The sequence below is a fragment of the Phyllostomus hastatus genome, unplaced genomic scaffold, assembly GCF_019186645.2.
Source record: "Phyllostomus hastatus isolate PE091 unplaced genomic scaffold, TTU_PhHast_1.1 phas_scaffold_21, whole genome shotgun sequence".
NCBI classification, from domain to species: domain Eukaryota; kingdom Metazoa; phylum Chordata; class Mammalia; order Chiroptera; family Phyllostomidae; genus Phyllostomus; species Phyllostomus hastatus.
Window position 1 is genome coordinate 35,686,211 of NW_025334017.1, and position 72,089 is coordinate 35,758,299.

The 72,089-nt window shown below is 41.8% G+C and overlaps 1 protein-coding gene across 1 annotated transcript; it reads left to right on the forward strand.

Annotated features, from left to right (window-relative positions):
* Positions 1-4,576: 4,576 nt before the first annotated feature.
* COLEC10 (collectin subfamily member 10) lies at positions 4,577-44,724 on the forward strand. The gene is made up of 6 exons (XM_045860734.1): positions 4,577-4,858; positions 27,416-27,487; positions 28,803-28,874; positions 36,960-37,013; positions 38,422-38,517; positions 40,331-44,724. Exons 1-6 carry the CDS (start codon positions 4,711-4,713, stop codon positions 40,720-40,722), a joined length of 834 nt encoding a protein of 277 aa, XP_045716690.1. The 5' UTR covers positions 4,577-4,710; the 3' UTR covers positions 40,723-44,724.
* Positions 44,725-72,089: the final 27,365 nt, after the last annotated feature.

The following is a 72,089-nucleotide window of genomic DNA, read 5'->3' on the forward strand; positions in this document are numbered from 1 at the left end:
CTATGCTTTAAAGAGCTGACTTGTGGTTCTCAATCACTTCATTTTCTAGGTAACTTTTAAATCTCGACAGAAATCTTTCTGGCGGGCATTCAATGTTTTTCACACACTGAAAAGAATGTATTTTGCATAATTTGACAACTTCCTTTTGTTTATTCTATCACCTGTCCTATTTTAAAATGTGTGTTCTTTATTTGTTCTACCCATATTTATTGGAATATCAAGGAACCTCTACAACATTTTTAAATAACAGCAGCAGGCTCACAATTTTTATCCATACTTACACCCCTCCCATGAGTCACAGAGAGGGTTCTATTAATATGTTCTTCACCTTATATTTCTTTTCTTCATCAACATATTTCTTAAAAAACTAGTCTAGTTTCCATTGTCTCACCTGCCATGCCACTCAATTTTAACTGCACCCTTGTTTGAACACTTAAGAAGAAATATAGCACATCTCTATGAGTACTGATTATAAGTAGGTAAGAGAAACTTGGATCAATACAAGTGTGTTATTATTAATTTTTTTAACGTATTATGACTGTTCAATACTGACTTTCCCCATGGACATGGGACTCTTTGTCATTCCTTTCCTCTTAACCTTTATGCAATCTCTCCCCTGAACCGTCTCATTCTTAAGGTTCTCTTTAAAAGTGATTGACTCCTAAATCCCATAACTTGTTCTTCACCTTCATCTGACACTTCCGTGGATTAACTGGCACCCATTATACATTTAAACTTTGTTGTCCTTTTGTTAGCAGTGCAAAGTTGGTGTGTCCGATGCTTTCAAAAAGCCAAAACTCAACAGAGTCTGGAGGAAGCGTAGGTTTGGTCATTGAGAAGGCACCCACTTAGAAGATGGGAAACCAAATCCTCAAATCCATCTTACTGAAGGACGAGTTCGGGCTTCTTTTATGTCAATGGAAGGGGAAATGGGAGGGGCAAGAGGTGACTGACCACTGCAGACCTCTGGACACCAGCAGAGCTCCTAGGAAGATTGTGCTGGTTGTTGTGAGTCCTGTCTCGAGGTTCCTGCAAATCTTTGATAAACAATAGATACTTCCCTTATCTCTTCAAGCTGCAAGCAGACTCCTGTAATGATTAGCATGTCTATGTGCAAGACTAAGCAGAAATATTAGCCCGAAGGCCATGGGAATGGAGCAAGCTGGAAAAAGATGGAGTCAGAGAGATGAGAGATGGAGCATCTCACTGTTACACTTTGGCTTCCAAAGCCTTTGGCTTCCTTCCTCTCTGATTTACTTGCTAGCTCATCCTTCACCTTTGGGCTCCTGCATATATACACTCTGTCAACATGGATAGTCTTGAACTTCTTTACTCACTCAACATTCTACTTGTACCTATAATCTCCATTCCCATGGCTTTCAAATTGAAATCTCAGCTTGTAGATTCTCCCCTAGAATCAAGCCTTGCGTTCCAATCTGCCTGACTATAATCTGCATCCTGTTATTTCCCTGACTCTTAAATTTACCCAGCCTCATTATTTCCCCCTCAACACTAATCTTTTCTTGAACCAGAGTTTCTTATTTAGCAATGATATATTTTTAGTCATCTAGATTGAAGCTGAAAAGTGATTTCTAAAATCACATTCTTCTGTAAATCTTAGCTCATAGTAGAGCAGTTTTCTGTGGTCTATGAAAGTTCTCATCTTTGAATATCTACCTATTTATAAACTCATCAGTGTGGAAGAAAGGGAGCCAAAGTTTCTAAGCCAGATGAGAAAAAACATCGACCCTGGAGACCGTGGTCTCCATGATAAAGGAGAGCACAATACAACCACAATATTTGAGTTATTTTTAAAAGTTTTTTTTGTCTGTTGCTCTCAACATTCAGTGAGTTACCAAACAGTATACATTTGTCTTCTGCAGGGCTCCAAAAGAGTGGGCACAGAGACTGACCTCTAAAGATGTTCATCACAGTTTTATTCATATTAGTAGTCTTAGAAATCTTAAATTTCCAACAGTAGAGCATTGTTTGATGAAGTAATGTTTTACATATAAAATGTGGGATGAATAATCTATAGCAATTTAAATTTTGGTGTAATGGTCTATTCATTAATTTAGAAAACTATTTATATCCATTTTTGAGGTTTTTTAAAAAGAGGTTTCAAAAAACAGTAATAGGATAGCCCAAAGAAAAATACTAAAGGTGATTATTTGCTTCAAACTGTTACCAGTGGATTTCTGTGTAAAAACGTAATTGATATCTTTTCATCATGTGCCAAGGAATGCTTTAAAAAATAAATGACAGAAGTGACAGAGATTTAGAATAGTCTAAACAACTGAAAGGACACCTATTTCCAAAGAATCGTAGAATTCCAAAAGCCCATTAAATACCAAGTCCTAATTCACTGTATCTACCTTGTGGCAATTGAAGTGGAGGGATTTGCTCTAGACCGTATACCTGGTTGTGACAGATGGGGGATCTGAAGCCTCGAACACCATTCCACTAACTCTCACCATTTCCCTAGCACTGTTCACATGACAAATGCATCTACTCGGGGTGGTTTCAGCATATGGGAAAATGAATGCATCCTCAAAACTTGAGCATATTGACCTTTATGAGAACCAAATAACATTTTAAAGCAGGAATTTTTTTAAATAATCTGTACTCAGATTTCTTTTTGTCCCTTTTTCAGTGTGTAACTATGCCAAGATTCTACAGAGAAGCAGAACTAACAGAAAAAATCTATATCCTTATCTATATATATGTATTTACCTCTGTCCCTATATACCTGTAACCATATATCTACCTAGAGAGAGAAAGATCTGTTAGAAGGACTTGGCTCACATGACAACAGAGGCTGGGACGTCCCCTGTGAAGCCCCAGGATCTGCAAACTGGAGCGCAGGAGAGCGCATGGCACACTTGCAGTGTGAGCTCAAAGGCCTGAAATAAAGCGAGGCAGTAGCGTGAGTCCCAGTCCAAGTTCAAAAGCCCCTAAACCGGGGCAGATGATGCTGGAAGCTCCGTTTCAGGGACCTGAGAAGACCGAAGTCCCAGCTCCAAAGTCAGGCAGAGAGCAAATTTTTCCTCCTCCTGCCCCTTTGTTCTACTCAGGACTTCAAAAGATGGAAGGAGGCCCACCCGCACTGGGGGCGGGGCGGGGCCAACGTGCTTCACTCCATCCTCCGCTTCAAAAGCCAATCGCACCTGGAAACACCTTCACAGACATGCTCAGAAATAACATTTAGCCAAATACCTGGCAGCTTGTGATTCAGTCAGGTTGACATAAAATTAGCCATGACAATGGCCTTCAGTCAATCATATAACTTTTGTGAGCCTTGGGTACTTTGTCTGAAAACTGGGGGGATGGCTGTCTATTTCACAGGGCTAGCACCTTCAGAAGAAGCAAGGCCCTGCCAACACCTTGACCTCAGACTTCTAGTCTCCAGGCTGTGAGATGCTAAGTTGTTGTTGTTTAAGCCACTCAGTGTGTGGTCTTTTGTTAAAGAAGCCCTAGGAAACAAATACACCTTTGTTTCTTAGATGGAGCATTATGTCCCTTAGGGATAATTCTTTACTAGGCCTTAACATGACCTGTAAGGACCTACACTTTGGAAAGTAGGTCCAAAACCCCTCTGGCCCAACTCCTTGTTAGTGTGCCTCTTTAAGAATTGAGAAGATAAGGTATCTCCCTGCTATATGTTATTCTGGTTCTAGTTTTTCAGTATCTTACTATGCTTCAGCTATTTATATAGGTCATGGGTTGATGGAATAGATAAGGATGTGGATGGATGGATGGATGGATGGATGGAGAGAGAAAAATCTCTACTTCTATCATATCTATATATCCTATATCTGTAGCTGTCTTATCTATATCTACCATGCTTTTTAATAAACATAATACCACAAGCTTTTCCCCCCATTTTACCAAAAACTTGCTAAAAACATTATTTCAATAAATGGTCACATCATACTCTCTTATGTTTGTATTTACTAAGATTTTCCAGTCATCACTATACTTTTAGGCAATCAACGCTCCTTCCTCTTTTTGTCACATCTTTTCAGATAAGGCTTTTTCCACAATTCAGGATATTTTTTTTAAGGTAGTGTACAGAAGGGCAATTACTAGGCCAAAGGCTATAAACATTTTTAATGTTCTCGACGTTCTTGCCAAATTGCCTTGCAGTAAAACTGGTATCCTTTCCTTTGGGGTTAAATCCCAAGAAAATTATATGGAGCAAGAGAAGGAAATAAGGTCATGGAGAGCAATGGGAGTTTGGTTTTCTACCACTGCAAACAAGTAATGAATATTTCCTTATGAAAAACTCAAATCCATGCATGCTTCTCATACAACATGGAGGCAATTCAAGCAATCGCTGGCTTCATCTTTCTGGAAGCCCAGCACTGAAATGCAGAGCATTAAATTGTCAGTCCACTTACTGCCCAGAAGGCATCTCTGTTGTCTCTGTTGGCTGGAATGTTTCCCCTGACCTGCTCACTTGATCGTTAAGTTCAGAGATAATTTTCAATAAACTGTTGTCACTTGAAAATAAACAGTCTGGACAATGTATGGTCTGCTTGGAATACTGGGAAGATAAACACGCTGGGATGCATCTTCTCGTCTTTGTAGGTCTTTTCAGAATGCGTGCTCCAGAATCTTGACTTTCTTCCCCAGAGTGGAAAGTTTGATTTCAAGGACAGCTGTTTGCTTGGTACTTCTGGGCGACCCTTTTCCTGAAGGACCACAGCGATGGGTGGCTTCGGAGTCTCGCTTCAAAGACACGAGCTCGTCCTCCTGGTGCTGTTCCTTCTGCAGATTCAGAGTCTGGGTCTGGACACGGAGAGTCATGCTCCCTCTGAAGTCTGTGCCACACACACAATTTCTCCAGGACCCAAAGGTGAGGCAAGGAAAGTACAGCTGTCGTCTCTCGTCAGTAAGCTCTCTCCTGTCCTCTCTCAGCCCCTTGCTGGCTCTCAGTGACTTTCTCTGCTCCCCTCCAGAGTTCCTCCCACTTTGCTTCTGTTTTGGAAAATCAATGGCCTGTGACTTATTTCTACATCTCCCTTGATGTGAACTAAGGGAATTTTAGGAAGGGGTGTGATGGAACGGATCGAGGGCGTGGGGGAAATCTTCTCTTCCAGGCTGCTCTAGAGAAAGACGCACAAATAAAACATTAGTCTTCAGGAATCCTTTCCTTTCAGGGGTGTCCAACCCACTGCCCGTGAGCCCCATGCAGCCCAGGATGGCTATGAATGCAACTCAACACAGCATCGCAAATTTACTCAAAACATGACGAGATTTTCTTGTTGTTGTTTTCATTGGTGTTTGTATATTTCGTGGGCCACCCAAGACAACTCTTCTTCCTCCTGTGTGGCCCAGAGATACCGAAAGGTTGGACACCCCTGCAAGTTTGAAGCATCTTGGGCTGTTTTCATCCCATCTCCTTCCCCATACCGATTCTGCTAAAGCTACTAGACAAAACTCGGTTAAGTAAACCTCAAACCTGCAGATATCACACACGGATGGGCTGCTGGGTTCCAATGCAGAGGAAAAAAGTTTTGTCAAGGACTGGAAGTAGTATACAGATGCACATTTCTTTATTTGAAAGGGCAGTCTGTGTGCCAAGTGCCTTTAGCTGAAGGCTAATAGAACACTGCAAAAATTTTTCAAGTGGAGCCAAGGTCTAAATGTGCTTCAAGCAACTGGCTGATAAAAAATGCTGCTGTTTTCCTGGTTTCAGCTCTGACCCCTTTGTTCTGAAAGCGGTCACTGCAGTCCAAAGCGGTGCTCCCTCATTAGTAATTCATGCTATGTCTCTCCGGGCTATGGGGTGGAAGAATTACAGCTGCTTAAAATTTTAAGTAGAAAAGGGGTCTTTCAAAAAAGAAACAACCTAGAAATATATCACCTTATGCTTGTCAGTTATTTAAATGTTTATTGCTTAACGTGCATTTTTCTTAATCAGTGAATTAATTTCCTCATAAGATTGCAATTCAAGTTTTAACCTTTGATACCACAAAATAAATGCAGGCGGAACCACGAGACCTTGGGGCTTCCTAATAATTTCTTGGGTGAATAAATGAATAATGTGAGGGCAAATGTTTAGAAAAGAAAGTTTTCATGAGAAATAAAGTGTTTACTTAAAACCATTACTAGACTTTCCATAGAGTATAGGAAGCTTTGTATTATTTCTAGGTTATTACGGAGAATGCTGGAAGTTAAAATTTTCCCTGTTCTCACAAATAGGAGAGTCCATTTGAAAATAGCACTGTTAAACAATTTTTCTTGCAAAGAAACTGTAATTTTCAAACTGGAAGAATAATGGAAAACATGTTGTTAAAATAATGTCCAAAATGTAATGTTCAACAATTCTAATTCATTGCAGTCCAGTGAACACATCTCAAATGCCTCCTAAACACCAAGCGGTGCTGTAGGCACAAGATATGCATTGAATAATATACAGGGTCCAGCAGAAGTAAGGCCTGCTTGAGTGTGGTTGCTAGGGTAATAATATGGGTGTGGTGATTTATAGTTTTAATTTGAACATTTCACCTACAATGTCATATGGTATGCCTGAGTGTGATATTGTTATGTTACAGAATGACATGCTTATGATTTTATAATGAAAGACTTTTTTAATAAAAAAAGGTGGTGTTATTTGTGCCAGACCCTGTATATAAGTGGTGTGAGCAATGGAGAGAAAAATGATTTAGGGAGGAAAACAGAGGACATTTGATATGCATTAGATGCCAGGAGGGTGTCCACTATGAGTCTTCCTGGTCTCATTTCTCTGCTTAACAGAAAACTCTTCCTTTCCTGTTGGAAACCCTATTAAGACCCCAAACAATGGAAACCTCTAACTCTCTTCCTGAGCCTGTGTAGACATCACGAGATGCTTACAAGCCAGAAAGGTGAGAGAGTGAAGGAGTGCTCCTGGGGAAGAAAGGCTGGGGAGTTCTCAGGAACCCAGGTTCCGGAGCTAAGTCTGTTATGAATCTACTCTGATTACTTCTTCTTCCCCCAGAGCCTGGGGACGTGGCATGCAGCGGATTCTAAGTTCCTTTCTCATTAAAGAGATGTCATGGTTCTGGAATGTACTGACTACCTGCTAACGCTCCAGCAGCATGTGAGATGGGAAAGGCTTCCAGCTAAGGAAGATTCTGTCCTAGAATTTCTGTCCACACTTCCAGCTGGGGATTCGATGGCAAACTCCTTGGGTGCGGGGGGCCCAGTTGGCTCCTCCTTTTTCTCTTTACAAATTGCCCGGGGTGCAACACGAGCACATCACCGTTGCCCTGCCTCTGCCCCAGGCACTGTGCTAAAAGTGTGTATAATGAAAAACAAGGTACTGTGTGTCTTCTCTCAAGATATAACCTACCATCGACCCTCCCTAATTTCTTCATTAGCATGGTGATAGCCCCTGGACAAGGCAGATTTGTTTATTTAGCTTTACAAAATGAGCAAAACAAAAAGACAAAGCCTGATGGCCAAGGGAACATTTTTAAAAGCTGTTGCTTTTGTTCAATATTTTTTCCCCTAAGATCATGCTGGTCTATACTTTTCTCCATGGCTGATTCTTACAATATGGTATTTACTAGCGCTGTGCTCAGAAACGTCCAGATACTCTGAGAAATAGACAACACAAGGAGTTTCCCTTAGATTCACCTTGGAGGCTGGGAACTAAATAAATTATTTAGAGTTGCAGGTGCAAAACCAGTTATGCTAAGCCATCATATAATAGGTTTCCTCATGCACGGACACCATATTTCACTGCATTATTCTCAAGCATGACTTAGTAGAAAGGTATTAGATTCAATCTGTTTGATCTTCAGAATGCTATTACATCTATTTATGCCTCAGTGGTTTTGGATTTTTTTTTGGTAAAATGGGACTCAATCACAGACCTGTTTTGAAAATAATGTACGGTAATCAGTATAAATTTTAGGCTGTGTAGACATCACAATAGATACTTAAATTCTATTTATCTTTCTTTCCTCTCCCTATCTAGGCCTGTCTGTTGGGTAAAAAATTCAACAATAAGCATTATTCCAGTTGTCAAAACTTCTTCAGATAAAGCTACCTTTATTTTTTTCTTTCTTTGCCTTAAATTTATGATTTTATTCTGCTTAGTAGGAAAACACTTTTCTCCCCTACCTTTAAGAAATTGTCTTTAAACAATTTATGTGAAATTCTGACCTCTAGTGGTTTTACTTAAAAACAACAATAACAAGAAATTTTAATAAGATGTGTTTAAAAAGAATGTTAAAACCAGTAAGAAGCATTGAGGCGATGCTTAATAATTTCTAATGACCTTTGAAATACACTATCTTGTATAGTTTTCATGACTGCCCTATCTATTAGAAATACTTTAAACTTAAAGATAAGGAAACAGCATTAATGAGGCCATGTGGAGTGCCCAAGGTCTTTAAGTAGATACAGCACAGTCAGGCAACTTGAACTTTACCCCTAGCCTTCTGGCTCTGGGTCCAGTGTCATTCCATGACATCCACTGGTTTCTATGAGAACCAAGTTTTGAAACACTGCCCATTGACCCTTTTTTTTTAATAACAAATGGATAAGGCAGCACCTAAGAACATGGAGTTCATGTAACCCTCCAGCCCAACATTGTACTAGGTACTCAAACATGCTAAAAGTGATGACGTGCCTCCTCTGATAATTATCTCTGCAATTATATTAGTTTATTTGCAAATTCATGATATTTTACCCTCTTACTTATTTTGGCTTCTGCCAGCTTCTTCCTTGAGGAGCTCCTTCTTTCAATGACATTTGTGTGTCCTTTGCAATCCATCTTGCTTCTCCTTACTTCTTCCAGGTCATTTCAAACCTCTCTCCCACTTGCATTTCTCTGTCAGCATTCTTCCTTTGTCTCTCATTTCTGACCCAGGAACTTTGCCCTTGACATTCCCTCTGTCTGGCCTAATCTTACCACAGGTCTTCCAAAGGATAAATCATCTTCATTCATTCAGGTTTTAGCTGGAATGCCATTTGCACGGTGCGGCCCTGCTTGACCACCCCTTCCCTCTCTGTCATAGTTCCCAAGGCTGTTTAGTATTTTCAGGGACTTACTACTCAATGAAAATCCCTTGTGTATTTATACACTTATCGTCACTCTTAGAATGTAAGCTTCTGGAATGTAGGAACCCTGACCATCTTGCTGAGTGTGTTTTCCTACTGCTTAGAAGAGTTGCTGACACATAGCAGGTACTCGATAAATATTTTTGGTCAAATGAGTGAACCCCAATTATCAAAGATCCCCCAATATTTTAGCTCGTGGCTCTGACCTATTCATTCGGTTCCTTGAACATGCTTTCCATGTACGTCGTGCACTTTCAAAGAAAGGACTGCTCCTTTTATGCAAATGCTTCCCAGAGGAGGATGGATCCTGGGCGTGCACTGCCATGGTGCCACTTCTCCAGTGGTCAAAGAGCTTCCCCACTAGCAGCCACCACTTTTCTGCAAGTACAAGAGTTCCAGGCTTCCCTGATGTCCCTGTCCCAGCCTAGCCCAACCACTGACTGGACACCGCCCCACTCAGCAAGGCAGGCTTTCCATTCATGGCCTCTGAGACCACTGCAGCTCCTTTACATCACCGTCGTGGCTCCTGCACACATGCAGCCTGTAACGAACTCACGGGGCTGGGAGAGTCTCTCCTCCCTCAGCAGGACTCTGCTGAGAGCCACAGCCTCAGCCACAGCCACAGCCACAGCCACAGCAGTGGGGCAGTCATGCCAACACACTGGACAGTTGCCATTAGCCTTTGCACTGTGTGGGTGCTTTACAGCCATTTTTAAATCTAACTACCTCATTAGACTCAGAAATAAAAACGTTATAATAATCATTTAACAGATGAAGAAACTGAGGTTCAGAGCTATTAAGTCACTAGTGTAAAGCCACGCAGTTAGAAGGTGGCAGGTTGGAACTCCATCTTGTTTTACAATAGTTGGGCTCCATGCCCCAGTCAGCCGGCTAAACCCTCAGATCAGCCAGGGCGGGCTCTAGGCAGGGTTGGCAGTCCCACAGTATTTTACGGGTTTGCTTAATGTTCTTACTGGTCTCTGTGGAGCTCATGCATAGGTAGACCAGGTGACACATGTGAGTGCCAGACTACAGGGGGTGCACATGGCTTTGCCATGAAGGAAGCCTTACAGGACTCCCTTCTGTCTTCTGAAACAATTTCTCAGCAAACCTCTTAGCCTCCAGAAAATGAACTTCTATCTGACTATGTAGCATTTTACTGTTCACGGCTCCAGATCCCAGGAACAGACATGATTTGAGTTGTTCCCTGGAGTCTTCTCAGCCTCCAAACAGACAGATGGCCACATCGGCCCAGAAGTGTCCGGATCACCTTCACACTCACATTGGGAGTCTCACTACCTGTAAATTAACACTCAGAAATAATTTGGCCTCACCCCAATTGTTTTTACATTTGGGAAAACTAAAGTCCAGAAAGGTAAAATAACGTGTTCCATCTGTATCACACAGCCGCTGACTGGAGGCAGGGCTGTCACGAGAGCTCACGTCCCGGATTCCCCAGCCGATCACGGTTCCCTTCCGCCATGTCATATCACTGTCCTCCTGTTCCATCATTCTCACTAAGTGTAAGATGACCGTCCCTCAGTCTTATGAATTAGCATTCAACAAGAAGTTCTGCGAGGTCAATGTATAAACATACTACAGAATCGCTTTAACTCGGTCACCCTGATATAAATTAAGCGGCTAATTTCTTTTTGGTGCCTTTAGCAGAGAGGTTAATCAAGTAGGTGTTTTCTCAAAACCCTTATGTTAATCATAGTAATCAACGGGATTCTTTCATTATGAGTTTTAATATGTATTTTGTGCATAAGGACAGACCAACATTTTAAGGGGCTTGCCTTATTTTAACTTTACATTTCAACGTGTGGGTGTCCTGAACCTTTTTTTGTGTGTGTGTGTCTCTCCTTTTCCCTTTGGATCAATGCCAAAAACCATTCTGAGGTTTTGTCAGAAGGGGGAGAGCAAGGCTCCGGCCGATCCCACTGTGGGCAAAGATGCGTCAGGAGGTGCTGGATGGTGATGACTAGAAAAAAAAACAGTTGATTTCATTTAGAAATGCCATTTCTCTCTGCAACTCTCTTGCATAACAATCTGGCTGTATATCAGTCACTACTAGGGACGGTACGAATAGGTAGGTGCATGCCCTAAAGATCACGGGTTTTGGAGACAAAGTGCATGGTTTTGAATTGGAGCTCTGCCACTTTCTCCCTGAGTGATCTTAAGCCTTAATGTCCTCATTTATTAAATGATGACAATGATGCTGCTCATCTCAAATGCTTATTTTGAAAATTAAAACACATTTACCATGTAGATCAGCCAGCATTGTTTTTTTTCATTAGCTTCCATTGCTATTACTGGTCACCATGAGCTTCCTCCATCCCCATCTCCCTAAAGAAAGGCTCATGGGCTGTAAAGATGGCTCCGCAAATAGAAGTCTACCAGGGAGCTGTTCCTTGCTGCCATTTTCTGACTATGTTCAGTCCCGCTGCAAAGTCAACTTTTATTCATCGAAAGCTCACGGACTGAGAGCACCCATCCTTTCCACCAATGCCGCCTTCTTTTTGTAGTTCTACTTCTGAGCCTGGTGTTCCTCATCGGTAAAATGGGAATAACGACCTTATCAATATCCCTAGGAATGTAATCAGATTAAGTGAGGTAAGACACATAAAACCAAGCCTCAGTTTTCTCATCAGTAACTTGAGATGATAATACAGTGTGACAACTTCCTAGGGTCAGGGTGAGGAATGAAGGAGTTAAGCCACTTAAAGCACCAAACACTGTCCCTAACACATTGTCAAGAACTCTGTCAATGTTAGCAAACCACCCATGAGCAAAACCCAAGGGAGAGTGAGAATATTTTTTCCTGGTTTTTTTTTGTTGTTGTTGTTATTTCGTTTTCTTCTTTTAAGGAATATTTCCCTTTAGCTACTGTCCGTGCCCCAGGCAGACAGTTCTGTCATCCTTGGGTCATTGGGTCAATATGTGTAGATGCCTCTCACTCTTCTGCTTTGTGTTTATGAAATTCTTCTTCTGGAAACTTCCTCAGTTCTGTTAGAAATGATTTTGTTTGGCCTCCCTTCATCTTTTCCAGATATTCCAACCCATAACCAGTCCGTCTGTTTTTTTACACCACATATTTGATTTGCAATACCCTATAATTTTACAAAATTCTTTAAATTGTGTTTTATGGCTTTCTTGGCTTTTTTATAAAAGAGCTGTAAATACATGCAGTAAAAATCACACTCAGAGACTCAAGTGAAGTAGCATCTAAATAATGTCATTGTTTTTGAATTATTTATCATGATCATTCTTGATTTGAAAACTCTGAAAGCATCATTTCATGTCCCTTGTGGCCACTTGACAATACTTTTTTCTGTTAAATAAATTATACAAATATGCATCTTTAGAATTTACAAAGGGTTTATCCATTATTTTGCTTTAGCTCCACTGACATACTATAGGAATTATTGTCCCTATTTAAAGAGAAAGAAACTACAACGTGTCACTCTTGCATGCGATCTGACTGCACAGCTACAAGCAAGCATTCTGAGGATATATCCTCTTCCATTTCCACCTCCCTAACCATGGAGGAATAACCCCACTCCAACTTGGCCAAAGAGATGAGCTAAGACACTGTCTCAGGCAAAATCAGCCGTGTCTTTAATAAGACAGGCTAGACATACTGATAAAACCCAATTCCTCGAAGTGGTGACTCTTACTGCTTTTTCCTGCGCTTGAAGAACTTCTGAATTTTGAGGGTCATCTATTTGACCTCACCCAGGGAGGAGTGTATGTGCAAGGCTCTATTAATAATACTGGGTGCAGTCAGAAATAGTTTGCATGGCATTGTTTTGCCTGGCCTGAGATGACAAATATCCAGAAAAAAATTGACATTCATAGACAGAAGTTGGCAAAGAGGTCCCCTTTCTCTCACCAGACCACATGCTGAGGGACCAAATGACAGGCTAACCAAAAGGACGAGGCCCGTAGGTGTCCAACTTTTGTTGGGAAATGCTGTGTGGTAGCAAGTGTGACAATATGCTCCAGACCAAAACGAAAGCCCCCAAAGAGGCTGAGAGACTTCGATATACCTTAGAGGAAGGTCTTTGGAATGGATGATATCAAAACAGTTTATCAGTGCCACCGAGCAGTTGAAGGGCAAGGCTGGACTGTGCCACCAAGGATCATGGGGCAAAGCTCATGCTGGACCACAGACACAGGCCGGATGCACTGGAAGAAAGCTCACACAGAGTGTTTGAAGGTGAGGGATATGACCTGCTGTCCTAGATCAGAGCACACCTAAGGCGATGTGTTATTTTTCACATCACCAGTAAAATGGGCTCAACATTTTGGTTAACTTTATATATGTACATAATTTTTTCATGATCAGGAAAGCCATGTTGTTATTCTAATGTGGCCCAACCATGTGCAACTTCCTCTTGCTTCCTCTTTCTGATTCCATAATATTTTAAGTCTGAACAGATGAATATATGCAAAACAAAAATTCCCAGCGTTCGCTGCTGCCAAGGTATTCCTGTTCCTGTCTATAAGGCTTTTTTTAAAGATTTTATTTATTTATTTTTAGAGGGGGAAGGGAGGGAGAAAGAGAGAGAGAGAAACATCAATGTGCGGTTGCTGGGGGTCATGGCCTGCAACCCAGGCATGTACCCTGACTGGGAATCGAACCTGCAACACTTTGGTTTGCAGCCCGCGCTCAATCCACTGAGCTACACCAGCCAGGTATAAGGCTTTACTAGTGGGAACTGTATCTCCCCCAAATGCCTCATATCACTGCCTATTCTCCTGTAGCTCTTCCTGCCTTACTTTTTGGAATCAGAAATATGGGTGTGGTGGGAGGTTAGGACTCAGTGTTCTACAATGTCGAAAACCATCATTAATGCAACAAAGTTATTGACTCAATCATCTGGTCATTGTAGACTGAATCTTAAAGCTGAGATTTAAGTCCAATCGGAATCCAATGGAAGAGGAACTGTTACCTTACCTCCTTTTAAGTAAATATAATTGATTTTTTAATAAGAAGGTAGAGCACAGAATTAGATACCCTATTCTAGCTCCAGTGGCTTCGATGTAAATAGAAACTCAGTACATTTTGTTAACCCAGTTGTCATTGTACCTTGGGTTTTCTTTTCTTATTTTTCTTCTTCATCTTCTTCTTCTTCTTTGTTTCCTCCTCCTCCTTGTTCTTCTTCTTCCTCCCCTTCCCCTTCCCCGTCTAATTCTCTGTCTTCTTCTTCTTTCCAGTTTTCACACTATTTTGTAGAAGTTGTAAGAAGTTGTAGAAGTTGTAAGATTGTATCATATCTGACCAACCAAATGACAGTTTAAACCAAAGAAGCCAAAGAAAGTGTTTGAGTAGAAGAATGAAATAATTAAATTGGTTTTCTGGCAGACAATCTCTTGGCAGAGTTGAGGATGGACTAAAGGATGCGAGAAGCTCCTGGTAGGACATGAATTAAAAACAGGAGATGAGTGAGGGCTGTTAAGATAGGGAGAAGGGGGAGGATATTAGAAGGACATTTCAGAAGCAAGACTGGCAGGTTATAATGAGTTCTAAATCTTGTATGAGCTGCCCACCGATGGTCAGATGGAACAGTCCATAGACAGATGGAAAGAGGTACCATAAATATTTCTTAGGCATTTCTTCTCTACAAAAGCTAATCACACAACCTCTAGTCTTGACCCGTAGTTTTTCTACTTTGTGACAGTCATCAATCAGGACACTTCTATTCCCACTGAGTTTTGGGATTTCCATGAATTGGGATATTAGCATACATAATAGCATAGTTATCACTTATATTTAATAACAATACTCTGCTTTTTTAAAGAATGGTTTTTGCCCCACTTTGGACTAAAAAAATTTTAGACAAAATATTGTATGTCACATGTTTAGGATGTTGTAAACGTTTCAATGCCAGAAGCACAAATCTCTGGAAGCAAAAATAGGCATCAGCCAGAAGTTGCAGATCCACACAGCCAGGGTATGGGCTGGAGGAGGGATGGCTTCCCATTGGCTGCTGCTTTTTAACCCTTTAATTTTCAGTGGCTAGAAATTTTAAGTAGCCTATTGGATGGCTCTGTCATAATGGAATATTTCTTGAGTGTGCGCTGCGTGCCAGGCACCGTTCAACCCTCCGTCTGCATGATCACACTCGCTCCTCTCACCAGCACCCTAGGAGAGATATTTCACTGTTCTGAACCCCCAATGAAGAACCTGAGGCCGAAAGAATTTGAATAGGTTACTCAAGTCTCGCAGCTGATGAGTGATGGAGCCAGGTGTTGAGCTCAGCGCTGCAGCCCCAGATCCCATGCTCCCAACCACTGCATCGTATTGCAGAAGCACGCCACTTAGTCTCGGATGGATGGATTTTTCCTTGCACTTGCTTCTACTGACTTGGCTGTGAATGCATCTTAATAATGAATGATATGTAAAGGCAGAAGAAAATCTGCCCAACAGAACTTAGTGTTGTATTTTTCATTAAGTACAATGTTAGTTTTCTGTGTGTTTTTTTCCTCTCTTCCCTGTTACACAGACACACAGTGACTGCAAAAGACTTGCAGGCCCGAAGTAGTAATTCTTTTTAAACCAAATACGCCTGAAAACAAAGAGTGGTTGCTTTGTAATTTAAGTAGGAAAGACCATAGGATTCTTGAAATCTGTAGTTTTTTGCTTTTTTATTTTTTGCTAGGTTGTACAGGGACAAGTTGAAGGGCAAATGAAGCTCATGGGCCCCTAGAATTGAACAGACACAGATATCGCTCTTATCATTATTGTCGGTGATATTACTGTTAGAAACATTAATCACAATGTGTCTCCTAACAGATTGTATTTTCTTGCATTTGTTTAGCACATTAATATTGAAAAAGCATTTTCATTTTATTTCCTTCATATGTTATCTTGTCATCTGAGGAGACGTATGTAAAAGCTGAGTCTTTTCAGCCCCACATCCACCGATATTTCCAAAGGTTCACCTTGTAGATGCCAACAAAACACGTGGCAATGTCCCTCTTGTAACACTCGAGACTTTGCCAAGGTCTCATTGGGTGCTTTCTTCCTGTAAACTTTTAGGTTTAGATCATGTCTTATGGGATACAGCGCTATATTCCTAGCACCCAACCAGGACTTGGTAGCTAATAAAACTCAATAAATATTTGTTCAAGGAATGAATGAGTGAGCAAACAGTGAGGTTTTGAACAGCTCTTGAGAATAATGTGCAGAATATCTGCCCTTACCACAAAGAACTTAGACTCTAACTAGTTGGCATTCATACAAAAAAAATTACGTAACGATGCATTTTTAAATAATGCTTTAGAGCAGTAACAAGGACCCATCTGGTGACTTGCCGAGAAAATAATTCCGTCAATGAATTCAGAGAATTTAGAATTTAATTTCAGACAAGACTCGTGGGTAGTATTTATAAGGGGAAAGAAATCCTCAGCTCGCTTACATAATTTCTGTAAGGGCAGGAGTATTTCATGCTTGTTATAACATAACATTTATGACTATGTACACATCATACACAAAGCCAAAGCTAAGGATCTCTCTTTTCACTAGACACCCTTCCTTTTCCGGACACACGTCTTCCATGTGACCATCACTAATAGCCTGTTATTAACGTTTGTTTCCATATTCATTCTGCTTATTTATTCTTTGTCCTAAATGGGATCAGATGCATGTCATTTTGCAAGAGATGTTCTTTTACATCGTGTAACACGGAGCTCCCGCTTCACCCAAAGCTTTTTTCCTCTGACTCACTCATTAACTGTGGTGCTGCATAATATTCCCCCTTGTATTTTCATCAGCCCCATGATGACCAACTTTAAGGTTGTTTATGGTTTTTGGTTTTTGCCCCTACAAACAAATATTCTCATACATACACTTGCTCTTGCAATTACTCCCATAAAATAGGTTCCCTAAAGTAAAATAGTGTGTGGATTTTCACTTTAATCATTACTGACAGATTATTTTCCAGGAATATCATGCCATTTACTTTGCTAAAAACAATTGTAATGGGGTGCTGAGCTAGGGAGCCCCCCAAATCCCAAAGCCCCACAGCTATGGCTTGGCTTGGGAGATGAGGGAGTGAGCAGGGCCATTGAGAGCTATTTGCATATCTGAAGAACTTGGCCAGTGTTTTATTAATATTAAAAGCTGTGCCTGCTGGGAGCCAGGGAGGTGGGCATGATTCTAACCCATGATACAATGTAGCCAGAGGGGCTTCCTGCGCCTGCACCTGGGTCAAGCTTGCTTGGACTAACAGTAGCAGCCGAGAGAGGCAGAAGAAACCAGACTACTGGCAGGTGGAACCCCATGTGGAAGGAGTCAGAAATGGGGTTACAGAGGAAGGTCCACGGGATTTAAACCCAGGTACAGCAGCCATGCTGGGGCTTAACCATGCAGTTTGGGGGTGGAGAGAATGTCTGTCTTGACCACACAGCTTAGAAAGAAGCAGAAAAGCGGGATGCAGCAGCTGTGCGGGGTTCTTGGCCATGCGGCTGGGAAGGAGAAGCCTCTTGACCACGTACAGCTGTGTGGGGTCTGGGCCATGCGGTTTGAAAGAATGCAGAAGGATTCCCCCGCCCACCGTGAGGATGCGGTTTTGGATTAAGAACAGGAGCCTAGCCCAGCTACGGACTTCTATTTTCTTTTCCTGAGATATGGTACCCCGGACCGGCCTGGTTTGGCAAGGGGAGGCAGGAGTGTGTGTGTGTGTTTTAAAGGGACTTTGGGATTTAACAGTGACATTTCACCATTATTCTGAACCTGTATAACTTTTGAATAAATAATTCCTTTCCCTCTCACTGAACTCTGGCATTGAGAGCCACGGTTCTTACCAGTGGCCGGCAAAAAGAGCCGTAGAGTAATAGACCCACAGGGGGTTTCTGTCACACAACGACCAAGTGCTTTCTGTATATACGGCATATTTAGATACAATTAGTCTGTTAAAACCATTACTAAATCTGAGGGCAAACTACATCAGACCTGACACATGTACATACTTTTCTGGCTAATAATGAGTCTGAGCATTTTCACCTCTCATTGTTTATGTTTATATTGCATCTGTGTTTCCATTTATTGTCTTTCTGCAAAGTAACTTACAAAAACTCTTCTCACATTAAGAATATTGCTCATTTTCATGTCTTAGTGTTTGATTTTTTCTTTGTCTATCATATATTTGTCTATAAACTCTATACAGGGTGGGACAAAAGTAGGTTTACAGTTAATCTCATGGAAAAGAATATAAGAATTAATACATAAAAGTATAAGAATAAACTCTGTGTTTCACGTACTCACAACTGTCAACCTACCTTTGCCTGTATGCTTATGTGGCATCTTTCATCACGTAAAAAACTTCAGCTCTCATGTGGTCATGTGTGTCTGTCTTTTCTTTTGTGACTTCTGGGTTGTTTCCTCTGAGGAGATACATTTTTTCAGTGGAGGCACAAATTGAAAGGCTTTTTAATGAACACTGAATAAACACATTGGGTAAGAATAGAAGGTTATGTGGGTCGCTGTCAGAAAATAATGCCGGACAATCCCACGGAGGGTCTAAATGCTAGACTAATTAGTTTGGACTTGGCCTGTAGACACAGAGGGACTGCTGAAACGTTTTTGAAAATGGGGAGTTTTATAATGAAAATGTGATTTTATAAAGCTTTGTTTGCAAGATGGTTTGGAGAAGCGAAATGCGGATCCAAGGAAGCCAATATTTCAGCAACTATTTGTTGAACGGACACTATTCCAGGCACTTGGAGTCCCCAGTGGATGAAACGCCACTGAGACCCTTGAGGGATCACCTGCACGAAACAGAGGTGCAGGTATGGAGACGGTAAAAGGTAAAATAAAGGCGGCAGGGACAGGAGGAAAAAGGAAAGGTGGACAGGAGGAAGAAAGGAGAATCCAGAGCGGAGCGAGGAAGGAGGAAGAGTCACAGGCGATTTGGGAACCGAGCCGGAGAGACGGGCGAGCACGGCCGTCGGTTCGGCAGACAGGAGCGCATCAGAAGAGGAAGCCAAACGTCCGGGGCGGAGGGAGCAGCGGAGAGAGGCTCGGGTGTTTGCCTGCGCTGTCATACTGGATGCTACGCCATCAGCGCAGACACCCTCGCAGACTCAAGTCAATTCATTAATCGGCCCGTTATTGAGAATGACATTTCAATCAATTGCTAATTGATGTGACTGTTGTCATTAAGCTCCCATTTCTCCACCTTGCCTTTAAGGACGTTTGTTATTCCTTTCACTTGGAAACCCTTTACTGAGAAAGCGCCTACTGCATCTCAGAGCCCACGCCGCTTGCGGGGCACACAGAAAAGACCATGTGTCACCCCCGATCTGTCCCGTCATCCATGGCACCACGTGGGGGACCCTGTGAAGTGTGAGGGGAGTTCCCTTCGGAGGACAAGATTAGTCCGGACTCTTGAAGAGCGAGATGGGGGCGGGAATGTCGGTGCTGAGAAGATTCTTGGGGAGAGGAGCGACTCAGGGGTTGAACCGAGAGGGGGCATGGAAGTTAACAGAAGATGAAAAAGCCACGGGGACTTTTATTGATGACAGTGTTTTAGTACCAGCCTGCCCAGATGGAATGACAAATTGGTATTTGAGCTTATTTTCCTCTTCACTTACCTTAAGATACAAGTTTACTCTCATTGAGCTCAGTACCAGAGACCCCATTTCCTTCTTCCTGAGAAAGAACTGGGGAGAGTTTCAGGTGTGGGCGGGTAGAATGAAGTGTTTCCTTCTTTATGCTCCTGTAATAGCTTTGCTTCCAGCATTTGCCACGATAATCATAGGCTCACATGCATATCCTCTCGTGAGATGTTCATCTCCTGGTAGCAGGGCCCTTACACTCCTGCTCAGTGTCTAGTAGTTAGTTATACTAGTAAGGAAACTTGCATTTGCAAGTGAAAGAAAGAAAACACTACCCAAACCTAAACTGGTTATCAAACAAACAAACAAACCAAGGAGAGGAGGGGAATAATAGACTCACGTAATCGGGAGGGATTCGAGCTGAGCTCTGTGGAGGTTCCAGTGATGTGCTGAGGATGCAGTCTTCACAGTTTGGTTCTGCTTTTCCCCATAAAGTCTTCACGTTAACAAAGGTTCACCCTTCGTCATGATTCTGATATTTCATTAACAGTCTGTCCTTTCTGCCACCCATGCAGAGAGAGCAAGTCTCCATTTTTACAAGTTCTTACTACTTGAGTTATGGAGGAGGCTTACCTACAAATTGAGACTCATTGGCTCTTATTGACGCTTATTGAACCGATTACTGTGCCTGAGGTTTCAAAGGACATTGAACATAAGCAAGTATGGTTTCCTGTGGAAAATTGTGGTGCTGGTACCAGAAGCACAGGTAGAGGATAGCAGATAGGCACAAGCAGTAGGTGCCCACTGTACACTCAGAATTTAGTGGGTCAGTGAGGGAATACTCCCCTATGAACTTCACCATCCCTATTGCTTCATTGCCAGGTAACTCCATGAGAAAAGTATAACTATCTCCGTTTCCCAGGATAGGAAACAGAAGCACAGAGGGAAGTTATTTAGTATACAATAAAAGAGCTGGTACTATAAATTAGTCTGCTAGGACTGTCACAACAAAGTACTACAAACTGGGTGGCTGAAACAACAAAGATTTTTTGTCTGACAGTTCTGGAGTCTGGAAGTCCAAGGTCAAGGAGTTGGCAGATTTGGTCTCTCTTAGCTAAGACCTCTCTCTTGGCTTGCAGATACTTGCCTTCCCACTGTGTCCCCACGTGGCCTTTTCAGGGGTTTGGCACTCGTCTCTCGTGTCTCTTTGTGCACCCAGGTCTGCTCTTCTCATAGGGACACCAGGCAGATTGCATTAGGACAGCCCCAACAGCCACAGTTTAACCCGGTCATTCTGAAGTTCTGGGGGTTAGGGCTTTGATGTATGGATCTGGAGAGAGGGGACAACTCAGCCCATAACAGATTATACAACTGTTCTGTCCGTTGCACCAAGCTTCTGGAGGGAGTGTGAATGAGTGTCCTGTCTCTCACTCAAGGTGAGTAGGCCTGGGGTTCTGAAGGCTGAGACCCTTGGCAAATCGTACCCTGATTAAGAGCTGCTATCTTCTGCATAAGCTTATTCCTGCGTAAGCCTTTCTCCTTAAAGGCATGCAGTGCCCTGTAGACTAAGATGAACATATGTGTGTTTGTAACCATATCCCTACTGCAGGAATGGAATAAACAACATTCAGAATAAATAATACTTTGTGAATGTGTAAATACTTTTCCTGTTCATGAGAAGCATTTTGTTTATTGTTCTTAAACTAGTTTGGCCAAGGCCTCGATCTCCCTTGTCCACAGAGACGCTGCCTCAGGACCATGAAGAAGACACAAAATCATTCTCCGTTTAGATCTATGCTTGCTTGCTTTTCATTCTTTCACTGAAAGAACTATGAAGAAAACTGCCCCCCCCCCGTTCTTAAATGAGGAAAGAGGACCGTGATGAGGTGTCCCCATGGGTGTGTAATCTATCTACAGTGTACACCCACCGCTACCTCTGGCGGCCAGTGACCCACGCTCACAGAGGCCTGGTTCTACATGGCAGAGCACCTTCTCCTGTCGGCTGCCATTGACCAAGTGGTCAGTGCCTGTTCTCAGTCTAGAGCCCTTTAGACGGCGAAGAACCCCACCTTCAGGCAGTGGGCGGGAGCAGTGAGGTAGCACTCGCCTTTACTTGGCAATGTGTTTGACAGTAAATAAAGGAAGCGAGAGACCTCTGTATTGATGTCTTGTACTACCTGCAATTTTCATCACAAAGCTATTAAAATAAAATCAAAGTGTCATGGGCCTTAGCATAAGGAAGCAACTCTCAGTTTGGGGGATTTCAGAATAGGTAAATAGTCTGCTTATTCCTAGTTACAGATAAAACAGAGACTTAAGAGGTTAAATGTCACACCTAAGTTAGAAAGCAATATAATTAGGACTTGAGTTCAGGCTATTAAGAGTGGAGTCCAAGGTCTTTATCAATGTATCATCCCAGATTACCAGCAACTACTCTCTCCTGTGAGTAACCAATGGAAATTTGTCTTCTTCCAACAACTCTGGTCTTGGCAGATTCTTGATGCATTCGTAATCTTTTCAGAAGAGAAAATGGGATTGTTTGTCATTATTTGTTTTCAGAGAACCTAGGTTTACTCCTCTGAATGTCTGCTTCTCTTTCTCAGTGCTCAGCTCTTTTTATTAGATACATAGCACAGCAGTAGGGACCCAAGATGAAACAGTTCACAGAACTCCGAGAAGGTGCCTGTAGCAAACCCTGTAATCCATTAAAAAGTAAGATTGATAAAACGATCTTATGTTTACATTGGAGAATGTTCCTACCCTTTAGAAACTGAAATATTTAAGGAAGGTTTGTCATGGTGTCTGTAATCTACTGTTTAAAAAAATCTGTAGAAATAAATCTATGAAGCAAGGACAACAGGTTAATTGTTAAATCTTAGTGATGCATGTATACTTATCTCTATGTATTGTTAATTATGTAAAATGTTTACAGTATTATAGTAAATATTAAAAACACAAAGTCAAGTGAAAAAGGTAAGCAATGAATATAGGATAAAGAATGAGGTACTGAATACAAGAGAAGTTTTAAAAAAGATGTCATTTCTGGTGATATAATGATGATCCTATTAAAACAAGAACAGATGAGATTACCCAGTGCCAGGCACTGTGCTGAACACTCATCGTCTCTTTAGTCCGTACCAACCCTATGAAGTAGAATGATTGTCTGCATTTCGTGAGTAAACAGAGACTCAGAGGAATGAAATCACTTGCTCCAGAGCTGTCTTCACCAATTCCACTTCTTCTGCCATAGGGAGGGCTGTGAGACAGTGACCAAACTGAAAGACCCCAGGATGGATGGGGAGGCAGGGGAGGGCACAGCGGGACGGATAAACTTGATGAATGGAGAGAAGGCAATAATAGTAGGTTCCAGGGAGGCCCGAATATTCCAGGGAAATGAGGAGGTTGTGACTGGGGCAGGGAAAGGACTGGGAGGTGGCCCGCTTTAAGACTGTACTATTGCGTCTGGTGTACGTGCAAGGTGAGAGGAGTAACTGATGACTATTGAAATTTCCAACAATGAGGATACAATTGGTGTGTATGGATAAGGATGTAGGTAGGGATGGGAAAGATATATTTTAAGCAGGAGTCTGGCCTCATTAACAAAGGACACCATACTACCTGACTCACTCAATTCTAAGGCTGATTAGAAGAATGATCGCTAACAACTTCCTTCAGTCCATAAGATTATTCTGACAGTGGGAACAGAACAGCCTCCGGTGCATTTCCTTTAGCATTTCCAAAACCAATCCACTAATTTTTAATAATTACTGTCTCTGAGCAAGGGTGCTGACCTCGGTTCACCTATTAGAGTTCAAACTAGAATTTAGTGTTAAGACTTTGTGCTTGTTGAAGGGAAAAAATATTCTGACCTAGAAAAATTGGTCAACTGTGTTCTCTGCTGGAATTCTGCTGGAGAGATTATCACAGCAGGCTGGTGGCCCGAAGGGGCTGGAACCAACCATTGCCGGACAGTTGAAATTAGTTCATTTTAGCTGATCGATTTTTATTTCATTTTCAAATGTAAGTAGCTATTTTTAAAAGAAGAAAAGGAAGTTGAAATTGTTCTACTAATCCAATGAAATATTGCCAAGAGGATAAAAGCAGAGAACTGTGAACCATGTGGGGGATCTTTTCCAAAGCTTGCTTTTATACCTCTCTTCTGTTCTCATTAAAGCAAGTCCCAAAGATCAAATGAACTGGGGACCCAAGCAGAAGGCAAGGGCACACGTTGTTTGCTTCATCTCTGCCAGCAATCCACTCACCACCAGGCTGGGATGCAGGCACACAGGTCAGAAGAATGATAATCCTACTTTTACCTCCCAGGTCTCCATCAGGAGCCACCAGGGAGCAGCAGACGTCCAGGTCACTCCTCTGATGGCCTCCAGTTACAGATGTGCTTGGAAATGAAAGGGAAAGCTCATAAGAAGGGGGAGAAGGATCGGACATAATAATGGCACCTATAATTCACATCCATGTGGCTTTCAGATTCACAGAATGCTTCACATACATGCCCACCTTTGATCTTGCCTTTTGCTGGGCAGCTTTGGTCCATTGTACAGAACAGCAATCCCAAAGCCAGCAATATTTAGACAGGAATTTATTCCCAATCATAGAGCTTGTTCAGAACGTGAGCTTTGATAACAGATGCCCCAGTTTGAATCCTGGCCTTGTTACTTACGAGCTATGCACCCCTGGGAAATGCTTCACAAACTCTCTCTGGCCCCATTTTCTCATCTGTAAAATGGAGCTAAGAACAGTATCCATTGCAGAGGTTGTTGTTAGGATGCGTGTCAACGACCGAGAACCCTCTGGCATACTGTATACAATAAATGCCATCATGATATTTAGAAAGCACTTTATGGCTCACAAAACACATTCAGTTCAACCATACTTATTTGGCACCAGAGCCAAACACTGTGCTCCATTCTGGGGATGACAGAGTAAATCACTCACAACCCCAGCCGTCACGCAGGGTACAAGGGTAGCACAGGTACATGGACACCCTCAGCATATAGTCCATGTCCATGGGTCATCTTGTTTCTTTTTTTTAAGAGAGAGAGAGAGAAACATCAATGCCCCATCAAACTGGGGCATCTGTTATCAAAGCTCACGGCTGGGGGCCATGGCCTGCAACCCAGCATGTGCCTTGACTGGGAATTGAACCTGCGATACTTTGGTTCGCAGCCCGTGCTCAATCCACTGAGCTACGCCAGCCAGGGCTCTATGCTTGTTTCTTAAGTAGACCCTTCCCCTTCTTTCCTCCCTTATCGCCCTTCCCCCTCCCCTCTGGTCCCCCATCAGTCTGTTCTCTGTTTCCATGCCTCTGTATCTAGGAAGGAAGGAAAAGACAGGGAGAATTTAGCCTGGCCTGTGAGTGTTGGAAGAGGCTTCCAAAGGCCCATACTATTCTGACTTTACTTTTACTAAAACTCTCTGGGGAAAAAAGGTATTATTTTTGTCCAGTCTCCAGTGAGTGAAACAAGCCTCAAAGAAGGTCAAGGATTTCCCAAGTTCCTTCGGCTGCTGAGTGGTAAAGCCAGGTCTGAATTATACTGAACTACCTCAAGGGTATATTCTCTGTGAATTAAGTCGTTGAAATAATAGCTGTTGTTTTCCACCCCCACTATCTCTCTTATTTAAAAGGAAACTATCATTCTTTCTGCACCTCCCCTTTTCTCTCTGAACAATTTCACATAGTGCCGAGTTCTCTAAAATCCATAATCTAAGAATCGTGGAAGCTTAGACTTGTCGGGGCTGGGGGGGTGGCAACCATTTACTTGGAGAGATCTGGAGGGGCAGAGACATACATGTGGTTGAATCTTAGTTCTACCACTCAAGTTCTGTGCCAGTAGGCAAGTGACTTAACCTCATTCTCCGTTTTTCCATTCATAAAATGGAGCAATCATGATTTTCACCTCCTCAAATTGCTGTGATGGTTACATTAGCACAGTGCATGGCACACATAATACTTGCTCAATAAACTTGTACTATTAACTTTGGAGAAATGCCACTTAGTGCACCCACTTCACCCCTCTGTTCTGATCACACGAGTCACCTGTGCATTGTATTCTGAAAACCTGCCCTATATCTTGAAAGCCTATCCCAGTGGATTCTAGAGCATCCTGTGAGAAATGTTCCAATGCCTGACCAATCTCACTATCTGGAAATCCCACTTTCCCATACTTTGCTTATGCTTTCATTTATATCATTAACATTCTGTTCTCAGGAAGAAAAAAAAACTGAGGAAGGTTTGGTCATACTTATTCTGCATAAATAAATGGACATCTCAACTTTCTTTCAAAGTGTCTAATCCCTGAATTCGACTTTTGTCTTTAGAAATCCTCCATTCACTCCCTTCCATGGGTGATGGACAGGACTGACTCCTCGTGTCCTGAGACTGGTGTGGTGATAATGCAGGCAGCTGCTCCTGATACGGTGTGCGCTGTGCTCATTATTTTCAAAGCACATCCACGTGCTTACCTTGTTGATCCTAAAACAACTGAGCGAGGGTAAGGATGAGGAAACTTAAGTAAAAAGGAGGGAATAAAAATAGTCACCATGGCTAAGCACTGAGCAGGTCCCAGGTCTTTTGTGTGTATTATTTTACTTAAACTTTTTGAGAGCCCTTTCTAATAGGTGTTGGCAGTTCATGAAACCCGGAAAGGGAAGTCAGGTAGTCAGCCTTCTCCACATAGGAAACAGTAAAGCAGAATCTCAGGTCCAGGTCTGTGTTATCTCCAAAGCTAGTAAGTTCAATCACGAACTTATCAAGATCGTGACCCACGTGACCACCATGACCTTAAAATCCAGAACTCCTGACTCACTGTCCAGGGCACTTTCAGTGAACCACTCAATCAGTCGTTCCCGACTGGGTGAGATGCAGGAGCCGGACCCACCGGTGTCTGACTTGGGCTGCCGCTGCTCACGCAGACTCCCGTGCGTCTGCCCCCTTCCCAGCCGGCCTTCGGTTCGCGGCTTCCCAGTGTGTGCCTATAAGTTTGGGGTTTCCAGGCATTCCGTCAGAGAGTAATAAATGTACCTGCCCATGTTTCTATAATTTAAGATGACGTCATTTATATTATTTTATATATAATATATTATTTTGTTAAATAATATACTAAGATAATATATACTGTTCTATTACATATTAATAAAGCAATAGCATATAAAATTTACATGTTAGTAATTAATGTATTAATTAATATATTGATCATTAATTTAATTAATTTGTGATTAAATCATTGTGTAATAATTTTTATATATCGATGGAGCAATGATAATTTATATGGTTTATATATTAATCTTTATATTATATGTTACATGTGTTATATAGGACAAAACATACATAATATATAAATACATGTATAACATATACATGCATGCCTTTATATATAAGACATACCTCTATATAGTACACATATTTAACAATTAAACATGTAAATGCTTCCAGTGTTTGCCAGATTCTTCAGCAAGAACCGAGGTTCATCAGTTCGAACCAACTCATCCGAGGTTTACCAGCAGTATATTTCTTTACAGGTAGAGTTGGACGTGGGGAAAAGTGAAAAGAAAAAGGCACTGGGAGTGTCTTCTCTTCCCCTGGATGTCCAGTCCAGGTGGAGATATATATGTTATATATACTACACATTTTACATATAATATATATGAGACTCACATGGAGGCGGTAGGCAAGCTCTGAGCTGTGAGGTGGATTCCAACCACACGCCCCCTATCGTGGAAAGTATGTGCTTCTGTTACTACTTGAGGGGCTTCACTCATTCATTTTCCATTTCACAAGGAGATGATGGCGAAAAAGGAGATCCGGGAGAGGAGGGGAAGCTCGGAAAAGTGGGACGCATGGGGCCAAAAGGTACGTAACATGGTATGAACTTGACACTGTAATGTTACAGTCGCTCTTCTCTTTCTCCTGGACTTGCCCTAGGAGTAACAACCTCTGCTCCAAAGATGCACGACGTGCATTGCAGATACCATTTCTCTCGCCATCAGAGAGTTCTTATGAGACCGCCTGTCAACAAGACGCAGGCACATTCTCAAATGTCACCCTTAAAATTGCCTGGACTGGGGCACTCTGGGAGCTCCAGGGAGTAGAAGTCTCTGAGAATATCTATGAAACTACTGATTTTGTGAACACAGCTGTATTCGTAGCTGTGTCTTCCCTTGGAAGCCGCTGCTCAGCGACTCTTTTTGGCTGGCTTAGAGCTTCAGGGGGAAAATTGGAAGGAGCAGAAAGTTGTTTGGCCCTTCCATTTGCTGACCTTTCTCCAGCATCTGGCAGGGTGCGGAAGGAGTAGGAGCAAAGAAGAGAAAATAACAGCACAAAGGTCATTAGAGAAATGTTTTTACTCATAAGACCGAAAGCTTCTGGATTGAGACGTGCAAGCATGTGTCTTCTGAGCACTAGGGGGATTCCCCGCCAGCTGCTGCAAAGTGCTGGCTCTAGACCACTGACTGCAAAATCTTTATCATTTAAAGAAAGGAAAACACAGGCCTCTGAGACCTCATTTTGAGAAATTCTAATTTAAAATCTGTTTTATGCTATGAATAGGTATCCTATTCTATAAATCTGAAACTCAATTGAAATATTTTGATCACAAAAATATAGCTTTATAATTGGCAAATGTTGTTTAGACTATCATAGAAAAAAATACTAACAATTCTGGAAGAACTTAGTGATTCCTGTCTTCTTTTTTTCGACAAAAACTCAGTGGGACAATCTTCGATGTTCCTTTGGTGACTAGGTTTTGCTATTGTACATTCCCTCCCCCTTTTCACAGCAGCTGAGAGAGTCAAATCTGGTTGTAAAACACAGGAGAAACAGTGAAGCTGAAATGGATCTAGCAAGGCACAGAATGAGAATAAAACGCAAGAATTATTTCACTCAGCCCCTTATCTGACCTTTAGATGAAACCTCCCCTGCTGTAGTTCTTTTAGAAATATCACATTGATAAGCATTTTAATATCATCAAGTTCAGGATTGCCCTAACTATCCACAGTTAATTTTAATACATACATTCTAACGCTATTAAAATAGATAATATGGCACAGGATATATATAAATATGCCAGATAGAGAATATACGATTTTGCTCTTTCCTTCAAGTGGGCCACATCTTCGCAGGGAAGATAAAACGTGAGGATATAAAGATGACATGCTTTGCTTTCCAGGGACTAAGGGAGACCTGGGTGATGTGGGAGACCAGGGCAACATTGGCAAGACCGGGCCCATCGGCAAGAAGGGTAAGCTGCGTTTTCCTATTCTCCAATGGCGATTTCAAGCAAATTGAGCCTACCTTTGATATACTTAAAAGGTTCTGTGGCATAAAAATGATCTCTTTCTTTTCTTTTAAAATATGAGTGTTTTTTTTCTTTGCATCTTGGCTGTTCAGTAGTAGAAAACAATTATTCATAAAACTCAAGGTAGCAAAGGACAGTATAATTTTATTCCTTAATTTGAGTGGAATAATTGTAATTCCACGTAGAGATCTATTATCAGGATAAGAACATCATTTTGTTTTCCGTCCTGTCCTGACCCTGTGCATAATTACTGCTTCAATGTGACAAATACCTCTGTTATAAAAGTAGAGGTAATGGCCTTCTTTTTCTTCCCTAAGTACTCTTTTCGCATCTTCTCACAAAGCCCACAATGGCAGAAGGTTCTAATTGCTTCTGATATCCAGTAAGTCATACAGGCAAGCATTGTTCCACTTTCTTTGAAGATACAAAGCTGATTGTGATTTAAAATTTCCTTGCAAGAAACTCACAGACTATCTAGAAATGTAGGACTTTTTTTCAGAAGGAATTAAAACACAGAATAACTTTGTGACTGCTTGGGGAACCACCTGGGAGAGTAGACAAGATTGACATGAAGAATTGACCCAGGTCTTAAAGAACAGTAAGACGTTTATGGAAACAAGGAATGGCATTTGGGGGCGATACAGGAGACAGCCGTGCAAAGGTACAGGTCAGGGGAAGCTTGGTGCCGCAGGTGATAGAATTCTGCAGCCTGGCCGTACCCGCCAGGCTTCCACAGGTGCTTGGGCAGCTGTGAAATTAAGCACCTGCCTCACAGTGGCCGTGGTGTGTGCCTCTGAGCGCGCTGATAGATGGGGTCTGGGTTGAGGGTGTGCCCCCTCTTCTGGCTCCTTGTGGTCCAGTACTTCTCTCCTTACTCTCTTTCAACTCATTTCTCCGAGGACTTTCCTTGGGTCTGCATTGGAGGGCAGGGATGGAGGGCAGAGCACTGACAAGAAGAGTTCGTGACTCCTGCTGCAGAACGTGCTGGTGGCGGTGTTACCATGACACTAAGGAAGCTTTGGCCTCAGAGCTCCGCACTTGCTTGTGTCTTCCCCAAGACCCAAGAGGATCTTTAGCAATAGGTGCCTATGTCTTGATAAAGTGGAAAAGCAAGACATTTCAACGTCAACTGGTTAAAATACTGCTTTTCAACATTTTTGAAAACTAGTGCTCCCCAACAAAAGTTTTTAGACACATGGCCCCCTGACAAGATTTTTAGACCTATTTTTCCTAATTGCCCCCACCCATGAAATTTTACTATCACCCATGAGCAATATATTTATTATGGACTGTGGTTAGAGTAAGGGTTTTTTCCTCTTAAGAACTGATGGCTGCATGCTTGAAGTGACATCGAGTAGGTTAACAGTACTGTCTCCTGGTGCTTCCGCGTCTCTCCATCCTACTTCTCCTGGGAGTAGCTGGACTTTGGAGTGGATGTCCAGTATTTGGGGAGCTAGCTAAGGAGAACTTGGGTGAGAGAAATATTTGGTTTGAACTTATCTATGTAGTTTGCAGTTGCTTTCATGTACGGCTAACAATTCCAGAGAAAGAGTAGCTCCCAAGACTATGCCTACCATTTAGTGAGCAGCTCTACCCAAAGTCATGATGAAAAAGTTGTGGGCGGTGGGCGGGGGCAGAGATCCAATCATCCTATGCACATGTCCTGGGCCATCCGGCACAAGAAGTGGACGGATTGTGGGAAAGAAACCAGTGGTGAAATGTATAGGGTGAGAGCCGGTCTGTAGACAATTGTCCAAACCTAACAGCTTATAAATGAAAAAAGACCTTACAGAAGTATTCTTATATTTGAAAATATTCTTAGTTTACCTACAACAACTTGTAAACATAAAAGAAACTTCTTACACTGTTAATGATAGAAACAAAATTCAGGTTTATACCGCAGGCCTTGAGAAAATTGTCTGCATTAATCTTTCTGTGAAGAATGACTAGCTCTGTCAAAAAAAAACAAAAAAAAAACAAAACGTATTTAAAGGCATGAGCAGGCTGCTAAACTGAATAGGACTTTAGGGTCCATCATCCGGAGGAGAAGGGAACCACTCCGAGGTAAGCTGTGCGTTCTTTGCCTACCGCTTCTCCTCTCGCATCGCTCCCTGGTGCATCAGTGAGGAGGCGGCAGGGGCCTGGGAGCCTGGAGCGGAGCGTCGCCCAGGGCGCATTCCAGGCAGCCAGAGAAGACTGGCCTTGGGAGATGCTGCTCCTTTCTATTGCAAAAAATGGAAATTTCCAGTTCGAACTCCAGAAAATTCTGGAAAACATTTCATTAAGCATAGAGTCATTCATGTTTCAAAAACCTCAGGAAGCAAGGAATAGAGGGACACAGATTTAATATTTAAAGGAATACCAACATCAACAGCAAGCAGACTATTTTAAAATCGTACTTAATCGTAAAATATTGAACATTCCTCTCCTGACACTGGGGGTGGTGAGCACAGCCCTCATCACTAATTCCAATGAACATCAAAGAACAAATTCTAGCCATACCAAAAATGCAAGAACAAGCAATGAAAATCATAATAATTGGAAATTAAGGAGTAAAAGGGTCATTATTTTCAGATGACATGATTGCATGCCCAGAAAATACAAAACAGTCTAGAGATTAGTCTATTTGTATTGTTAAGTTTCTTAGATAGCTTAATATACAAAAATAGATTTTGTTCCTACATGCTAGAAACAATTTTTAAATGAAATTAAAAAGATGCCATTTATTATAGCAGCAAAATTATCAAATATCTAGGAATAAATTTGTAAAGCAGTGTAAGCCCTGTACAACAAATGCTACATAATGACAATGAGAGAAATTAAAGAATATGTAAGGAAATGGAGGTGAAACTACATGCACAGGTGAGAGACTCAGTGTTGTTAAGATGTTGGTTCCCCCTAAATGGATCTCTGGATTCCATGCTATCTGAATCAACGCCCTAGAAGTAGTGCTTTCGAAATTTAATACGCCAGTGCAAAATTGGTGTGGGAATGAAAAGGATCAAGAATGCCCAAAGAAACTCTTGAAGAAGAAAGACAAAGTTTGATGACTTAAATCACTGAGTTTAAACATTTATCATAAAGCTACCCCTGTGAAGATAGTATTGATTTAGTACAGGGACAAATAGATCAATGGGAAGGAGTAGAGCATGCAGAAACAGACCCCCAAACCTGATTTATGCAAAGCTGACATTGCTTCGTGATGGAAAATGATGAGCCTCTCAATCAATAGTGTTAGGTCAATTGGATATTCATGAATGCAGCCAAATAGATGCAGCCCATGATGTATAAAATAAAAAAGAGTTATAGCCGCATGAAATTTATTTGTTAGTTAAAATGTTATGATTTTTAGTGTACTTTGTAATGAATTGTCTGTTTTTAAAATTTAGCGATTTGTTTTTATTTCTTTTAATGTACGTATACATTTGTATAACCACTTTTCTGATTATAATTTGGTACTATTTCTCCTAATGAGGGCTCCTCAAAGCTTTAGATAAAGTTCATCGTGGGTGTGTTCCTGACTGTATCAGCTTCATTGAACAACTGGTGAAAGGGGTGGAAAGATATCACCAAATAGTGGAATGTTGGACTTCAAGATTTTTGAGATGCGTCCATGTTAGATGGTGTTAAGATCCCAAGTATTGTCCTGGAATCAGCAGAAATGGAAGAGGAGAGTATTCACTGCCCTGAATACACCAGAACGCAAGAACTTCCATTTTCAATGAGTTAGTCAAGATGTTGCATGACCTAGATTTAAATGTGTCAAATGTAGATAAGACTCCAACAAAGAGAGATGGAGTTAACAATCTTGAACCAAGTCATCAACCTTTCATAGATTAAGACTAGGTAACCTGGGAGGGTAGTGGATGACAGAGACAAGGAAGGGTCAAAAGTTTTAGAACAACTTTCTGGGTATCAAAGTGGATGAACTTCCACAAATGTTGGAAAAGTAAGTCTGGAAATGATAAGCTAACCCTATCTTCTTCAGGACAATTCTTCATTCACACTCAGGTGCATAAACTCCCAGTGCATTCATTCCTCTATCACTTTTCTCATTGCCATGCCTTATTAGCTTGTCTGTTTAGCCCTGCATACTGTGAACATCTAGAGGGAACAAATGAATGAAAGATTTAGTGGGTCGATTTGCTTACATAAAAATAAGCTGTATATGGGTACCCTACTTTTTAATCATTTTATCCTAATGCTTATTATATGGTAGAAACTTTTTAAATATTAGTTTCATTAAGAATGAAATAATGAATAATAAATATATTATTTCTTATAATATAGCCTTCTTTTCTACGCTTTATTTCTTTAAGTACCACTTCCCCTTAACATCAATTTCCACTATAGACTAAGATTTCTTTCTTCTCTAGAGGTATGCCATCAAAATTTATGAGCATGTCCTGAAATTTCAAAAAAAATGGAGGTTCAGTGTTCTGGCTCACCGGGATTAATTTCATTTTTAATCTGTACTTTGAAATTTATGGCCCTCATTTTGTCAATGCCCCTTCTAAATTTTTCACTGACTCAGATTAATCTCCACTTTCTGGACTGACCTTAATGTCACTTGCACGGACAGGTAGATTTCCGGATGTCAATATTTCATTTCACGAATGAGAAGGAATAATTTATTATAGGTAAATTAAATCTCATAGCAAAATAAATGTTTTTACTTAAGGTCAATAATCTTTCTACAGTGAAAGCATTCTGATTTTTTATTTGTTTAAATGCAACCTCTAATTCTTCAGTTGTAAGACAGTTATTACAAACATGTTTCCACTCACAGAGCAAAATAATAAGGCTTTGTGTATGGCTTCATACCAGAGTTTGCTTGGGAGCAATAGGCATTAAACGTTCTCATCCTCCAGCAGGTGGCCAAGTCCTTGCTCTGCTTACCTTCACCATAACTCTGATTTAGGAGGCAGAAGCTGGCATTGCTTGAGCATCTTCTGTGAGCCCAGCACAGAGATAATCCCATGATAAAGTAACAGTATATAATCTGTCCTCTTTCATGATCTTAGGTTATTTCCTAACTTTTAGAATAGAGATTTCCACCTTAAAAATAAGAAATAGAAGCTGAAAGAAATTAAGTAACCTGTCCCCATTTAGCTAGTAAATGACAGAGCCGAGGTTCAAGTTCTCATTGTGGTCTTTGTCATCTTTCACCCCACAACACCGCTTTGCCTTTTCCATGGGTAGAAAGGGAAAGGAATTCATGTAAAGATACTGAAAAGTCATCACAGTGCTCACATCTTCTCAGAAAGAAAAAGCAAATGACCAATCCAGGAACTGTTTCCCACACTAGTAAGATTAAGCTGAAAGCTATTGCTTCAGCGAAGCCTTCTCTACTCTGATCCACAGCCGTCGTTGCCTTCTCCAAACGCCGGCCAGGCATTTTCTTCATCTCACTCTCTTAGTGTGTGGCAGTGATCGTGTGCCGTCCCTGATGGGTGCTTTGTTTTCCTCTAAAAACATTATTTTTCCAAAGCACATATTGTGTTTATGCTTCTTTAATGCCCCATCATTGGGCTTAGCCCAGAAATAGGATCAATTTTCAACCTGCTAAATTGGATTGGATTTACATATGAAGAAAATGCACCATTTAAAAATAATTAAAATATGAAACCATATTCACATGATCTTGGAAGCCTATATTGTTTTCGGTGGTGCTAAAGAGTGGTATTCCTTTCAGTTTCTGGTAACATTTCTCGAATACTTCGACTTCTTCATGAAAACAGTGTTTGACTCATTGAGAAGCACTATGAACTAGGGAGTCAGAAGCGATTGGGCTGCAACACCAGAAGTGTCACTGAATTGCTGGATGTCCTTGAGCAACTTAGTTTGCCTCTCGGATCCTCAATCTCGAAATAGTAAAAGAGAGATAATGATATATAGGACCTGGCTCATTGAATTTGGTATGATTACATCTGCGAAGTATCCAGAACAGTACTTGACAAATGACTGGCCTTCAGCAAATCTATCTTTCCTTTCTTGCATGAATCTCTTCTCAAAATCTGTTTTTCTCCTTTCCAAGTTACGCGTAAAAAATGCAGAACTTGCAGGACACAGCTTCGAAGGGAGTAGGTGAATCTTCCTCACCAGGGTGCTGGCCCACTTCCATACTTTTTCCCCGCCCGTGCCTCTGCCGGACGTTGCCTTCTCTCTTGCTCCCACACTCACCTGCTGAAGCTGCATAGCCAGGCTCCGGCGCCATCTGGTCGGGAGGGCCTTCCTTCATCCTTCTGGCCAGAGCACTGTCTCGTCTAGCTCTCTCCCGGAGTCTGATCTCTGTGCGAGGCCTTTCTTACAATATCAACAGCGTTCTTTTGTCATACATGTCACCGCCTCTCATCTTTTCCAAGTGCAAGCTCTGAGGTGTCCTCCACACACTCACACTGCATTCTGGGCTTCAAAGACCACCTCCAAGCTCTGCGGTGACTGGCATCGCTGTGAAGGAGGGTGCCCACGTGGGTCTGCGTGGAAAGGCTCAGCAAGTCCTTGGGGCCCCAGCACGTGTGCCTTTCCACGTGATCAACAGTCAATAAGCACAGGACAATGAATAAAGAGCACTGAGCGAAAGTGTCCAATGCCACAGTTACTGGCGACATGTGATTTTTGAGCACTCAAAATATGGCTAGTCCAAACAGAGATGTGCTCTTAAGTGTAAAATATATATCAAATTCTGAAGACTTAATACCAAAAAAATTGCAAAATATACCATTAATACTTTCATATTGATCATATGTTGAAATGATAATATTTTGGATATCTGGGTTAAATAATATGTATTATTTAAGTTTTTAAAGTGCTAAGCAAACAGCAATGAAGAGAATAGCTAATGGGCAGGGAATACAGGACACCCTACGGGTTTTGGAAGGGCTCCCGTTTTTCTCCTTTTGGACAGGAAAGCATGGGGCTAGGCAGAGCCTCAGTGCTGGCCTTGTCCCCCTCACATTGCCTGTTCGGGTCACGTACCCAATCTTCTGCCCACACCAAATGCCTACAGGGTAAGCCACATTCACTTTTCTAGCCCGGATGACCTTTGCCCTGTGCTTATCCCTCCCGGGCCCTTTCTCCCCCGGTTTCCCACTCACCATGGAAGCATAAACACTCTTCCACTCCGATCAGGGTCTTCTCTTTTACTTTTCAAGGGGTTCAGCCAAACATGCCCTCTTGAAAATCAAAAGCTTTTGCTTCCCATTATCGTGTCTGATGTGGCCTTCAGAGCTTATTTTGAACTAAAAAAAAAAAAAAAGCAACATTTTTTCCCTCTCTGCTCTAATAATCCTGATGCTCTGAAATTATTTTGTGGATGCCGCTAACCAAATAAGAAAATGGTCACGTGCAAAGGAGAGCAGAATGGAAAATTATCAAGGTTCCTATTTCAGTATAACATACTTGACACTGTCTATATATATATATATGCGTACATGCCATCTCTTCTAAAAACGTGTACACTCTTTCGAGTTTAATTTTGCCTCTTTATATCCTCTCAAAGCACCAAGAACTTTATCTGGAATAGAGTAAGTAAATAGTACATTTTTGTTGAATTAATTTGAAAAAGCACAACACATGTTTTTGAAAATCCAAGGGCAGAGCCTCGTGGAAGATCTTCAGTGCATAATAAGCAGACACTGCGAAGTGTTAATCGATTGATCCATATACATACACAACAACAGTACTTTGAAAATTAAAAACATGCAGAGAATTGTATTAGCCTTGCTTAGAAGGCCACATTATAAACACATGCTTGTAGGATAGTTGAGACAAATTTAAATGTTTCTTACACATACTACTGGAATTCTATATTCAATATAAATCAATTATGACTTGTTTAATTAGTTGTACCTGTGCAGCCAACTCAAAATCAAATTATTTATATAAAACCGAGGAATCCTGGCGGGAGGTATTGCAAATTAAATGTAAAAAAAACTGTTTTCTCTGATTGTAGCTACATAAGAGAATGTCTGTCCCAAATGATTCATTGTTTTCATTGTCCTTTGGGGGGCTATTGTTTCTATTCAGGTGACAAAGGGGAGAAGGGTTTGCCGGGAATTCCTGGAGGAAAAGGCAAAGCAGGTAGGATTGCTGGTCTTTCTCCTTGACTTCTGGCACTGTTCCAAATGTACTCATCTCAGAAAGCATAGATCCTATTTTTAAGAGAAAACAAAAATCTTTTCAGAGGACCTGACTTGCTTTTACTCAGGGGAGAGGAAGGGGAAGAAGGGAACTTTCCTCTCTCGTGCTGGTGACTTTCCAAGCCCCCGGGAGGGGGATGACAGCACATTCCATCCCGTCAGGCTTGCTGCGGGGGAGCCAGCCCCGTGCCCGTGCCTGTGCCCTGCGGCGGGAAGCAGCCTCACTCTCCCAGACCAGGGGGAAAGTCCACAGTGGCCTCAGCCTGGGCCGCACCGGCATGCCTCGCATTCCACCAGCGCCTCAACCAAACACTGGCCCACCGTTGGCCAGAGGCAAACTGGCCTGACCCCGAAAGGCCCCATGGCTATGGGACATGCCTTCCATGGCTGTAGACCTTCTCCCCAAGTTCTGAGAGCTGCATTTCCAGTGCTGTCTGCAGGGGAAGGAAGTACATTGTTTGGGGGCTTCCACTGTTCCTGTCAGCAGGAGTATAGGTAAGGCTGATTCCGAGAACTCTTTTTAATTCCTTTTATTTAACTGATAATGTGGAGACATAAAGCTACAGATTTCCCCTCTTTGGCTAATAAACTTTCTCTTTGTCAGCCACCTCAGAAAAAAGTAAACAGAAGTGTTTATGTGAAGCAGCCAGTAAATGAAAAAGAATAGACTCATTTGAATTTCAGAGCATTTCCCTTACGATCCCTCTCTGCCACAGTATCAGTGGGTGACTGAAAAGGTACACGAGCAAAGGGGAATGAATGGCAGAAATTAAAATCATAATTAACCCACAAGCGCAACAACTGGCTCTTGAAATAGGTTGGAACTAACTATTCACAGATTTTAACTTAGTCCTCAAAACATGCAAGCTATACTCTCGTGGCTCATCAGCATTTACATTTGATTTCATCGTGAACGGTTTCTCCTGTCCCTGGAGACTTGTGCGAGGGAAGGAATGATGCAGTCCCAGAAACTAGGACTGGCTAGGAGAATGTATTAAGAAAGCTATAAGGATTTTATTCTGCAACCAGAGCGACAAGTCCTATGCTCCACAAAATGCCAAACGGTCCACAATATGTGTGCAGTGGTCTGCTGTGTTTACTCCTCTTTGTAGAAAGATGGTCTAGAACTGCATTTTAACTCAGTTGGCATATGTTAAAAGATGTATTCCGAATTCCTAAAGGCAGTGTAAACAGGGAACCTTGTTTTTGATAAATATTTAAAAGGATAGCTGCTCACAGAGAAACACAGTAGCCGAGAAAGAGATGGTAAACGTTGGGAGGTGTCCCGGCCCCTCTCAGAGGGTCTGCATGAGCTTCTGCACGAATTCACGGTTTCTGTCCTTGAAAAGGTACCGTCTGTGACTGTGGGAGATACCGGAAAGTTGTCGGACAACTGGACATTAGTGTTGCTCGCCTCAAGACGTCTATGAAGTTCGTCAAAAATGGTGAGCATATTCTCTTTTGCTTTGTGCCATTTACTGATTTTGCCTCTTTCTGTCTTGCAATTCCAGTATTTCTAGCAGGAAGCAGCTTGGATTGGGCAAAGTACTACTGAGACAGAATCACCAGTTGAAAGGTCTCTCAAAATACTAGTAATCCACTCGAGCTCCAGGACACATTAAGTCCACTACATATATCTGTACAAACTGCTTTAACTATGGGTAGAACAAGTTACTTTCAGGAGAAAGGGATGGTGAAACATTCAGAGTTGGCAGGCCATGCCTTCAGAATAAAAAGGGACAGCAAGATTCAGACAGAACTATCATCTCAAAAAACAGAATAATAAAGACAGTAGCTGTTTTCTTGAGTACTTGGAATATTAATAATTATGATGGAAGTGCTATGGTTAAGATGAAGCTTAGAAAGATGGCCTTGCCCACAGACACAGAGCGGATGAACTGTGGAGCACGGACTTTGAATACAAATTGGTAGGGATGTTACATGTTTCTTTAAATGTTGCAATTTTTCATATTAGTCATTTTTATTAATCCTGTCCATTTCCCTGTTATAGTTAGCAGTTAAGTCCTTGAAGTGGGGCTTAGGTTCTCTTCTGAGACAGTGTGAATGAGGGAACTACTATTGTCAGCGTTGCAATTGGCTTCATTCTGTTGTACTTCCATTTATTACAATCCGGCTATATTGGTTGTACATGGTGGGAAGCACACAGATGCCATATCGTGTTCACCCTCATCTTGTAATACTAGGGGCACCAGAAATGCTCAATGTTAACAAATGACCCCAATTATAGTTCTGGTTAGAACCTGCACACAAGGCGCTGTCTCTGACGCGACTTGGACACTCATGAAGAAACCAGACCTCAGAGGGTCAGCGTACAGCAATAGTTCTTAACATTTGAGTGGTCCCAGATTTCTTTGTGAGTTCTTACTGTATGAACCCTAAATAGTATATTTTGATGCCCCTAAAGTCCAAAATATTTGTACCACACCAGGAGCTCAAAATGATTCTGAGTTCCTAATTCTGTCAGTAGCTCAGTCTACTTCCTGTACCTGGAGTGAAGTATAAGCAATCTCAATAGATGCACATGTTCACAGCCCAGGAATTTGTCCCAAAGTGGAAAGACTTCTGAATTATCCCCATATCAGTTCAATAAGCTTCTACCATCCTTTGCAATGTTGGAAGCAACAAGGCTACAGAGTGGCAAAGACATGGTCATTGTTCTCAGGATGTTCACTGTTTAGTAGAAGAGACACACAGACGATTAGACTAGACTGCGTTGAGTACTATGAAGTGGAGACATGGGGGACAGGAGTCCCAGGTGTCTGTTCAGGGAAAGGCTCCTATGGGATAAAACACTGCCTCTGAGCTCTCAAGGACGAGTAGGAATGTCCCAGCCAGAGAAGCAGTGACAAGGATTTCCAAGCATGAAATCATGGAAATGGAAGAGGGAAGGGCACGCTCATGGGACTGTAAGTTTGGCAAAAGCATAAACTAGAATGGGAAAAATAGTCTGAGACGAGCTGGGTGGCAGTTCATGTAACAAGTCTGTGTCAAAATAGCTCTCTGCTTCAAAGTTGTGTGGGAAGTTAGAAAGGAGTGGCAGAAAGGACAACTGGTAGGAGTTCTTTCTCCACTCGATAACTAGGAGGGGGGAGAAAATATGAAACCAGTGCCAACCTTATCATAGGGTCTTTTGAAATACTTGTAGAGTCTTGAGAAAATGAATTTAAATCCAGAAATATTATGTAATTGCCTCTTCTCTTTTTGAAACACATAATTTCACTCTTCCTCTCTGCAAAGTCATAGCAGGGATTAGGGAAACGGATGAGAAATTCTACTACATTGTGCAAGAGGAGAAGAGCTACAGGGAATCCCTGACCCACTGCAGGATCCGGGGCGGCATGCTAGCCATGCCCAAGGATGAAGCCGCCAACTCACTCATCGCCGACTACGTCTCCAAGAGTGGCTTCTTCCGGGTCTTCATTGGTGTGAATGACCTTGAGAGGGAAGGGCAGTATGTGTTCACGGACAACACTCCACTGCAGAACTACAGCAACTGGAAGGAGGGGGAGCCCAGCGACCCCTACGGCCAAGAGGACTGTGTGGAAATGCTGAGCTCAGGCAGATGGAATGACACAGAGTGCCACCTTACCATGTACTTTGTCTGTGAGTTTGTCAAGAAGAAAAAGTAACCTCCCTTGTGCTACACATTGGCTATTCCCTGTGACTACCATTGCTGTTCTTTTTATCCATCCTTTTCTTCCTAGTTACACTAAATTTGTTCTGACTCAGGACAAGTGGGAAATGCTGAACTGAGGTTTTGGAATCTCCATTGTTGTATTCTTCAGTGACAATTTTAAGCATTGTCATACATGGTTTGTTATTGAGCGAACAGTTTGCCAACTTACATGGGTCTCGAGAGAGAGTTTGATGTATTGGCTAGGCTAGGCAATAGGTAGTTGCTTACACCTCAAATAAAATGTTCTTCTGGCATTTGCTCTGCCCCTTCTCCCTAGAGCCCAAACCACTCTCTACCTTGCCCAGTGAGTGATTGGACAGTTGGTTGGTGAAGACTAGGACCATCTGCCCTTGCCCTAAGTCAGACAAAAGGGTCTTCTGTTTTCTAGAAATCCCAAGATATTATCTGTCTTTGAGTCTGAGATTTCCAGTTCTTTGGTCATTCATCATAGCTGTACACACACTTGCAAGGTCCTCTCTTCACACAAACATAGAAACAATTCAACTCCAACGTCTGTACCATGAATGTCTAGCCCAGTGACCTGTTCCAGACTACACGGAATCACATAGACCCTATTTGTGCTTCTGGTCTATAATCTTCCCCAGAAAATACCCAGCATGTGTCTCGGCTGCCTTTCTGTGGGCCCACAACTTAATCCCAGACCCTCAGATAATTACCTCTCTCATGTGAGGAAAAGGGAACTTTCCCCAAACAATAATATTTATAATCCTCCTGCTAAACGGCTCCCTCCTATTAGTATGGCTCCATTTTTCCTTGTCTTAGGTTTACTGATATCAACTTTCCTCCCTTAAGCATGGGAAATGATGAATGGGGCTTGTGAAGCCTTCAGAAAACTCTAGAAGCTTCCAGGCACTACCACCCCCAAGTCTTTAAGTCCCCTTCTCCCTACCTCTCATATGTGGTGACATGTCACGGGGGGACCTTTACTGTTCAAAACTGTATGTTGTAAAAACCCCACAGCAAATATCCCCTTTCTGGCACTCTGACATCACAGGGATGTGCCAAGTGTGGGGTTTGGAACGTGCCTGGGACGCCCATTTGCTGAGCTGGTGTCATTCGACTTTGAACTACAGATCAAACCTCTAAGGAGCTTTCCTTTGGAATCTGAAAATAAACAGTTCAACAAAAACTCTACATTATTCCCTTGTAAACTGCAGCTCCAGTTATAGTTTGAGGCATATGATTAGACTGTTTAAAATGCTGGCAAAGCGGTTAATGAACTTAGAGAAACAGATCAACAACATATGTTCACCTTAAACCATCTGTTCATGATTTCACCCATGACTAACCGGTTATGAGACAGGACTTAATTAGGTTATTTCTGTGAGTTTAACGAGGGTCACACACTCCAGTACTACAGGGGCCGTACAGATGCCATAAATGAGTGAGGTGGGACAAGGGGGGATCCCAGGGCACTGAGAACAGCTTGCCCGTCTAAAGGAACCAGCTGCTCCTCAGTGGCTGCTGTTGTTGCCACGAAGGACCCAATGTCACTATATGTTCTGATATTTCAAGAGATATCAGAGAGCCGGAACCTCAGAAGATGTCTTTATATTTTTAAAAGCTGGCATCGCATCCATTTTTAACCCAAGTTGAAATCATGACCTTTCTATTTCTCACTTCTTGGGGAAAGTGCTAAAGGCTCTAACCATATTGAATGTCACCAGGACATGGTGACATCAAAGTCAAGATCTCCCATTAATAACCCCATTCAGCTCAGCGCGATCGCAGGAATGCCTTCAATGTCTGCCACTCATCAAGCTCATAAGCCAGTTACTTATTCAGACTTCTGAGACTGGGGCACATGAATGTCGAAGCCAGGGCAGTTTCATAAAAACTACAAAGAGAACACCATATCAAAACTTTTATCTTTGGGTAGAATGCCAGCCAAGAACAGGAGGAACAAGAATCTGGAAACACGTGGGGGAACAGGAAGGGAAAAGAAGAGAGGAGAGAAGGAATGGACAGTAAACCTTGTCTAGAATCTCCACTGGGAGCCGCATTCTGGTTAGTTCAGAGACCCCCAAATATGGCCATTTGTTGTGTGCATTACAAGTGCTGTTATTATTTCTGTTGTGATTGTTACAATAATAACAACAACATTTTTATCCATGGCTCTTCTTTGCTGCCAATGCTTCCAAGAGAAGACGACAGAGCTTCAAAGAATAGGATTCATCCTTCCGCCTCTCCTGGAAGAAAGGTTGAGGGCACCGCACACTTAATTAGTTTTATTATGAAACCCGCATTGTGCTTTACAAAATAAACACCTTCACATATCACATTTCATGTGATTTTGATAAACATTGGGAAGTACGAAGGGCAGACATTTTTACTGCCATTTTCCCAATGAAGATAATGGGGGCCCGAGGAAGCTACGCCATTTACCAAAATGAGGTCCCCTGAGGGAGAAGTAGGACTCCAGCCTGCTGACTGAAACTGCCCAGCCGGTGCTTTCTCCCATTTCTGTTTATTGTTCTTGTATTGAATGGAAGTTCATGCACCATTCCCTCATGATAGTAGAGGCTCCTCTAATGTCCCTTGATTACCTTCCAAAGTTGAAGATCAGGGTCCATTAACAGAGATGGTGCGGATTCTGAAACTTGCCTTACAAACACGGTGTTCACTGGCTTACTGTTTTACTCACTAAGGTCAGCACACGGCATGGGTGTTGGGGAGCTGACTTAGTACAGCCTCGCTATAATTTTGCAGGTAACTATGGATGCAGGGAAAGCAAAGCAAATATATAAAAATCAAGATTTGGCCCAAATAAGCATGTAAATTTTTGCCCCATAAAAGAATTTACTAGAGAATTCTCTTAAGTAACTAGCATTTAAAATTGATTTTATTCTCGAAAGTTGAACTTATATTCAACTTTTCAGGAACACAGCTGGGTACTTCCCAAGGATGACATAAAGTTTCCAGGGGAACAAAATAAAAATAAAAACACCTTTTTGCACTCTCACAGCACTGCCGTATCAAAGCAGCATATTCAATAACCAGACAAGAGGAAATAGCTCACGCCCAGCGTCATAGCCCGACCACCGTAGAAAGGTGTGCATTCTGTGTTGAGAGCAATATCGCAATCATGGATTATACTCTGGACAACTCACCCATAAAAATGGCTGGAATTTTTTAAGGTATTTTTAACTTCTACCTAGATCTGTGTTACCCAAATGTGAGTTGCTTTGATTACTACCAAATTAATTTTCAGCTCTCTGGGTTGCATTTCTTGAGACAATGAAATATGTGTGGAACGGGAAAGGTTAAGCTAACAGTAGCACCACTGCGTCAACAACAGACTGAGACAGAGGGCTTGCAGGGAATCGCGGTTGCATTCCATGCAGGGTAACACGGGTTTGAGTGCTCCGCTTTGAATTTCAGACTCTAGGTCTGGTGTCACGACTGCCTTGAAGTTCAGTGCCAGTGGTGCTGCTTACCAGCCCTCGTAAGGAAATATCTTCCACAATCTAACCTTGTTTTCCTAATCTGCATAGTCCCTCCTCATAGGGTGTTGTGACATTTCAAGGAGGTAACACATAATGAGGCCAGACATGTTATATGGATACAATAAAGCAGACATTGCTACCAGCTACAAGTTGAGAAGAAACAAACCATATTTTAATATATATAAAAACATGAATACAGTATATAGATATTATATATATATGCATATAGATGTATATATATGTTGTGTGTGTGTGAATACATAGAAAAGTACACTTTTATCTTCTTTTCTAGATAAAATTTCATCTTCAGGGCAGTAAATAAACCGCCAAATATTGTGCTGCTGATGTGAATTAGAGCTGAGGTTCATAACTGAACTCGATTGATTCTCTAACCATCTACACTTTTTCTAAGATGCAGTTCATCCGAACCCATGTTTATTACATAAAAGTAACTTTTTTAAATGTAAAAATAAAATCAGTGACTTCTATTACCTTGAGATCATAAGGTCTTCAGAGGCGAGCTAAGCCCCTTAAAATCAGAGCGGGGAAAAGTCATGTCGTTTTGAATGGAGATTGAAGGGAAGGGAGAAATTTGCCATGAGCTTTGTGTGCATGATGAATCTTTTCATACATATTGGGCGTTCTCTTACTGCACCCACAACAGGCGGTAATGCGGTCCCTGTTTGAAGCCCATGTTTTAGGTGACTTGCTGACCTCATCAGAAGGTTTTTCCTCAGAGGGAGCTTCTCTTCCGTTTCTATACACTGCCCTGCCTTTCGCTAGTGATAACTTGAACAAAGGTACAAATGGGCGAGGGAGCGCCATCCTCACTACAGGACTGGTTCCCTAGGAGGCTGTCCAGTTACACACATTTCACTAAACCTAAATGGTATGGCCCACATCCCCTGAATTCCAATTGCGAGTTGATAAAGGCATGAGAGGCACAGATGTAGAGTATGAATAGCATTCAAAGTCAAAGTCATGTCTCAAGCCCCAGAGGAGGAGGCCGTTAAGAGGCAGATGGTTTGGTAAGACCCCACTGAGAGGGTTCAGGGAAGGTGTCCAGGGCCAGTGGGACAGTGAAGTCAAAATCAGAGTCCAGGTGCATGAAGCCTTAGGGTGAACAACTGGCATAGGTGGGTGGTAGAGTTCATTAACTCACTAGTTTATCAGATACGTTTGTGGGACATTTAACAAGTGCTAAGAGACAGCATGACAAGGGCTGGAGACACAGTGGAGAAGACTGACCAGGTTTCTGGCCTCATGGGCAGGACTCCCCTTGGGTTCATTGGGAATACCACGCCCACCACACTGAGACCTGAGATTTAATCTATTACGGAGGATGGGATCTATAAAGCTGTTCTGTTTTTACACCTCCTTCCTCTTCAACACAACAGCTCTTCAAAGATAGACTGAAATGAGTTAGACAAAGGAATTTTTGGTAAAAGTACCTCATTGCCCTTTCTTGAAGAAGAACACGGATGTATCTCTTCAAGTACGTATTTATACATCCCTTTGGCTGACTCACTGTGACGTGACGAAAAGTTCCTGTATCACTGTGCACACTCACCCACACCACTTCCGCACAAGAGTATATTCTTGTGCTTGTGCACGTGTGAGCTTTGACACCTGGCAACTGTTCTCTCGCCTTATGTTTTCTTGGTGACCTACACCTGACACTCAGCAAAGCCCAGGTTTGCTGTAGACTGTCACTTCTATAATGAAAACGTGAAACTGGGTTCACGGGGAGATGGGCTGCAGCAGCAGGAGAGATGGCACACACAGATAATGTTTTTTTTCCTTTATTTGTATTGTTGACACTATTGCAAATGTCCCCAATTTTCCCTCCCTTGTCCCCCTCCTTCCATCCCCTGTCCCCCCTTCCCTCTGGCCATTGCCACACTGTTGTCGGTGTCCATGGGTTATGCATGTGTGTTCTCTATCTCGCCCCTTCACCTTCCTTCATCCAGCCCCCTCCCCTCTGACAGCTGTCAGTGCACTCCGTGTATCCATGCCTCTGTTTCATTTTGTTCATCGGTTTGTCTCGTTCATTAGGTTCCACTTATAAGCAAGATCATATGGTACTTGTCTTTCTCTGACTGGCTTATTTCACTTAGCACAATAATCTCTGGGTCCACCCATGCTGTCATAAAAGGTCAGTTTTCTTCTTTTTTATGGCCACCTAGTATTCCATTGTGCCACAATGCACCGCATGGTATAGCACCACAGCTTTTTTATCATCTACTGGTGGGCACTTGGACTGCTTCCAGAACTTGGCTATTGTAACTAACGCTGCTATAAATGTAAGAGTGTACAGATTCTCTCAAATTGGTGCTTCCCTATTCTTAGGATATATTCCCAGAAGTAGGTTCTCTTCAGGAAGCTTGCCCTTAAAGGAGAGTTAAAATAAGATCAAGAATGGAGTTTGGGTACTGTCAATCAAAACAACAGTAATAATGGATAGAACTTGAGTGCTGTGCTAAGCAAGCATTTTGTAGGTGGTTCTGATGTAGTCCACAGATCAGCCCTGTGTGGCATGCATGGTTATGACATCCATTTCACCAGTGAGCACACCGAGGCTCAGCGATGAAGTAACATCCCCTGAGGTCAGCCTGCTGGGACTCCGGTGTGGGCAGTCCGGTCAGCCCAGGGCCTGCCTGGCTAACCGCTGCACTGCCCGGTCACACCACACGGGGACGAGCATATTGGAAGTTCCCAAGTTTCTGCTCTGACTCGTGACTCATGTTCTACGTGACCTCTCACAACTCAGCTTCCCTGGGCTTACTAGCTGTGTGCACAACACGCACATGGATGGACGGATGGATGTAAACGATGAAAAACCATAAACACATCACTGTGTGTTTCACAGCCCCTCCAGCGGTCGGGTACCTTTTAAATTTAGGAAGATTCCATCCCTTTCTCAAAGGGAACAAATAGATATTTCAAAAATTCTGAAGACTACCCTTTCCCTCCCCCGTCCCTCAGAAGTCAAGGAAAAATACAGCTTCACGGAAAAAAAAAATGATTCAAGGAGAGACTGTTTGGGGCTCTGTTTGAAAATACTAAACGTCAACATGATGAAGTTTTTTTAAAAGAACCTTGAGAAGCCACTGCTCTGACTGAGAGAAGGAAAAACGACATAGGGGGGTCCCCTGGGCTGGGGCGAAGTGACCCTGGACTGGCGTGTGATGTGTGACAGGAAGACGGAGAGTGCAGGGTCCTCCTGGTGAAGGGCACGTGAGGACAGCTGGAGAGAAGCACAGCCTGGCGGTCCCACGGGGAGCACGGCACGTCCTTTGTGGGGGATTCTGAAGGCATGCAGGTCCCTGTGCCCTAGAAATGGTATTCCAGGCTGAAAAACTGGTCCCCAGCAATTTTAAAATGACTCCTTTCTTCCTCACTTATTTCTATGATATATGCAACAGAATATGCTGCTTTTATTTGATTTAAGAATAAAATATCACTTCTTCCATGATGCCAGTTATTGTCTAACTTTTGCAGGTATACAGTCCCAGAACTCTTGCCTCCAACCCTGTTTCTTACTCCTGTGGTCCAGCACAATAAAGCTACAAATTCGTAATGTAACACACCATAGAACCTAGATATTTGATGAATGAATATGCAGTCTTTGTACTATGGCTTCTGCCCACATTTTCAGCATTTGCCGTCCCCTCCCAGGTACACACCTCCACATCTACACATGTACTAGAACTTTCCACAGCGGGTTCATCTTTCTGATTTGTGTATGTTCACGTATTGTTCCATGCTGTCTGCGTAGCGACCTGTCACTCATCCAATGGAACACAGCTCTCACCTCTCAGCTCCCCAAGGGTCCTCGGGGATTTCTTCCATGGCTCTGTCTCAGCACAGCTCTACGTGTCCCTGTCATGTCATTTTCTGTTGAGGACGAGGACCATACATATTCATCTTTGCAGCACGACGGCCAAGGCAAAGTGTCCAGGACATAGTAAGCAACCAGAGCATGCTTCTCAGTAACTACCAGATAAGTGGTGAATCCAGGGAGAGAATTCAAGGTTGCCTGGTGCTCCCCAGTCCTACCACGTGCAGGGCAGCGTTCTAGGAACTGGGTGTGTTTTAGGCAGGGTCTTTACAGGAAAGTAAAGCGGGGCAGGAGAATGCGTGAGATGGAGGGGGTAATTATTCCAATTCTTTCTTCCTTCTTTTTCTTTCCTTCCTTCCTCCCTTCCTTCCTCCCTTCCTTCCTTTCTCTCTCTTTCTTTCTCTCTCCTTCCTTCCTTCCTTCATTCCTTCCTTCCTTCCTTCCTTCCTTCCTTCCTTCCCTTCTTTCTTTCTCTTTCTCTTTCTTCCTTTTATCCATCTAGAAATAGATGAAGTTTTATATAGAGTCATAGTGTTTTGACTTACGTTAATTTAAATTGAATGAAGAGCTACATGGGGGGAGGGGAAGGAAATAAAAAAAGGTAAAGGGCATAGTGGGCCATCGTCACCCCCCTTCATCCTGCCCAGGAGACATCAGACGTCACGATTACTTGGAATATACATTTTTAGACGGCCCGGGCCTGAATTTTGTCCTACCCAGTGGCCAAAGACCAGTGGGATTTTATGTGTAAGCATCAGGAGAGAGCAATACCCATCTAATTAAAATGTAAGCTGCCTCCCGCACCCCTTGTTTCCTTCTGTTCCCTCTCATCTCCCACTTGCTCGGTTCATTTAGACTCACGAACTAGTTCCTGCCAAGCGATTCAGCCCAGGGCAGCTGGAGTACATCAACGCTGTGAAAATAAATGTATTGGCAGTTCCATTAACTTATCTCAAAAATTCATCTAAATGTCACGACCGAATCCACACTGTAATATGTTTATTTTAATATAAAACATTGTGTCTACCGGGCGTTTAAGTAAGACTGGGAATAAAGAAATGCAGGCGATATTTCTCCTGTGCACCCCGCTCCTGGGCTCACTGCTCCGAGTACCTCAGCCCGATCAGCAGGGCTGTGCTTGGGGAGGCCAGGCCTGGGTAAGACCGTGGGGACGGAGTGCCGGCCGGAAGTCCATCCTGATGTCCCGGAGCCCCTTGCATCTTGACAGAAGTGTCAGTGTCCCTGAGTGTTCGGACAATTACTAGACACTTTCAGAATGAGGGACTCACCATCACCGTTTTCCAAGAAGCAACTGCCATGAGGTATTTTGAATTGTTATAATACCCAGGGTAATTTTATTGTCTGTTTTCCTTATCAGGTTGACATTTTTGAGGTGAAAAGGGCTTTTTAAAAATCATTTAAAGTAACACATCACTGTTGAATGGACACATCATACCTGTCAGTTCAGCGTGGCCATCAGCCATTTCCATGGTTCTCCGTGGCCACGTCTGATGCGGGTGTCAGACACCGTGGCTTCTCTGGGGCTTGAACAGCCTTTGAAGCCTGGCTCTTTTCCTCAAAAGTTTGGGCCCTGAGGATTGTTTTAGATCTCATACAGTCAAAATATTTTTCTAAACTAGAGTTGTGGTTTCTTTAGCAGTGCAATCCCTTTGAAAATTACTATGCTTCTGATCTCGCTTTTGGCCCCACATGCCAGCAACCACACAAAAATCCTCTGATAGGAAGAACTCTCAAACTTGATATATTCTTCTACTCCCTTGCTCCGTGCCTGCCCTAACCCGTGTCTTAAGTCAATGACCATGTCTTTAAGGTTCTCTGGAACTACAGGTGGGAAGCCTCAATTCTTCATCAAATCTTCGTCCCAGATCATTTCATTCAACTAAGAAATTTCAGTATTCAGAGGGGACAGGGGAGGGAATTTCAGGGGAAAGGGGAAGGGTTTACAGGAACAAGTATAAAGGACACGTGGACAAAAAACTAGGGGCGGGTGGAAATGGGAGGGAGGAGGGGAGAGCTGGGTGGGTGGGCTGGGATGGGAGTAAAAGATAGAAAAATTGTACTTCAACAACAATTAAAATAAAATTTTAAAAAAAGAAATTTTACTAGAACTTAAATGCCTTCTAATATCTCATCTCTAACTACTTTGTATCTTTTAACATGGCAAGACCCCAATTTCTGGATTCTATCTACTTTCTTTCAATTCTACTTATATACTGGCCAGTTCTTTTCTGATTTTTATAAATAACCTTGCTAAAGGCAGCCAATAATAACCAACAGACACTAGTATTATTATCATATTTGTGCATTTCCCCTAAAACCACAAGTTGAAGTCACTTTGTCTCCCAAGTTACTACAGGCAACAGTTTTTCCAATTGCTTTTCCAAAGTATAAAATGGATAACTAGGTTCTCAAATATCCCATCCTCTGAAGTTCACTGTCTTGTTACCTAATAATGCAGCCTGTGCTGTATACTATAGCTTTATTTTAAAGCAATTTAATGCAAAATACCAATTTCTTTATTAGTCAGAATAGACCAAGGTATGCACAAGTAAATGTATCCTCACATCATAGTGGTTTCATGCAATAAAAGCTAATTTCTCATGCCCATAATGGCTGGAAATGGGTTGGGCAGCCTCTGCATTTCAGAGTGGTCCCATGTGGAACCACTGGCTTCCTAGGTTGCCACAGAAGACAAGGAGAGGGCTGGAAGGCTGCACAGGATGCTTTTACAGGCCAAGACTTGAAGGGGGAGGGGTTACTTGGTGGTTGCCTACTTTATTCTGGCCAGAACTCAGTCCTTAGGCCCTGTCTAGCTGCAGAGCAACCTAGGAAATGTAGCCTTTGTGATCTGGAAAAGGAAAAGTTACAGTGAACGCATAACATTCTCTGCTACAGGCACTATAAGCTGGTAGTTAAGTGTATGGGTTCTGATTTCACCGTGTATTGGCCATGGGGCATTAAACAAGTTACTTAACCTCTGTGTGCTTCAGTTTCCCTCTCTGTAAAATGGGGATCGTGAAAGTGTAACTACCTCAGAGGATAATAGTCTCCCTCTCTCTCTCTCTCTCTCTCTCTCTATATATATATATATATATATATATATATATATATATGTATATGTATAATATATATGCAATTAGAACAAGCCTGTTGTACAGTAAGTATGATATAAAGTTATATAACTGTTACGTAGCAAATTTTAAATGTCACTATGGAGCACATCAGAGTAATTAGCAAATGTGCCATTTTGCAATAAGTCTAATTGGCTAGGAAGTCAGATCATCTCTAAACCCTAGCCCACCTGGCTCTAAGACCAAAATAACGCCCACCTGCACATCCCATCTTGTGACCTTTCCTTTGCACTCACTTCAGTTCTGCGTGACTGAGTTTAGGGTGCGTGCTGAGCCAATGGGATGGGGCACGAGGGAAAGTTCCTCAGATGGGGCTCAGCTGGTTCTCACTCGAGAAATATTCTCCCTAAAGGCTGTGGAGGAGTCATCTGATTAATGACTGCCAAATCTACCAGGAAGTGTGTCTGTATGAGAAAATATTGTCTCTCCTTCATAAAATAACGTATTCATTTACCGAAACATAATAAGCATTAAGTATGTGCTAGGCACTGCGTTAAACAGAAAAGCTATAAATAATTGATTCTCCCTGTGGCAGCAGAAGCAGATTGTGTGCCTATCAAGTAGAATTTATTATTCCCCAGATTTTTATAAAGAAGAAAGGGGGATTTGAAAACATACCATAGAGACTTGGCTTTCTCCTCTTAGCATAGAAAATGGTAGAGTCAAGATTTGCATCCGGGACTGTCCCCTGCTGGCACCCACACTCCGTTTATTTCTCCAGCATGTTAGTCAGGGCGCTGGCAGGAAACAGCTGGTGCACAGAAAATGGATAAGGGAAGTTCTTTAAAGGGACTATGAACAAAAATGTGGGCAAAGTGGAGGAAACACAGCTAGAAGGTAACACACTAGGGCTGATAACAACTGAGCGCCATTAGTACCTGTTGCCCTGAAAGCAAAGACAGGGTGTGGTTATCAGAAGCCGACGAGAAGACTGCCCGTCAGAGAAAGAGTTTGGGCCATAGGATGCCCAAGTGTGATCCCACGGGGAAGGAACTGGGACTGTACCGCTCAACTCTTCCTTTTCTTTGACCAGGAAAAGCTGGAAAGCAAGGGGTTTATAGTGCTTATAAGGGGTTTAAGGGGTTTAAGTGCTTATAGTTCAGTTCCCTGGAGAATGGAAGCAGATAGGAAAGGAGACAGAGAGTAGATCTGAGGGGGACACCAGGAGATACCCAAGGCGGAAGAACGTGGAGGAGAGCCCGTCTGACTCGAGGTAAGCACTTACATCAACAGGCAGCGGGTGAAGCGAGCAGGGATGACCCAAATGCCCGCTCTCTGCAAGAACTGGGGGGCCAGTGGGAAGGGTCACGGTGGCTCACCACGTGGTGAGGTACCTGGCGAACCCAGAACATCAGATTTAAAAGGCAGAGAAGAGAGCTCCTAGGGCAGGTTTATGCTAAGCTTCTGGCCATTTCACCAGGTACCTTAAGTGGAGAAACAGGTGTCTGACTAGAATTATTCAGTCATTTTTGCTAACCTTTCCTTCTTTTTGTATCAACACTCTTCAGCTTCTTATCACAGCCATCGGTGGCTAACATCCGTGTGGATCTCATGTCTGAAAATTCCATGGGTCAGCTTCTCCTCCCCTACCTCCTTGGTCCATTTATCAGGCCGGTGCTGTAGGCCACATGAATGATTAATGAATCCTGTGTGGCGAACCAGCAGCTCGTTTGGTGTGTCTGACCTAGGTGCTGTAAACCTCATTGCTGGTACCTACTGAAGCTTTGCTAATGGGTTTAGAATGGATTTCACTACTGCTGAAATGATTCTGCTCTGATGTGCTCTTGATTTTTCATGTTCCTTGTTTACGCGTTGTTACTTGTAATAGTTAGGCACTATGAATGGACTTGTGTGTGTTTGTTTTTTTAAAGTCAGTCTACAGTCAGGGTGACAATTTACCATGTTCCATTTAGAAAAGACAGACATTTATTACGAAGTGACAAGTCTAAGTGATGGGCACTGGACACAATATAGCACTTTTTAAATGTAGAACTTATGTGTTCAATATTACAAATAGAGCCAGGTTTATACTAAAATAGTGCCCTGAAATACTCCCTATAATGGACACTGGCAATCATCTCCACAATTACTTCCACCATGCATCTGTGAGAGGGCCGGTAAACACGCTACTCTGCCTCTCTCCTTCCATAGGTGGGGCGTGCTCTAGGCTGGCCAATCAGATAAGCTTCTTTCCTCCAAACTCTGTGATTGGTTCAAGAACGATGGTAGCACAGGGCCAATCACTTTTTTTAAGGTTTAATATACGCACAGTGGAAGGGATTTTGTATTTGTCCCCTCTGGGGACAGAAACAATAAAGGGGGTGGAACCTGCAGGTGTCACAGACAGCTTTCTTCCTCACATGGAGGACGCCATTTGCAGGAGAAGAGAATGGCAATAACTCAAAGATAATCACCTAATTTTAGCACATAAAGAAAAAAATACTTTATTACCAGTCCTTACTCTGGTGGATAGCATAAAATCTAGACTCTCCCCCACATTCCTGTATGACTCATTTTTGCTAATTTAGACGTTGGTCTTTGAGGCATTCGCCACCTCTTAGCTTAGGAAAGCCAGGGGACCCTGATGGGTATCCCAGTAAAACTGTACTCGTAAAGAAGGACAACTGGGGCTAACAAAAGAAAGAGGAATGAATTAGAATGACCTGGAAGAAAACACAAAAGAAAAAAAAAGCCCTGGCTGGCGTAGCTCAGTGGATTGAGCACGGGCCGCAAACCAAAGTGTCCCAGGTTCGATTCCCAGCCAGGGTACATTCCTGGGTTGCAGGCCATAACCCCCCAGCAACCGCACATTGATGTTTCTCTCTCTCTCTCTCTCTCTCTCTCTCTCTCTCTCTCTCTCCCCCTCCCTCCCTTCCCTCCCTAAAAATAAATAAATAAAATCTTAAAAAAAAAGAAAAAAGAAAAGCCCTGAATAATAAGTCACCAAATATGTGTGGAAACCAAATTGTGATCGTTTGGTGGTTGCCTAAAGAATTATAATGGGGAAAGACAGACAACAGGTAGTATTTTTAAAGACTTACATAGTCTTGGGCTTTTAGGTTTCAGGATTTCAGAAGTACCAATGGTATCGATAGCCAAGGAATGTTATAGTCACTCAGAAAAACTGGTTGAATTAACAAAAATCTCAAGTGAGTAATCGAAACTGAACATTGCAAATGGAAGATCATATGATCAACTCATATTCTTGACTGTGAAGTAACTTTGAGAATATAATATTTATGATAGGAACTTCTAAGTACTGTCACTAAAGATGACAAAATATGGTAAACTTAAAGCCATTCCCCAACACACAGTAAAGGCAAATATTCCTGAGTACTGGTACTTACAACAGTGCCTTTAATTAAGAGAATCTCATTAATAGGAGGGAGCAATTAAATGGACAAGATCCAGAAAGAAAGAAATGCATAGGATTAGACCCCAGGGAAAGTGAGTCACTATGTTATTTATAGTCTTTAGAAAATAAAGTATTTCACAGAAGTCTGTCCAACTTGATGGAATTTTACCTATTCAGTGATCAAATTCTTAAACTGTTAACTATTTGAGAGGAAAAATATATACACTGAATTATTATAATTGCATTCCTTCTTCAAAAGAAGATCTAAAATATAAAAACATTTTTGATAGTTGAAGTGGTTATTATGAACATGAATTATGGTCTTGTATTAGAAAATATTGCCTTGGGAACTTCTAAGGTGTCTAGAGATTTTTACTGATCTAGATGTCTTTTGGTGACTGAACTTTATCTATTTATTTATTTATTTACCTACTTACTTACTTACTTAACTTCCTTCTGATTGAGTTCTCACTTACCTCTGCATATCATTGTTTGAATCTCTTAACTATCTCAATGTCTGGTCATGACATTTGGGTGCCCTTATTTGCTTCAGAAAAAGGAATTGTCTGCAAACTGGAGTTAGTGAGTGAAAGCTTAAAGCCACTGTGTAGTGAAGTTCATTGGCTTTCTAAGGTATGCTATTTGCCATCTGCTTTAGATTCTCAGCAAATCTAATTCATTGTCATTCTCACATTCGCTCTCTCTGCCTCTCTCTCTCATTTACTCTTGCTCATTTTTGTGCACCTCTCTGTGCCCTGCACACAAAGGCAGCCATGGGTTTGGTGTTGAAATATATATATATTTCACCAAAGTATATATATATACTAGGTGTGTGTGACCTATCAAGCACACATAGCTGTAAGCTGCAAATCATACAATATAAAAAGGGAAGAGGTTGTTCATTTATTATTTAACAATAGGAAATTATAGCTGTTTATATACTTGAAGATGCAGCAAACAGAATGAGAGTGAGAAAGAAATCATGACAAAGACTTGGATAGAGAAATTTTAGACGGATGGCACTAATAAAATTCAAAGTCTGAAATTTTAACTACAAAAGAATTTCAATGTCAAGACTGAAAATCATTTGGAGAAATATTTGACCCACAATGTATTCTATGGTACTTCCAAAGTACACGAACTAAGAGCTTTTGGCCATGAAATTGTAATGCCTTTGAGGGAAAAAAAATGACTAGCATAATTTGTGCTCTTTAGAGAATGATCTTTAGATAAGAATCATGAAAGGTTTGAAGACAGGGACCAGCTTTGTCCATCTTTGTCTCTGGGTCACAAAGAATATGCTCAAAAAAGGCTCGTCGAAATAACGATTGTTAACCTTGCAAAAACTCAAAATGCGCAGCTGGCTCTCTCACTGTAGAAGAAGGAAGGGAGGAGGGAGGGACGAAAAGAAGGAGGGAGACTGGGGAAAGGAAGGAAAAATAAATTAATTAATTTAACTAGCGAATTATGTACTTGAAAGTGTACCTAGAGTGGAAATAAAGACAGGGAAGCAAGCAGAGGAACCCTAGAAACAACCAGCACCTGAAGAGCTCTGCTACGCTTCCCGGGATCAAGGCTTGATTTCTTCAAGACGTTCCTTACTACTCAGTCTTAATTATTACACAACGCTTATACTAATATATTATGTTTGGATTCCAATAAGCCTTATGTGGATAAAATGGTAAATAAGTATAATTTAAAAGGTAAATAATATATTATACACATATAAATAAAAATAAAATATAACTAAAATATTCAGTGAATAAAATTAAAATGTTATAAATGTAAAGATAATATAAATTAATTAATATAATGAATGCCATCAATAATAACATATAAATTAAATAAGTAAATGTAAATTGGATATCAAAAATGACAAACACTCATATCATAGAGCTGATAATTATGTGATTGTACTATTTATGAAGAGACTTTATATAAAATATGAATGTTTTAAATATTAAAAATATCAATGAGTTGACCACTTGAAAATAAATCTTGCTCATAAATCAATTTATGTACTTCTAGTCATTTGTGGAAAACATAGAATTTACTTATATTATTTAAAATCAAATTAGAATAATGCTGCTTATTTAATTTGTGTTATTTTTGTGCGCTTATTAAGGAAGAATTAGTATGCACTAAAATTCACATATTTTACAAATGTGGCTCAATGAGCTGTAGCAAATGTGTCCCCATGCGCCCAACCCCCCATCGAGACAAGGAGCACCTGCTACCGCAGAGACTGACCTCAGGTCCTTTCTAATCCACGCCCCCAGTCTGTGAAAGCCCACTTTGATTTCTGTGGCTCGGGTAGTTTTGCCTTTTCCAAACTGTGTATAAACGGAAGCACACAGCATATACCCTTTCCTGTCTGGCCTCGTTTGATGGGCGTAATGTTTGGAGATTTATCCATGTAGTAGCACGTATCATCCACGTAGTTACACGTGTCAGTAGTTCACGTTGCTAAGTAGTATCACACTTCGTTTATCCTCTCGTGTGCTGTTCTGCATTTGCGGGGCTTTCAGTTTGGGGCAATTACGGAAAAACCTTCTCTGATCACGTTTGTATGTATGTCATGGACATATGCTTTCACTACGTCTGCCTTCAGAACTACATATAAGATGTTGCTCGATGCCACCGATTTTAACTTCAGCAATAGGAAATTAATACATTCTTCTAGTCGCCAATGGGTAGACACAACACATCAAAACCTCTCTAAACTCATTTCAAATTGCCACTGAAATTCATATTAATTTAACTATCGTCCCCAAATATCAGATACCTTAAATCAGACATTTCTCCTAAATGCAGAGTTCTTCAATAAAAGGGGCCAAAAATAGGTATGCATTTGTTGGGAGTCAGGCATGAAAAACTACTAGCAAGTATATTTTTGCTTTCAAATAAACAACTGTGATTGACATGAATAGTTCCAGTCATCGGAGAGTATCTGCCACCATGAAACTTGTTCGATGTTATAAAAATTGGGATACAACTGCCCTGGGGATAAAACTGTCTCGTCATTCCTCTGCGCTTCAGACAAGCCCACGCAGCAGCAGAGGCCAGCCCTGACGTGGCAATGAGTGCCACACCTGTTCCCTCAGCGCCCCACACCTCAGGTTCTTGCCCAACAGCTTCCCTCGGTTCCCACTCTTAAACGACAGGAAGGGCCGCCCACTAATGTCTCTGCATCGCTCCTTTCCCACCGACACTAAAACTTTACCTTTGTCGGCAGAATTAGCGTCGCCTTCAGTGAATCAATAACACGGCCAACAAGAATGTGTACGCTGAAAGGAGTTTTCTGATCTTGGGTCTCAAATGACAACGAACAATAAGGTACCTGGCATTGATCCAACCCTACTTTATATATATTATGTATTTTCACTTCCTTGTGTCAAGGAGCAGGAATGCTTTGCCAAGAATGTAGACTAACTGGTTTGATTAGTTTGATGTATTTGTAAAAATGTAATGAAAAGGAACAGTTTCAGTTTTATTAAAACCTACACGTCCAATGCTTCAGTTAAGTATTGAAAAACACATTAAAGAACAGAGATTTCATTGAATAGAGAATAAACAAGGGAAAAGGGGGGGCTGAAAATTGGCTTCGTTATAACAACACAGTGAACCCTGGCTCTGATCAAGAACATGCTTTTATGACCTAGCTACTGCATCCTGGTTCATAAAACTTTGTGCATTCGTCTTGGACCTCAAACTTGCTCATACTTTTTTATTCCCAGGATCAATTTTGCAAAGCATAGATTATAGTAATTTTCCATTTCCGTATACATATGAGAGTCAGGGACATGGAGAAAAGAAAAGCATCTCTATCATCATGGTATCTGTTGGTTTCTCTTTCTTTTTTCTTGAAAAGCACCATCCCATGAAACCACGATGCATTAAGTGCCTATTGTGGGCATTATTCTGAGATGCCAAGCATATCAGGGGCATAAGACACAGTCCCAACTTAAAGCATGCCTTAAAAAGACAAATAAAATCTATTAGATATTTTTAAAGATCTACTGATTTAAAAATCTCAAAATCAACAGATAAAAAGGTGCTGGCATGGTGATGGTAGTTAACGAGACCATGTTGTGTACTTGCAAGCTGCTATGAGAGTAGATTTTAAAAGTTCTTACCACACAGAAAGTTCTAATGATGATGGGAGGTGATGGATGTGTTAACTAACATTATTATGCTAACCATTTTGCCACATATATGTGTGTGTATATATATATATATATATATATATATATATATATATATCATCACATTGTGCACCTTAAACTTACACAATGTTATATGTCAATTACATCTCAACAAAGCTGGAAATAAATAAATAATAAACAGAATCAGTTTTGAGTGATTTGGGGGAGGATACTAACAAATTTTAAAAATAAAGACAACACTTCCCAGCTCAATGGCCATAATTAACCAAGCTCGGTAAACATTGAACATCTCCTCCAGATTTGCCACCAAAAGTCCCAGTTCTAAGACCAAAATGTCATATGCCCCAAAGCCCTTTAGTCCCAAGCAAGCTGGGATAGATGGCCACTTAACTTACAGATGACCAGATTCAAGTTTAATGTTAAACTGCTCATTGGTTTTCTCATGCACTTTGTAGGGAATAGTGTATGAACATGAAGTCATCATTGCTCAAACCAAGAGTCTGGCCTTTTGACAAAGCAACGATGTAGTTAAAGAGCATGTCTTTGTTGTATTTGTCTCTTTATTTGAAACGGTAACAAGAAAATTCAATGCACTATCCTATTCATGGAATAAAGAAGTGCAAGCCTTCACATCATTTGGTCTCAGTTAAATCCCTCCAGCAGCTGTTTCGCTCCTGGCGCGGCATTCCAGTCTGAGCAGGCCAGAAATGTCAGCTGAACGCAATTTATAATTGCTGGGGGAACAGTAACTTTGAATGATTTCACTTCAGGGCCTTGTATCTGTATTTTTAAGTGACAGTGTGAATGAATGAATCTGTTTCTCCACTGATTTAGATGAAACGTTTCAGGGCATAAGGGAAAGGTGTTATATCATTTGCTTTTTCAAAAATGCTGCTATTTAACGTAATTTGGAACCTAACAGATAGCCATTGACTTAATCCAATTCCGGTATGTGTTAACTAAGATAAAAACCCGTGTGCTATCATTTGCTTTTCAAATTTGTACAATTTCACGGACTGAATACAATGAGGTCTCCATTTCAATTCGGCCACTCAGGATTTCATGTTCATATTTTTTCTATGCGTTTGTTTTTGAAACCATGGTTTTCAAGAATTAACAGATTATGACATTTAGCACACTCAATTGACTCTTCACAAAATGAGATTTAGCCAAAATAGAATCCCCAAATCTTTGAATAGTCTCATATGATTATCTTAAGTTCTCAGTGAAGAATTCCTAAGGAAACACTCCAAGCAAAATTATTCACTAAAGATATTGAAGCTGTTATTAATAACAAAAAATAACACGGATTCATTCCCATGCTGGGACAGAGTATTTGTGCTTAATTATCTCCTAGACATCTCAAATTTAGCATGTCTTGAAAAGAACTGCAGGCTTGATTTATTTCCCAGACCAGTTCCTCCTCCTCCTCCGATCCTCTCTGCACTCTGTAAGGGGCAGCGCCGCCCCACCCAGTGGATCAGTCCGAAGCCTAGGATGCAGTCCCGATTCCCACTTTCTCCTCTTCGTTCCTTCACCCCAACTGCCACCACGTCCTCTTTATTGTCATACGACACCTGGAACCCACGTCCTTCTCTCCGTCTCCACTCCCACGCCTTAGGCCAGACCACCATCCCTACTCTCCTGGATCACTGTGAGACCGTCCGAACCAGGCAGCCCCAGTCCGGCTCGCTCTCGCCCACTGTGAAGCCATCCACCATTGAAAGTATGCTTCAAATGTACACCAGAGTCCCCTCATTCCTCTGTTTCAAAGCCTCGCGATGGTTTCCTGTTGCTCTTGGAATAAAATCCAAATTTCTAAACCTGGCCAAACCTTTATAGGGAGAGACCCTCCCCCCCAAAACAAGTATCTTCTGGAGGGTGGGCCCCTTGTAGTATAGGGTTCACCCTCTAGGTGAGTGTTCTAGGAGCCCATCTGTGTCAGTGCACCAGCTGGCGTTGTTGTGAGAGGCTGTGCTTGGCTTCGACGAATTTTATTTTGAAGACTCTTTGAACACGTTTGCCCATTTCATGAGGGGTGATTTACGAGCGCACCTGCTAGCCCTGTGCTGAGTGTTCAGCAGTTTTTGACCAAAGATAGCATGACCCCTGTGTCCCACCTCCCTATTCACCCGATAACTCCCAGAGTGACTTTTTTTGTTTCCCCAGATGAAAAAAGGGAAACATTTTGCTGATGTGAAAGAGGTGAAACAAAAACAGTAGAAGCACTAAAAGGCATCAAAATCAGCAAGCTCAAAAACTGTTTTGAGCAGTGGGAAAAAAATATCTCGACAGGTGTATTGCATCAAATGGAGAGTACTTTGAAGGTGACTGAAGTTTAAACATGTACGAATAAGTACACAATTCTTTATAAATGAAGACTGCGGTGCACTTTTAGGTCCCTCCTCATAATAGGCCGAATGATGAGGCTTTGCCTCCGGCCCCAGGCTTCCTCTCTGCTGCCCTTCAATGTGCGGCTGGCCTCATCCCCACGGGTTCTGTCTCAGTCTGCGGGGCCTGTCGCAACAAAAACACATGAGCTGAGCAGCGCAGAATCAACAGAAGTTTATTTCTCACACTCCGGAGATTGGGAGGTCCGAGATCCAGGCACCAGCAGACTCAGTGTCTGGGGAAGACCCACTTCCTTGGTCACGGTCCCCCATCTTTTTGCTGTGTCCTCGCATGGCAGAAGGGACATGAGAGCTCTCCGAGGTCTCTTTTATAAGCACACGACCCCCAGTCATGAAGGCTCCATCCTCATGACCCAGTCACCTCACTGAGGCCCCCCTCCCCAGTATGATGGCATTGCGGGTTAGGACTCCACATATGAATTTTCAGGGGAGGTCATAAACATTCAATCTCTAACAAATTCCACCAAGAAGACAAAAATACTTCCAGTTTTAGGGTCGTTATACAATTATTCCCTCTCCCACCAAAGTGTCCCCTCTTGTCATGTTGTTTAAATGTCCGCTCCTCAGAGGTGCCCTTCCTGACCAGAGTGGGACAGTTACTTTCCTTCTGGCATTTGTTATGACTTGTAGTCGTTTGTTTATTTGACTCTGAACTGTGTTTGGTGTCTTCCCCCTGCAGAAATGTAAGCTCTGAAGCCAGGGCCTGGGTGTCTTGTCCACTTTCTGTTTCTGGTGCCTAGAGTAGTGTCTACGACAAAACTCGTATTCCACTAATGCCCATTGCAGAGTAAGTACTTAGTGGCTTTTGTTAATGAAGGTTAAACGCCTTATGTCTTGTATCATTTAATCCTTAGTGAAAGACAGATACTGTTACTCACACCATTTTACAGATGAGAAAATGGAAACCTCACTTTCCAGCTGTGCAACCTGCCCGTGCTCACACAGGTAGGAAGTGTAATATCTGACTTGAGCCCTGCCAGTCTGTTCTAGAACCCAGGTTACTACTGGTCCTCGGCAGGAACCACAGGCTCCTGGGAGTGGGGACAGGCCCTTCTTCTGCATAATTAAGAGTTAGAAAATGGCTATTTTTCCAACTTTACCATTCTTCCTACTTAGCTTGAATTCTTTCCTTTTTAAGATTTTATTTGTTTATTTTTAGAGAGGGAAGGGAGAGAGAAAGAGAGAGAGAGAGAAACAACAATGTGCGGTTGCTGGGGGTCATGGCCTACAACCCAGGCATGTATCCTGACTGGGAATCGAACCTGTGACACTTTGGTTCGCAGCCCGCACTCAATCCACTGAGCTATGCCAGCCAGGGCTTGAATTCTTTATTACAAGCGAGTACTTCATGCTGCATGTGTTTCATATACTTCTTACTCTGAGTAATTGAAATTACTAAATAGTATGGGTTCCAAAACTCAGAGAGAGATTGTGAAGAGACTTAACAAAACTAGTCTGAGAATAACAGAGAGGAGAAAAAAGATACTTCTTTCTGTTTGCTCTCCCTCCCATCCCAAGACAAGAGGAGGGTCAGGATTCCTCCTCTTGTCTCGGTAATAGAGCAATTATTATCTTCTTACAAGCTCACTAACAAGAGAACATCCATTTTCTATTAAACTATAGTTATTAGAAATTGACCTACAGAGATGTTATATTGAGATAGCATACATTTTCCTGGTTAAGTCTTGGGAGTGATGGATTTAAGGTGATTTTAAGAAACATTGGTAGAGTCACCATAAACTAAAAGTTTCAAAACACCAAATGTGATTCACTCACTCACACAATGTTTCACTGCCACCTTCATACTCTTTCTAGATGGTCTAAAAGGAAAAGTTTAGAGACTATATTTTAGAGGAAAAAGTGAGGAAGAACTTTCTTTCTCACCTAAATCCTCTTATTGTACCCATAAACTGACTGGAGAAAGAAAGAGAAAAGGCAATGAACATAAATACAGCTCCATCGAAGACCTGATGAGTCAGTCAGCCTCAAACCATGAATCAGGGAGCCGATGAAATCCAGAGACCACTCAGGATAGAGACAAAAGAAATTATGGCTGAAAAAAGGTTCAAGCTTTAGAAGGAAGTACATAAAAATGACTGCCACTGTCATACCAGCTTGGGATTGGTGTCTCTTCAGAGTAGAACTCTTAGTAGAAGCGATTGAGAGAAAACCAGGCATATGAAGAAGACGCGGAATCTCCTTGTTGGCAGAGAGGAAGGAAGAGAGATATATAGGAAAATCCTAGACTTTGATTATAAAATTTTTATCATGGGGACCTGGTTCATCCATAGGTTTCTAATGGTAGATGTCCCCAACAGAAATTAATGTGCATAAGAAACAACCTGCTAGGAAAGAGTTACTCTAGCCCTGGCTAGTGTAGCTCAATGGATTGAGCGCAGGCTGCGAACCAAAGCATCGCAGGTTTGATTCCCAGTCAGGGCACATGCCTGGGTTGCAGGCCACGGCCCCTAGCAACTGCACATTGATGTTTCTCTCTCTCTCTCTCTTTCTCCCTCCCTTCCCTCTCTAAAAATAAATAAATAAAATCTTAAAAAAAAAAAGAAGTTGCTCTAATAGGAGAGGAGAATTGAACCACATGAGAAGCAAAGAGTGCTACTTGGTAAATCTCTAGAGAGGAAGCTTTCTCAGCATGGCACAGAGTGAATTTGCCCGTCGTAGACCTCAGAAGATCCAATGAAGCTATGTCACGCTTAGGGTTCCAACTCTGGTATCCAGAGGGGAGCCCTGAGGTATTCACAACCAATAACTCTGAAATGTATGACCAAGGGAAAGAGGAGGCATTGTTGTTCTTAAAGAACCAGGAAGTGGCACACTTGACCTTGGCACTCCTTCCTTACCAGATAGCGCCGGCATGCAAAGGGACTAAGGGGACCTGCAGAACACCCTCAGGGTGCCCCAGAGATAACCGGGTGAGCTCGAGTTCCTGAAGGCAGTGGGGCAACAGGGGTAGCTGGACCTTACAGTCAATGTGACTCCATTAGCAACTCGCAGACCGGTGTAGCCTAGGGAAATGTGAGCCACAGATGGGGCACGGGCGCTGAGAAATGTCATGTCTCTGCCAAAAGAATATTATGTTTCAATAGGGGAAGTTGAAATAAGAAACATAAAAGGAACTTGAAAACTATGCCCATGTTTCGTATCACACAGAAGTGCATTGAAGGTGAGTGTTGAGGGGGAATAAAACAAAGGGTCCGTGTGTGTGTGTTTTCTGATGGAAGTAATTCAAGTATTCCGCCTTTCCCCATGTTATCGTCTTTCTTTAGTTTTACTCCTATTCATTTTGATTCCACAGTAGCCACACTTAATGTCCTAAACTCCCTTGCCCTTTTGTCTTCTTGTTGCACTTCGGTGACAGTCAACCAATAGCCAAGCATCCAGCTACCCTTCTCTTCTGTGACTCTACCTGGGCAGGTAAACACTTCTGGGGAAAAACGCATCATTGGGCAAATGGACACTACTGTGACTTTGCGGTCAGCTTTCTCAACAGAGCCCTTAGTAAGGACTGAAAGGCCTACACTATTGTTATCGTCATTGTGTGCACCCCTTCCTACAGTAATTCTGTTTCTGCTCTTCTCATGTCTCCTTATGCCCACTCCCTCTCAGCAGAGCACCTCAAATAACCCCTCAAATTCCCAGAAAAATAGAAGCCATCAGATGAAATTTGCCTCAACTTCTGACCTTGAAATCTACAAAACTAGTCAAATCTATTCCAAAATGTTACCGTTTTTACAAAATGATAAAATTTTACCATTTTATCATTTTATGACTGTCTTAGACGCCTAACATGTTTAGTTATTGTATCTCTTCCCCATCACCTGTCAAATATATATACACCTGTTTTTATATGTATTTGTATACATGTATGTATGGATGTATTCTCCCTCAAGGCTAATTACCATTCCAGTTACTACACTAACTTCTTTTTGACAACAAAATTTCACAGAGTTGTCTGTATTCACTTTTCATTCACCTCCTAGCTCTCTACTTCCACCATTCCACTAAAATCGTTCCTGGCAGGCCACGGATAATTTAAACATTACTAAAAATATACTTTTAAAAGTAAAGCTTCCTAGGTCCACATTTCATCTGACCTCTTAGTCTCAGTCTAGAGAGAGGATTTTTCTTTTTTGGAAACAATCATTTTCTTTGGCTTCCCTGACCTTCCCTTCTCTTCTCTTGATTTTTTTTTCCTTCTATTTCTCTGGCCGCACTGGTCTTCACACGGGTCCAACTCCTCCAAGTGGTGGTGCGGTATTGGAGTCCTGGGGGTTTTGTCTCGAGCTGTCTTCCTGAGCCATCCCTGATACCCTCAAAACTTCCGTTACTATGTGTGACTCCCACCCAGACTGTGTCTGAGTCCATGGCTTACCGATCCATCTGCTCACACGAGCACCTGGAACTCGGCTTTCCCACAGAAGGATTCCTGCTCTTCCTGTTTCTCCTGAGCATTCCGGAGAATATGTATCCATCCTCCCTCCCCGCCTTCCCTCATCACGTCGCACAGCGAGTCAGTCATCCAGGCCCCGGTGGAAACCGTGTAGTACTTGTCTCCTCCGTCTTCTGGGTAGGATAATGTGATGACAATGTATGATCCTCCTGACTGGTCTCCTGCATCTAATATTGCCACTCTCAGGCCACCACTGACCCACTCTCCTCATGGCAGCCGGTAGGATCTCTTTAAAACCATGATTGTGATGAGTGAAACTCCTCTGTTACGGCCCTTTGATAACTTCTTATTATTTTTAAGTTAAGCCCAAAATCCTTAATAATTTTTTAAGAACTTGCAAGAATTAACCCAGACCTACTTCCTGCTCCTTTCATATGATCGTCTTTTCAGCTCCATGACGCTCTCCCGAGACCCTTTGCACACACAATGGGTGTTTTCCTGAGTCAACATACAGGCAGTTGCCCCTCTTTTCTGTGCCGACATCCTCTTCACCTTCCAAATGGTCTCCCCTCAGGGAAGTCTCCCTCCCCACCCCCCTTCCCCCAGATCAGGACTTACGTACCCATGTATCCTGGTGCACAATCAGGGCTGAGACATCTATGTTCCCTGCCTTTTTAACCCACTCTCGGCTCCTCAAGGCCTGAAAGCTACTAACCTTTGATGTGAGTCAGGAGCAATCGAGGACTCCGCACCCTAGCTCGTGCCCACGGTCAGCCATACCCGCGGGAGATACCGTAGGTGGAAATGGAAAGCTCCCTTCCACCCAGTTGTCAAAAGAGGCCCATGGTAACTTGCAACATGGCCAAGTGCTGTCAAAATGCTCAGTTTCTCCTTCTACTGTGATGTGGTAGCTAGGCAACTTCAACAACATTTGGAATCCAACCCACAAGCATCTCACTCACTCCAACATGGAATAAAACGCCAAAAGCAGTCGGTTTCCCTTGAGAGACACTCTCCTAAAGCCATGAATATGGGCCAAATGTCTGCGAAGAAATTTTATGACCACCTAGATTTTAAATGTGCACAGGTGTGTTTTATTGACTTAATTATGTAACATAGTATACCTGATACAATATGTGAAAGCATATTTTCCTACTGTAAAATGAAGTCCATATGTAAATAATTATCCTGTTAGTATAGCATTTATTTGAAAAACGGACTGTATATGGCAACATTGTAAATTTAGCAAAACAAGCAGATATTTCAACAGGACTTTTCCAAGCATAAAATCCTTGCCATAAGATTTGTTCTGTAAATAACAAACTTAAATGAAGTAATAAATCAAATGTCTCGTGCGTACCCACTTTGACTGAAGAAAAAGGCCTCAGCAAATGACCTTGCCACATAATGATTTTAAGATGGTAGCAACTACTGCGACAGGCTTATTTCAGACAGACCTTCATCTTTTCACAAGTTCCAATTAGCTGGAGATTGGACATACCCACTGCGGGAGTCTCTGAATGGCACCAGAACTAATATGATTGAGTTATTATAGATTTTAAAGATGAGAAATGGCAACTTAATGCTCTGCCCCCTTGAAATTCTCTAGTGGGAAGTGATTAAGTGCTTCCTTTTATTTTTTTGACTTGTAAATGTATATTTAAAACTGTAATGAGAAAGTGTGAAGCCTAATGATATCCATTCCCTGGTCCAGATAGTGTTTTAATACATAATTAAAAATTCCCATTTGGGGAATTGCAGTGAAATGGTTGGTGCAGCTGGTTGAATACAAAGGATTCATTTTTCTCTAGTTATTTATTAAGCAACCTAGATAAACAACTAATTTTTTCTTTCCAAATTATAAGCTCATCTAACTTTCCTCAAAACTTTTGATTAATACCAAAAAAGTGTTTTATTTCTAACAATGTAATAGTATTTTGTTTCTTTCCTAAACCTATCCATCAATTAAAACAAAGCAATCTCATGGTCTTATATGATTATCCTTAGCCTCTAATGAATTTTTAGCCTGGGATTTGTTCAATAAAGCAAACACATTGCTATGAACATAATGATTATATATTTCTCAGACTCACATAAAATATACGTCCATGGTGCACATATAAATATCTAAAATGTAATAAAACCTCTTAAAATATAATAAATATCCAAGTATTTAAACATAGATTTAACTTTTTAAAAGTTTTCTCCAATTTACGTATGCAAATTTAACAAATAAAAGTTCCACTCCACTCTGGCATACACTTCAGCTGGTTGTAGAATACACATATTTTGTTAAATCAGTCGAACGTAGATAAGTAGCACGAGTTAAATTACCAGATGGAAATCAAGGCATGTATCTATCAGTTATCAGACAGCAGAATCCTGTCCAAGGAAAGCTGGTTGCCAAGTAATTGAGCAACTGCCTAAGTGCTTTTCAGGCTTTGATTTCTGAGCAATTGTCAAGAAGTTCAGTCCTGGGCCAATTATACAGTATCATGACTGGGAAAGAGCAAACCTCATTAGGAGGATGTTTTACTGTCATTTGTAAGATATCTCAGACCACTCACTCCAGGACAGACAAGGTGTTTGCTGGGAAGCAGCTGTATTGTACTCGACAGCAAGACAGTCACGAGAAACGGGAATGGATATTGGTTTTCCTGTGTACCACTCCCGCGTAATCATTCACTATTCCAGTCATTTAATGTTCCAGCCTCAATTTTATGATCCTTCAAAGAAAAGGCTGTAGTACCCACTTCAAAGGATTGCAGTAATACTCATATACAATTGTAAGGGAAAGTTCTCTGTCTAAAGGACTACTCATCTAAAAGATTATGGTTATTATTCTCCATATGATAGTCCTTGCCATAATATTAGTGAATTTATAACCTTGACTGTTGAGTTCTAAAGACCCATTGAAAGACTCTACAGCCTTTTCCTCTTGATATTAGGTAAGAATGAATCAATACATAGAGAACACCTGAGAACTGTTAAAATAGGTGGGTTTATGTCCAACCTTTGAATGCTTACATATCATCCACAGCAGATTAAACTATGCAATATTAAATACATTAGACAATTTTCTTTCACGCTCACAGGTTTCCTTCCTTCATGTAAGAGATGGATCCTGAAATATTAAATACAAAGTGACACATATTTAACTATTAATATTTTGGGAAAAGGTTGTTACTTAGATTAAAGAAATGCTATAGTAAGTCTTTTGCAAAAGAAATAATCCTTCCAGTAGAAAAATAATGATCTTGCAAATTTGAATTTTCATATGACTCATATTCTAAAAGTGGAACTAGAACTTCATCGGGATACTTTTCTTGACTTGGGAGGCTCATTCATGAACTAGAAGAAGGCCAACATTGGATCAAGAGACAATACAAATGAAGAATTAAAACCTGTCATTTGAAAATTCTCTTACCAAAATTGCTGTCTTGGGCAGGGTAACACTCCATCCATATCCACACCACCCATTCAACAGCACCCCTCCCTTCTGCAAGTGGAGTTGCACTCACCTGTTCATTGGAGTTCTGGCCTTAGGGTATCAGTACCTGAACCTGGACCATCAGCATCTATATAATAGGCCCTGCCTCTTAACAACTCATCCTAGCCTGTTTGCTCTATCAGAATCCAGTCATGGACTCAGGCTTTTGACTCCTTTTATGTGTATGTGTGCTTGTTATTTTTGTTGTTTACTCTCTGATTGTGTCCCTAAGGGTTAGAAGATTTATACAGATGGCCTCTTAGTTCCCAATTTTTCTTTGCCCCTGTCCTCAATCCCTGACCATGTAGTTCCACCTAGAGCCAGGTAAAAGCAACATCCACTCCTCATCAGCCCTGACTTCAGGCCCTCTATTTTGTTCAGATACTAGAATCTCCTGGTGGCCCTGAAGTGAGGACTTGCGGGGTCTTGATTTTTTTTGTGAAGAATTTTCTAAATCAGGTTTACTTCGAGTTAAAAGTGACAGCAAGCCAACAGAAAACTAGCTGGGCCAAAAAAAAAAGGAGTTTATTGGAAGGCTTGAAACCACAAAAAGAGTAAATATGGCCCAGAAAAATACTCCATGTCTTCTGTGCACATGTTGGCTTCGTTTTCTTAGGACAGGTTTCACCACCAGCAGCAAACACAGAATCTGGCAGCAGCTCCCTCTTCAGTCTCTCGTTATCATCACCAGGAAATGACTGACTCCTGCTGTCTCTTTTTCCAAGTTAAAAAATGAGAGAGAAGATCTCCGGTCGATCCCGTTTGAGTGAAGGGTTCATTCCCAGACCGATCAGCTAAGGTCAGGCAGTGAGTTGTCACTCTGGACTTATTTATTCCCTTCAGATACGAAGTGTGGCTGGGACTTATAGGAAGTGGCAGCTCCCATTGAAACTAGATGGCTAAAATGAAAGAAAAACCATTTTCTAGAAGGATGGAGTAAGAATGGAGAAACAATTTCCAGAAGGTGGGAAGGGCGACTGGCCAGGCAGAGCGGTGATTGTTCAATTGGAGGACATATGACATTGGCCTATTACCCTCTGACCTTTTGGCTTTCCTGTTTTCCTCATTAACCCCTTCTTTTTGGTTCATATTAAAAAATTTTAAGATCGAGGTGACTCATAGATAGTAAAAGCAAATTAATCTTAAAAAAGCTTTGTAGGAGAATTAACACTTTTTGAGTACTGGCCACATTTCAGAAATATCTTGTATAATCTTTTCTTTCTTCCCCTAAACACCCTGATATGAGGTATCTTAATTTCCAGATTAAAAAAATTAACCCTCAGGAATAATAAATAACCACTTCAAGATGATAGAATTAGCAAGGACTAAGCTAAAACAGAAGACGTGTGTCTATTCCACTGGAAAAGGGAAAATGCAGTGGTGCTGGCACAGTTTTCATTCACGATGACCACTGTGAGGAAGTAGTGTTTGGTGTTCGGGGCTCATCTTTCCACCCCAACCCCACAAAAGACAGTTACTGCTTTGCAGGGATCACATCCAAGAACAACTCCGGCCATATTACTGAACTGTTAGTACAAGAAATTTAAATAAATAATTGCTCTCCTTTCTCTTTGGAAAGATCTATGTTCCTCACCATCATAATATTAAGATGGAAAGTTGAGATTAGGGTGGAGATCTAGAGAAATAAGGCCAAGGAGACAAGGCGTCCTCCTGACAAATAGCCTGTGCCAAAAAGGAGTTCTCATCGCGTGATATGATAGGAAGACTATATCAGGATTTGGTGTTAAGCCTTTAAAAAACAAACAGAATGATCTTTGCTAGAACATCTTCTTGGTATAATGCACTCTGAATAGATGGAGGTGGTAGCCAGCTATTAGAGGACTCCTGGGACTTGGGTTCTTGTCAAGTACAATTGCAACACCAAGAAGAACAGACAAAAGATGCTGCGTATACAGAGCATGAAAGCTGAGAAGACAGTCACGCTGTATCCACAGAACACAGCCGAAGTCCTTCCTTACATCTGATTTTGTTGTACAGGCAGACAAAGACGTGTCCCTGGCCTCAAACTCACAGTCATGAGGCTGTGCTTTGATGCATTCTTGAGTTCAGAATGGTAAACGAGTTCTCAGGATAATTTCTAGGCAAAGATTACCGGCCACCCTGACAATAGGTTTATACAGCAACGCACATCACTTCCACGTCACAGGTGAAGGAACCATCCAAGAGACTGAAATACATGTACAAGGAGTAACTGGCCAGGGCCGCACTTGAGGCCATCTGCCCAGCTCTGGAGCTCACACATTGTCCCATTCTGCCACGCTCCCCCACCCAAACCGGACGCTGGAGATGAAGCCTTGTCTTTCTGGTTCCCGACTTCTCACCTCACATGTATAGCGGAGGCCTGGGAAATAAATCTGGACGTGTGTTTACCGATCCAAGCATTGATGCCCAGTAGAATTCATTTGCGTTTGACACTTCACTCCATATTTATTCAAGCTTATATTTAATTCATGATAAAATTGTAAAAGGGCAGAGCTTGGAAATCTGAGATAAAATTAGAAGTGTTTGCCTACCTAATTTTTAAGCCTGAAGTTTCAACCAAATCTAAAGAGTCAATTTGGTTATTAAAAGAGGTATGAGACAGAAAAACATCACTCCATTGAACAGTAATATGCAAAGAAATGGCTCTGATGTAAGAACAACTTCCTGGTTTTAGTCTTTTATTCTTGGGTACACTCTATTTTAATGAGAACAGAGAGCGTTTATCCACCCAGCACTAGCAGAGCCAAAAACTCGTCACTGAGAATTGCAGCGAAGAACTATTGGCTATTTTATTTAACATTATGAAGGCTGCCATCGAGAAGAATGGGAAGCTAAGGCCTAAAGGCCGACCTCCCCGACAGCAAGTAGGTTACAGATCATACAGGGTAAAATCACAAGACACTGTGGATTAGAGGGTTTGGGTCTGCCGGGAGCTGACTGGTCGCAGGCCAGGTAAGACTAATGTATCAGGTCTTCAGGGCAGCTCTGAGATCTTTGCCTGCATCCCTCTGTCCAGGCTCAAGGGAA

What these genes read in the sequence shown, in the direction of transcription:
- COLEC10 (XM_045860734.1), top strand. Translation starts at nt 4,711, where the DNA reads ATGGGTGGCTTCGGAGTCTCGCTTCAAAGACACGAGCTCGTCCTCCTG. An exon ending in CGGGCCCATCGGCAAGAAGG is followed by an intron (nt 28,875 to 36,959) that starts GTAAGCTGCGTT and finishes GTTTCTATTCAG; the next exon opens with GTGACAAAGGGGAGAAGGGT. An exon ending in TATGAAGTTCGTCAAAAATG is followed by an intron (nt 38,518 to 40,330) that starts GTGAGCATATTC and finishes CTCTCTGCAAAG; the next exon opens with TCATAGCAGGGATTAGGGAA.